Here is a 72,089-nt window from a genome sequence, read left to right as displayed (position 1 = left end):
ATGGTGTGGGGTGGTTTTTCAGGGGTTTGGCCCCCTTAGTTCCAGTGAAGGGAACTCTTAAGGTGTCAGCATACCAAGACATATTGGACAATTTCATGCTCCCAACTTTGTGGGAGGAGTTTGGGGATGGCCCCTTCCTGTTCCAACATGACTGCACACCAATGCACAAAGCAAGGTCCATAAAGACATGGATGAGCGAGTTTGGGGTGGAGGAACTTGAGTGGCCTGCACAGAGTCCTGACCTCAACCTGATAGAACACCTTTGGGATGAATTAGAGCGAAGACTGCGAGCCAGGCCTTCTCATCCAATATCAGTGCCTGACCCCACAAACGCGCTTCTGGAAGAATGGTGAAACGTTCCCATAGACACTCCTAAACCTTATGGACAGCCTTCCCAGAAGAGTTGAAGCTGTTATAGCTGCAAAGGGCGGAGCCAACTCAATATTGAACCCTACGGACTAAGACTGGGATGTCATTAAAGTTCATGTGTGTGTAAAGGCAGGCGTCCCAATACTTTTGGTAATATAGTGTATAATGTCGGCCTCATGTGGATCCCGAGCCACTGGTAGGGTTACAATGAGACTTGTTCTTAGGTGAAGAATACCTAGAATGACTTCTGTGGTGTGAGCCCAGCGCAGGATAAAAGAGGATTATCTCTGCTTTACACAACTGACTGCTCAGTTTAAATCGCACCCTTAACCAGCTCTCATCCCTCTTTTATGTTCTCCTTTGATCATCTTATTACGGATAGAATATGACCTGATGGGGATGACACATGCCAAAAATTCCGGCTCTTCATCTTCCTAATGAGGGCGCCGTGTATCTGCCACCTCGTTATGGAAAAATACACAAATCCTCCTTCAAGGAGAAAAGTCTCCAGTGAACGTTCGATCCCGGGCACTGTTCTATCTTTTTTCTCGTTTTAAGGGCCAACACACACTTTTCCAGGTGTGGCCACACACGTGTTATGTCTGTTAGCATGTTGTCGTTCCTTTTAAATTTGAATGGCACTCCAACACACTTATTGTGTACTTGTCTCAATCAGTGGTGGCTGGTGCTCCATGAGCTGGAGGGGGGGGGGTTTAGTCAGACGGACCACACCTTCCCCCCCCCCCGGGCCACACCACCTACAGCCCGCACACCTAACCACCCCCCCCATCCCCGGTCGCCGGCTCACCCACCCTGGGCAGGCAGTGGCGGCGGCTTCCCCCTCAGTCTCCTCCGTGGGTCGGGCTTCCCCTGCATCTCCTCCCTCCTCCTTGGCCAATAGCATGGTTTCTCCTTTCGGCCAATCGGGAAACGGTCTCAGGACCCGCTTCCTGATTGGCCAGGAGGAGAATCAGTGTGGCAAAAGCAAATTTTAATTTGCTATTGTCACACAAGTGGGTGGGCTCGGGGCGCAGTGCTCTGCGCCCCGAGCCCACCCTTTTTTGAAGCCTATTAGAGCCTCTGGCTCTAATCACGTGCTTCAAAAAAAAACATTGGAATCCATGCGTCCGGCGCCCTGCATGTAGATTAGGGGGCCAGACGCATGGATGGGGGGGGGGGGGATCGGCGCCCCTGTGCCCCCAATGGATGGGTCGCCACTGGTCTCAATCCAGATCACTAATTGCCATATCTGTCTGCTGCCTCCTTCCTCTGCTATCAGCATGAGTCACTTCTGACAAGTTTTCCTGAGACCAAGAGATGAAAAGAAAGTGGACAGGGGAGGGAGGTCCAGCACACAGCCTGTGATTGACAGCCTCAGCTCTGTTCCTGTGTGAAGGGGGTGTGTCCCTTCCCTCCAATCAACTCTCACTAAGCTCTGCAGAGTGTAACTTCAGCCCTCCGCCCCCTACTTTTCGAAAGCTCAGACAAGCCGTATAAATTCTGCACTTTGAACACCTTGCACCACAACGCACATATATACGCTGTGGTGGAATGTGATGTGCTGTGCATTAGGCTGTACTATAGAATGCTCTGGGGATGTCATTAACAACTAATCGCTCCACAATCCAATATTCTTCACAAAGAGAAAAGTGAATCTTGTGGAGAGGAGAGGATACCCGGACTGCATCGTCTGCTGATGATTACCTCCGTTCTCCTTCTCCACACAACACGCCTGAACTGAAATCTTATCTACGCATTTCTTCACAGCCCCCCCCCCCCCGCCACAATGCCAATCATCTGTGGGGAATGACTACGGACCGTCATTCCTGGACCATCTCCTGCTATTACTGAACCTATGTAGTGGTCAGGGCTCTGTAGTGTATATAGTGCAGTGGTCAGGGCTCTGTAGTATATATAGTGCAGTGGTCAGGGCTCTGTAGTGTATATAGTGCAGTGGTTAGGGCTCTGTAGTGTATATAGTGCAGAGGTCAGGGCTCTGTAGTGTATATAGTGTAGTGGTCAGGGCTCTGTAGTGTATATAGTGCAGTGGTCAGGGCTCTGTAGTGTATATAGTGCAGTGGTTAGGGCTCTGTAGTGTATATAGTGCAGAGGTCAGGGCTCTGTAGTGTATATAGTGTAGTGGTCAGGGCTCTGTAGTGTATATAGTGCAGTGGTCAGGGCTCTGTAGTGTATATAGTGTAGTGGTCAGGGCTCTGTAGTGTATATAGTGTAGTGGTCAGGGCTCTGTAGTGTATATAGTGCAGTGGTCAGGGCTCTGTAGTGTATATAGTACAGCGGTCAGGGCTCTGTAGTGTATATAGTGTAGTGGTCAGAGTTCTGTAGTGTATATAGTGTAGTGGTCAGGGCTCTGTAGTGTATATAGTGTAGTGGTCAGGGCTCTGTAGTGTATATAGTGCAGTGGTCAGAGCTCTGTAGTGTATATAGTGTAGTGGTCAGGGCTCTGTAGTGTATATAGTGCAGTGGTCAGGGCTCTGTAGTGTATATAGTGTAGTGGTCAGGGCTCTGTAGTGTATATAGTGTAGTGGTCAGGGCTCTGTAGTGTATATAGTACAGTGGTCAGGCCTCTGTAGTGTATATAGTGCAGCAGTCAGGGCTCTGTAGTGTATATAGTGCAGTGGTCAGGGCTCTGTAGTGTATATAGTGCAGTGGTCAGAGCTCTGTAGTGTATATAGTGTAGTGGTCAGGGCTCTGTAGTGTATATAGTGTAGTGGTCAGGGCTCTGTAGTGTATATAGTGTAGCGGTCAGGGCTCTGTAGTGTATATAGTGCAGCAGTCAGGGCTCTGTAGTGTATATAGTGCAGTGGTCAGGGCTCTGTAGTGTATGTAGTGCAGTGGTCAGGGCTCTGTAGTGTATATAGTGCAGTAGTCAGGGCTCTGTAGTGTATATAGTGTAGTGGTCAGGGCTCTGTAGTGTATATAGTGCAGTAGTCAGGGCTCTGTAGTGTATATAGTGCAGTGGTCAGGGCTCTGTAGTGTATATAGTGCAGTAGTCAGGGCTCTGTAGTGTATATAGTGCAGTAGTCAGGGCTCTGTAGTGTATATAGTGTAGTGGTCAGGGCTCTGTAGTGTATATAGTGTAGCAGTCAGGGCTCTGTAGTGTATATAGTGCAGTGGTCAGGGCTCTGTAGTGTATATAGTGTAGCAGTCAGGGCTCTGTAGTGTATATAGGGCAGTGGTCAGGGCTCTGTAGTGTATATAGTGCAGTGGTCAGGGCTCTGTAGTGTATATAGTGTAGTGGTCAGAGCTCTGTAGTGTATATAGTGTAGTGGTCAGGGCTCTGTAGTGTATATAGTGTAGTGGTCAGGGCTCTGTAGTGTACATAGTGTAGTGGTCAGGGCTCTGTAGTGTATATAGTACAGTGGTCAGGACTCTGTAGTGTATATAGTGTAGTGGTCAGGGCTCTGTAGTGTACATAGTGTAGTGGTCAGGGCTCTGTAGTGTATATAGTGCAGTGGTCAGGGCTCTGTAGTGTATATAGTGTAGTGGTCAGAGTTCTGTAGTGTATATAGTGTAGTGGTCAGGGCTCTGTAGTGTATATAGTGTAGTGGTCAGGGCTCTGTAGTGTATATAGTGCAGTGGTCAGAGCTCTGTAGTGTATATAGTGTTGTGGTCAGGGCTCTGTAGTGTATATAGTGCAGTGGTCAGGGCTCTGTAGTGTATATAGTACAGTGGTCAGGCCTCTGTAGTGTATATAGTGTAGTGGTCAGGGCTCTGTAGTGTATATAGTGTAGCGGTCAGGGCTCTGTAGTGTATATAGTGCAGCAGTCAGGGCTCTGTAGTGTATATAGTGCAGTGGTCAGGGCTCTGTAGTGTATATAGTGCAGTAGTCAGGGCTCTGTAGTGTATATAGTGTAGTGGTCAGGGCTCTGTAGTGTATATAGTGCAGTAGTCAGGGCTCTGTAGTGTATATAGTGCAGTAGTCAGGGCTCTGTAGTGTATATAGTGCAGTAGTCAGGGCTCTGTAGTGTATATAGTGTAGTAGTCAGGGCTCTGTAGTGTATATAGTGTAGCAGTCAGGGCTCTGTAGTGTATATAGTGCAGTGGTCAGGGCTCTGTAGTGTATATAGTGTAGCAGTCAGGGCTCTGTAGTGTATATAGGGCAGTGGTCAGGGCTCTGTAGTGTATATAGTGCAGTGGTCAGGGCTCTGTAGTGTATATAGTGTAAGGGTCAGGGCTCTGTAGTGTATATAGTGCAGTGGTCAGGGCTCTGTAGTGTATATAGTGTAGTGGTCAGAGCTCTGTAGTGTATATAGTGTAGTGGTCAGGGCTCTGTAGTGTATATAGTGTAGTGGTCAGGGCTCTGTAGTGTATATAGTGCAGTAGTCAGGGCTCTGTAGTGTATATAGTGTATATAGTGCAGTGGTCAGGGCTCTGTAGTGTATATAGTGTAGTGGTCAGGGCTCTGTAGTGTATATAGGGCAGTGGTCAGGGCTCTGTAGTGTATATAGTGCAGTGGTCAGGGCTCTGTAGTGTATATAGTGTAGTGGTCAGGGCTCTGTAGTGTATATAGTGTATATAGTGCAGTGGTCAGGGCTCTGTAGTGTATATAGTGTAGTGGTCAGGGCTCTGTAGTGTATATAGGGCAGTGGTCAGGGCTCTGTAGTGTATATAGTGCAGTGGTCAGGGCTCTGTAGTGTATATAGTGCAGTAGTCAGGGCTCTGTAGTGTATATAGTGTATATAGTGCAGTGGTCAGGGCTCTGTAGTGTATATAGTGTAGTGGTCAGGGCTCTGTAGTGTATATAGGGCAGTGGTCAGGGCTCTGTAGTGTATATAGTGCAGTGGTCAGGGCTCTGTAGTGTATATAGTGTAGTGGTCAGGGCTCTGTAGTGTATATAGGGCAGTGGTCAGGGCTCTATAGTGTATATAGTGTAGTGGTCAGGGCAGGGCCGGCGCCACCTGTAAGGCGACCCAGGCACTCGCCTAGGGCGCCACTCAGCAGGGGGCGCCAGCATCCTACTTGTTGCACTGCAATGACTGTATGCCGGGCGGCGCGGCGCCCCTCTTGCTGTGCTGCTAACCACCACTGTAAAAACTTGTGTCGGCTCGGCCTCGGCGGGCGGCGGCGCCCTCGGCTCGGCTCGGCTCACTCAATAATCATGTCTCTGTGTCACTCACACAGACTGTGTGTGACAGGCAGCGCGTAACGTAGCGTAGGTCTCGGTCTCCTGGCTGGCTCCAGCCTTCAGCGTCTGACTCTGAAGTATTTGCATCAGTGGCCACGCTGCCCGCGCATGCGGACTAGGAGGTTCCCCCTGCCGATGACGTCGGGCAGGGGGGGGGAGGAGACCGGGCGGGGGGAGGAGACCGGGTGGGCGGGCGGTTTGGAGGAGACCGGCGGGCGCATCGCATCCAGGAGCGGGAAGGAAGATTTTGAACCAGAGCAGCGCAAGAAGGACCAGTCCCCAGACCCCCGGATCCAGGAAGAAGATCCAGGAGAAGAGGACATGTCCGACCTGGTGCTGCCGTGCTGGTGCCATTCATGTGAGTGAAAATGGGCATTTTAAATTGGTATATTCAGTGAGGGAGGGTGGTAACATTACATGTATCCCTGGGATGGAGAATAATTGTTTTATTGTGGCTGTTTTAAAAAAATCTTCTCTACTTCTCTTGTCTTGTGCTCCCTATTTGTATTCTGCCTAAGGTCCGGGTCACACTTATGCGATGCGGGAAGGCTGCGAATTCGCAGCCTGTTCCCGCATCGCAAACGCACATCTGGCAGTTCACACTGCCATATGCGATACGCTGGGGGTGTCAATGTAGTCTTAACAACACCCCCAGTTTGATCGCATATCGCAGTGCGATCTTGCAGTTCGCACAGGATCGGATCGCACAAGTGTGAACCGCTGTGCGATCCGATCCTGATGCGGCTGAAAAAAAGGGTCCTGTGCGTCTTTGCTGCGGTAGCAGTGCGAATTTAGCCATACAAAGTGTATGGCTGAACTCGCACCGCACAGCCAATCGCATGTAATGAAGGAGCAGTGCGCTCCAATAGTACATGCGATCGCCGCAGCCGCATCAGTGTGAACCGCTTGTTAGTGGCGGTTCACATTCTTGCGGCTGCGGCGATCGCATGTAATATCGGAGCGCACTGCTCCTTCATTACATGCGATCGGCTGTGCGGTGCGAGTTCAGCCATACACTTTGTATGGCTAAATTCACACTGCACCCGCAGCAAAGACGCACAGGACCCTTTTTTTCAGCCGCATCAGGATCGGATCGCACAGCGGTTCAAACATGTGCAATCCGAGCCTGTGCGAACTGTAAAGATCGCACTGCGACATGCGATCAAACTGGGGGTGTCGTTAACATTTCATTGACACCCCCAGCGTATCGCATATGGCAGTGTGAAGTGCAAGGGGTGCGTTTGCGATGCAGGAACAGGCTGCGAGTTCACAGCCTTCCCGCATCGCATAAGTGTGACCCGGACCTTAGGGCCGGTTCACATTTGTGCGATCACAGAGATCGCATGTAATTCAGAGCGCACTGCTCCTTCATTAAATGCGATCTCTGTGCGGTGCAAAATCAGCCATGCAGTTTGCACTGCGAGATGCGATCTGATCTGAGGGTGTCATTAACTTTTAATTGACACCCCCCCTGAGTATCGCATATGGCAGTGTGAACCACTACACTATAATTTTTATTTTGCCTAGGGCGCCAAAAATCCTTGCACCGGCCCTGGGTCAGGGCTCTGTAGTGTATATAGTGCAGTGGTCAGGGCTCTGTAGTGTATATAGTACAGTGGTCAGGGCTCTGTAGTGTATATAGTGTAGTGGTCAGGGCTCTGTAGTGTATATAGTGTAGTGGCCAGGGCTCTGTAGTGTATATAGTACAGTGGTCAGGGCTCTGTAGTGTATATAGTGTAGTGGCCAGGGCTCTGTAGTGTATATAGTGTAGTGGCCAGGGCTCTGTAGTGTATATAGTGTAGTGGCCAGGGCTCTGTAGTGTATATAGTGCAGTGGTCAGGGCTCTGTAGTGTATATAGTGCAGTGGTCAGGGCTCTGTAGTGTATTTAGTGCAGTGGTCAGGGCTCTATAGTGTATATAGTACAGTGGTCAGGGCTCTGTAGTGTATATAGTACAGTGGTCAGGGCTCTGTAGTGTATATAGTGTAGTGGTCAGGGCTCTGTAGTGTATATAGTGTAGTGGTCAGGGCTCTGTAGTGTATATAGTGTAGTGGTCAGGGCTCTGTAGTGTATATAGTGCAGTGGTCAGGGCTCTGTAGTGTATATAGTGCAGTGGTCAGGGCTCTGTAGTGTATATAGTACAGTGGTCAGGGCTCTGTAGTGTATATAGTGTAGTGGTCAGGGCTCTGTAGTGTATATAGTACAGTGGTCAGGGTTCTGTAGTGTATATAGTGTAGTGGTCAGGGCTCTGTAGTGTATATAGTGTAGTGGTCAGGGCTCTGTAGTGTATATAGTGTAGTGGTCAGGGCTCTGTAGTGTATATAGTGTAGTGGCCAGGGCTCTGTAGTGTATATAGTGTAGTGGTCAGGGCTCTGTAGTGTATATAGTGTAGTGGTCAGGGCTCTGTAGTGTATATAGTGTAGTGGTCAGGGCTCTGTAGTGTATATAGTGTAGTGGTCAGGGCTCTGTAGTGTATATAGTGCAGTGGTCAGGGCTCTGTAGTGTATATAGTACAGTGGTCAGGGCTCTGTAGTGTATATAGTACAGTGGTCAGGGCTCTGTAGTGTATATAGTGCAGCGGTCAGGCCTCTGTAGTGTATATAGTGTAGTGGTCAGGGCTCTGTAGTGTATATAGTGTAGTGGTCAGGGTTCTGTAGTGTATATAGTGCAGTGGTCAGGGCTCTGTAGTGTATATAGTGCAGTGGTCAGGGCTCTGTAGTGTATATAGTGCAGTGGTCAGGGCTCTGTAGTGTATATAGTGTAGTGGTCAGGGTTCTGTAGTGTATATAGTGCAGTGGTCAGGGCTCTGTAGTGTATATAGTGCAGTGGTCAGGGCTCTGTAGTGTATATAGTGCAGTGGTCAGGGTTCTGTTGTGTATATAGTGTAGTGGTCAGGGCTCTGTAGTGTATATAGTGCAGTGGTCAGGGCTCTGTAGTGTATATAGTGTAGTGGTCAGGGCTCTGTAGTGTATATAATGTAGTGGTCAGGGCTCTGTAGTGTATATAGTGTAGTGGTCAGGGCTCTGTAGTGTATATAGTGTAGTGGTCAGGGCTCTGTAGTGTATATAGTGCAGTGGTCAGGGCTCTGTAGTGTATATAGTGCAGTGGTCAGGGCTCTGTAGTGTATATAGTGCAGTGGTCAGGGTTCTGTTGTGTATATAGTGCAGTGGTCAGGGCTCTGTAGTGTATATAGTGCAGTGGTCAGGGCTCTGTAGTGTATATAGTGTAGTGGTCAGGGCTCTGTAGTGTATATAGTACAGTGGTCAGGGTTCTGTAGTGTATATAGTGCAGTGGTCAGGGTTCTGTAGTGTATATAGTGCAGTGGTCAGGGCTCTGTAGTGTATATAGTGCAGTGGTCAGGGCTCTGTAGTGTATATAGCGTAATGGTCAGGGCTCTGTAGTGTATATAGTACAGTGGTCAGGGCTCTGTAGTGTATATAGTGCAGTGGTCAGGGCTCTGTAGTGTATATAGTGCAGTGGTCAGGGCTCTGCAGTGCATATAGTGCAGTGGTCAGGGCTCTGTAGTGTATATAGTGTAGTGGTCAGGGCTCTGTAGTGTATATAGTACAGTGGTCAGGGCTCTGTAGTGTATATAGTGCAGTGGTCAGGGCTCTGTAGTGTATATAGTGTAGTGGTCAGGGCTCTGTAGTGTATATAGTACAGTGGTCAGGCCTCTGTAGTGTATATAGTGTAGTGGTCAGGGCTCTGTAGTGTATATAGTGTAGTGGTCAGGGTTCTGTAGTGTATATAGTGCAGTGGTCAGGGCTCTGTAGTGTATATAGTGCAGTGGTCAGGGCTCTGTAGTGTATATAGTGCAGTGGTCAGGGCTCTGTAGTGTATATAGTGTAGTGGTCAGGGTTCTGTAGTGTATATAGTGCAGTGGTCAGGGCTCTGTAGTGTATATAGTGCAGTGGTCAGGGCTCTGTAGTGTATATAGTGCAGTGGTCAGGGTTCTGTTGTGTATATAGTGTAGTGGTCAGGGCTCTGTAGTGTATATAGTGCAGTGGTCAGGGCTCTGTAGTGTATATAGTGTAGTGGTCAGGGCTCTGTAGTGTATATAGTGCAGTGGTCAGGGCTCTGTAGTGTATATAGTGCAGTGGTCAGGGCTCTGTAGTGTATATAGTGTAGTGGTCAGGGTTCTGTAGTGTATATAGTGTAGTGGTCAGGGCTCTGTAGTGTATATAGGGCAGTGGTCAGGGCTCTGTAGTGTATATAGTACAGTGGTCAGGGCTCTGTAGTGTATATAGTGTAGTGGTAAGGGCTCTGTAGTGTATATAGTGCAGTGGTCAGGGCTCTGTAGTGTATATAGTGTAGTGGTCAGGGCTCTGTAGTGTATATAGTGCAGTGGTCAGGGCTCTGCAGTGTATATAGTGTAGTGGTCAGGGCTCTGTAGTGTATATAGTGTAGTGGTCAGGGCTCTGTAGTGTATATAGTGTAGTGGTCAGGGCTCTGTAGTGTATATAGTGTAGTGGTCAGGGCTCTGTAGTGTATATAGTGTAGTGGTCAGGGCTCTGTAGTGTATATAGTGTAGTGGTCAGGGTTCTGTAGTGTATATAGTGCAGTGGTCAGGGCTCTGTAGTGTATATAGTGCAGTGGTCAGGGTTCTGTTGTGTATATAGTGTAGTGGTCAGGGCTCTGTAGTGTATATAGTGCAGTGGTCAGGGCTCTGTAGTGTATATAGTGCAGTGGTCAGGGCTCTGTAGTGTATATAGTGCAGTGGTCAGGGCTCTGTAGTGTATAAAGTGTAGTGGTCAGGGCTCTGTAGTGTATATAGTGCAGTGGTCAGGGCTCTGTAGTGTATATAGTGTAGTGGTCAGGGCTCTGTAGTGTATATAGTGTAGTGGTCAGGGCTCTGTAGTGTATATAGTGCAGTGGTCAGGGCTCTGTAGTGTATATAGTGCAGTGGTCAGGGCTCTGTAGTGTATATAGTGCAGTGGTCAGGGCTCTGTAGTGTATATAGTGTAATGGTCAGGGCTCTGTAGTGTATATAGTGCAGTGGTCAGGGCTCTGTAGTGTATATAGTGTAATGGTCAGGGCTCTGTAGTGTATATAGTACAGTGGTCAGGGCTCTGTAGTGTATATAGTGCAGTGGTCAGGGCTCTGTAGTGTATATAGTGCAGTGGTCAGGGCTCTGCAGTGTATATAGTGCAGTGGTCAGGGCTCTGTAGTGTATATAGTGTAGTGGTCAGGGCTCTGTAGTGTATATAGTACAGTGGTCAGGGCTCTGTAGTGTATATAGTGTAGTGGTCAGGTCTCTGTAGTGTATATAGTGCAGTGGTCAGGGCTCTGTAGTGTATATAGTGCAGTGGTCAGGGCTCTGTAGTGTATATAGCGTAATGGTCAGGGCTCTGTAGTGTATATAGTACAGTGGTCAGGGCTCTGTAGTGTATATAGTGCAGTGGTCAGGGCTCTGTAGTGTATATAGTGCAGTGGTCAGGGCTCTGCAGTGCATATAGTGCAGTGGTCAGGGCTCTGTAGTGTATATAGTGTAGTGGTCAGGGCTCTGTAGTGTATATAGTACAGTGGTCAGGGCTCTGTAGTGTATATAGTGCAGTGGTCAGGGCTCTGTAGTGTATATAGTGTAGTGGTCAGGGCTCTGTAGTGTATATAGTACAGTGGTCAGGCCTCTGTAGTGTATATAATGCAGTGGTCAGGGCTCTGTAGTGTATATAGTGTAGTGGTCAGGTCTCTGTAGTGTATATAGTGTAGTGGTCAGGGCTCTGTAGTGTATATAGTGTAGTGGTCAGGGTTCTGTAGTGTATATAGTGCAGTGGTCAGGGCTCTGTAGTGTATATAGTGCAGTGGTCAGGGCTCTGTAGTGTATATAGTGCAGTGGTCAGGGCTCTGTAGTGTATATAGTGTAGTGGTCAGGGTTCTGTAGTGTATATAGTGCAGTGGTCAGGGCTCTGTAGTGTATATAGTGCAGTGGTCAGGGCTCTGTAGTGTATATAGTGCAGTGGTCAGGGTTCTGTTGTGTATATAGTGTAGTGGTCAGGGCTCTGTAGTGTATATAGTGCAGTGGTCAGGGCTCTGTAGTGTATATAGTGTAGTGGTCAGGGCTCTGTAGTGTATATAGTGTAGTGGTCAGGGCTCTGTAGTGTATATAGTGCAGTGGTCAGGGCTCTGTAGTGTATATAGTGCAGTGGTCAGGGCTCTGTAGTGTATATAGTGTAGTGGTCAGGGTTCTGTAGTGTATATAGTGTAGTGGTCAGGGCTCTGTAGTGTATATAGGGCAGTGGTCAGGGCTCTGTAGTGTATATAGTACAGTGGTCAGGGCTCTGTAGTGTATATAGTGTAGTGGTCAGGGTTCTGTAGTGTATATAGTGTAGTGGTCAGGGCTCTGTAGTGTATATAGTGTAGCGGTCAGGGCTCTGTAGTGTATATAGTGTAGTGGTCAGGGCTCTGTAGTGTATATAGTGCAGTGGTCAGGGCTCTGCAGTGTATATAGTGTAGTGGTCAGGGCTCTGTAGTGTATATAGTGTAGTGGTCAGGGCTCTGTAGTGTATATAGTGTAGTGGTCAGGGCTCTGTAGTGTATATAGTGTAGTGGTCAGGGCTCTGTAGTGTATATAGTGTAGTGGTCAGGGCTCTGTAGTGTATATAGTGTAGTGGTCAGGGTTCTGTAGTGTATATAGTGCAGTGGTCAGGGCTCTGTAGTGTATATAGTGTAGTGGTCAGGGTTCTGTAGTGTATATAGTGCAGTGGTCAGGGCTCTGTAGTGTATATAGTGTAGTGGTCAGGGCTCTGTAGTGTATATAGTGTAGTGGTCAGGGTTCTGTAGTGTATATAGTGCAGTGGTCAGGGTTCTGTTGTGTATATAGTGTAGTGGTCAGGGCTCTGTAGTGTATATAGTGCAGTGGTCAGGGCTCTGTAGTGTATATAGTGTAGTGGTCGGGGCTCTGTAGTGTATATAGTGCAGTGGTCAGGGCTCTGTAGTGTATATAGTGTAGTGGTCAGGGCTCTGTAGTGTATATAGTGTAGTGGTCAGGGCTCTGTAGTGTATATAGTACAGTGGTCAGGGCTCTGTAGTGTATATAGTGTAGTGGTCAGGGCTCTGTAGTGTATATAGTGAAGTGGTCAGGGCTCTGTAGTGTATATACTGTAGTGGTCAGGGCTCTGTAGTGTATATAGTGCAGTGGTCAGAGTTCTGTAGTGTATATAGTGTAGTGGTCAGGGCTCTGTAGTGTATATAGTGTAGTGGTCAGGGCTCTGTAGTGTATATAGTGCAGCGGTCAGGCCTCTGTAGTGTATATAGTGTAGTGGTCAGGGCTCTGTAGTGTATATAGTGTAGTGGTCAGGGTTCTGTAGTGTATATAGTGCAGTGGTCAGGGCTCTGTAGTGTATATAGTGCAGTGGTCAGGGCTCTGTAGTGTATATAGTGCAGTGGTCAGGGTTCTGTTGTGTATATAGTGTAGTGGTCAGGGCTCTGTAGTGTATATAGTGCAGTGGTCAGGGCTCTGTAGTGTATATAGTGTAGTGGTCAGGTCTCTGTAGTGTATATAGTGTAGTGGTCAGGGCTCTGTAGTGTATATAGTGTAGTGGTCAGGGCTCTGTAGTGTATATAGTGCAGTGGTCAGGGCTCTGTAGTGTATATAGTGCAGTGGTCAGGGCTCTGTAGTGTATATAGTGTAGTGGTCAGGGTTCTGTAGTGTATATAGTGCAGTGGTCAGGGCTCTGTAGTGTATATAGTGCAGTGGTCAGGGCTCTGTAGTGTATATAGTGCAGTGATCAGGGCTCTGTAGTGTATATAGTGCAGTGATCAGGGCTCTGTAGTGTATATAGTGCAGTGGTCAGGGCTCTGTAGTATATATAGTGCAGTGGCCAGGGCTCTGTAGTGCATATAGTGCAGTGGTCAGGGCTCTGTAGTGTATATAGTGTAGTGGTCAGGGCTCTGTAGTGTATATAGTGTAGTGGTCAGGTCTCTGTAGTGTATATAGTGTAGCGGTCAGGGCTCTGTAGTGTATATAGTACAGTGGTCAGGGCTCTGTAGTGTATATAGTGTAGTGGTCAGGGCTCTGTAGTGTATATAGTGTAGTGGTCAGGGCTCTGTAGTGTATATAGTGTAGCGGTCAGGGCTCTGTAGTGTATATAGTGCAGTGGTCAGGGCTCTGTAGTGTATATAGTACAGTGGTCAGGGCTCTGTAGTATATATAGTACAGTGGTCAGGGCTCTGTAGTGTATATAGTGCAGTGGTCATGGCTCTGTAGTGTATATAGTGCAGTGGTCAGGGCTCTGTAGTGTATATAGTGCAGTGGCCAGGGCTCTGTAGTGTATATAGTGCAGTGGTCAGGGCTCTGTTGTGTATATAGTGTAGTGGTCAGGGCTCTGTAGTGTATATAGTGCAGTGGTCAGGGCTCTGTAGTATATATAGTGCAGTGGCCAGGGCTCTGTAGTGTATATAGTGCAGTGGTCAGGCCTCTGTAGTGTATATAGTGTAGTGGTCAGGGCTCTGTAGTGTATATAGTGTAGTGGTCAGGGCTCTGTAGTGTATATAGTACAGTGGTCAGGGCTCTGTAGTATATATAGTGTAGTGGTCAGGGCTCTGTAGTGTATATTGTGTAGTGGTCAGGGCTCTGTAGTGTATATAGTGTAGTGGTCAGGGCTCTGTAGTGTATATAGTGCAGTGGTCAGGGCTCTGTAGTGTATATAGTGCAGTGGTCAGGCCTCTGTAGTGTATATAGTGTAGTGGTCAGGGCTCTGTAGTGTATATAGTGTAGTGGTCAGGGCTCTGTAGTGTATATAGTGTAGTGGTCAGGGCTCTGTAGTGTATATAGTGCAGTGGTCAGGGCTCTGTAGTGTATATAGTGCAGTGGTCAGGCCTCTGTAGTATATATAGTGCAGTGGCCAGGGCTCTGTAGTGTATATAGTGTAGTGGTCAGGGCTCTGTAGTGTATATAGTGCAGTGGTCAGGGCTCTGTAGTGTATATAGTGCAGTGGTAAGGGCTCTGTAGTGTATATAGTGTAGTGGTCAGGGCTCTGTAGTGTATATAGTGCAGTGGTCAGGCCTCTGTAGTATATATAGTGCAGTGGTCAGGGCTCTGTAGTGTATATAGTGCAGTGGTCAGGGCTCTGTAGTGTATATAGTGTAGTGGTTACAAACTGCATTAAATGCACATTTTTTTTAATTTTTATTCCAGTTGCAATAATTTAGACTAGAGAATGTAAATGTATCCAACCCTCAATGAATCCTTCATGACATCATGTGACTTTTCACTGTCTGTTGATATTGGTGTTGTTGGTTGAATTTCATGATACGGTATTATGTTGCCATCTAGTGGTGAGAGCAGGTCCATGCATACATAAAAGCACCAGCATATTGTTCCTATGTCAATTTTTATTAATAAATTTGGTCATAACAGGTAAAGAAACATATTAAGATTTCTAACAGAGATAAAATGTGTCTATTCAACTGAAGAATTTCACCTTCAGTATTTATTCACAGTGTGAGGAATGCATTGCATGGCTTTGAATCTCCTATCTTTTTCAGCCTCGGTAACAGTGGTGAGCAGGAGAAGCAGAGAGAGGGGGACTCAGTGGGGACACAAAGCAACAAAAGTCTGAAAACTCTACCCCAAAAAAAAAAAAAAAAAAATGGCTTTAGCTACACTTTAAAGTGTACACACCTCCTGTATTGGATCGCCGCACTCTGGATGAAGGCGCACAGGGGGCACCTTTGGCTGGTTAGCCGCTGCTTACCGGTGTTTCTCGGTGAGACGGGTAGGCCCGGGATCCGATCCGGCAGTTCTCGTTCCTGAGACCAGATTGTTTCTGATCACCTCTCAGACCTAGGAGGCCGAAAGCAATGTTATGACATCACTTCCGGTTTAGGACAGATGTAAACATTTTGTTTTTCTTTTGGAAAGCATCAGATTCATGTTTTTTTTTTTTTTTTTTTCTGGTACTTTCCAAAGTAGAGGGGAGATTTCTCCAGAAAGAGGACCTGTCGTGCTTTATTGTTATCACAAAGGATGTTTACATTTCATCTGATAGCAATAAAAGTGCTACACTTTTTTTTTAAAAGGGACAGTGTAAAAATTATAAAAAAATAAATAAAAATAATTAAAAATTTTTTTTAAAGGCCCATCAGGGTGACTGCATACGTAGGTAAATGGTGTTTGTACCACACATGTGAGATATCGCTGTGAAGATTTTTGCAAGACCTCCTTTGTAACTGTTAGGAGCTCTTGTGCTGGAATAATTGCTCTCCCTCTAATGATCGCAGCGATAGATCACATGTGTGGTTTAAACACTGTTTACATTTGTGGGCGTGATTTACATATGCGCTCACTTCTGCACGTGAGCACTGAGGGATGGGGCGCTTTACATTTTTTTTCCTATTAAATTTATTTTATTTATTTTTACACTGTTCCTTTAAATTATTTTTATATTTTTAATCACTTTTATTGCTGTCAAAAGGAATTTAAACATCCTTGTGACAGTAATAGGAGTGACAGGTACTCTTTATGGAGGGATCGGGGGGTCTATAAGACCCCAAATCCCACCTTTGCACTTTAAAGCATTTAAAATGAATACTGTCATTTTTTTAAACTTGGCACCTATAAGGCTCCAGTAAACAGGAAGTGATGTCATGAGATCGCTTCCGGGTTACTAGATCCAAGATCCGATCAAATCCGATTCCAGCTTTGTTCGGGTCTCCTGCTGGCTGGTCGCTCATACCTCCCTGGGAGCCCAGGCGAGAGGCGGAAGGTGGTGAAAGGGGGGGACGGGGGGGGGGCGTATTCTCCCGCTGCTTGTAATATCAGCCGAGTGGCTGATTAGCAGCACTGGTTGTTATTACAAGAAAGCCGACTGTCTGCTCTAAAAAAGAGTATCAGGGGGTGATGCCTTCGGATGCATATAACCAGGCCCAGACTAGGACAAAAAATAGGCCCGGGCATTTTAGACTGAGCCGCTAACTTTTCCAGGGACTGGGGGGGGGGGGGGATTTGAGGGGGGCGGTTGGTGGCAGGATATTCAGAGTAGGTCCCCTAATGTACAGGGCACACTGTGGTATAAAGGGGACTGCACTGTAAAGAGGCTCTGCAATGATTACAGTGCCCCTACGAATCATGTCCCCCTTTTAATCTCTGCTTACTGTGCAGATCTCCAGCTCCTCCTGCCACAGCCCCCCTTACATCACCCTTACATCAAAATCCGCACAGAGGCCCCCTTACATCGGACTCCACGCAGTCCCCCTTACATCAGAGTCTGCACAGCCCCCCTTACATCAGACTTCACACAGCCCCCCTTACATCGCCCTTACATCAAAATCCACACAGAGGCCCCCTTACATCAGACTCCACGCAGTCCCCCTTACATCAGAGTCTGCACAGCCCCCCTTACATCAGACTTCACACAGCCCCCTTACATCAGAGTCCACACAGCCCCCCTTACATCAGAGTCCGCATAGAGCACCCTTACATCAGAGTCCACACAGAGCCCCCTTTAATCAGATCCTGCACATAGCCCCCTTACATCAGAGTTCACAGAGCCCCCTTACATCACAGAGCCCCCCTTACATCAGAGTCTGCACAGAGCCCCCCCTATTACTTTAAAGTCTGCACAGAGCCCCCCTACATCAAAATCCACACAGAGCCCCCCTTACATCAGAGTCTGCACAGAGCCCTCCATTACTTTAAAGTCTGCACAGAGTCCCCCCTTACATTAGAGTCCACACAGAGCCCCCCTTACATTAGAGTCCACACAGAGCCCCCCCTTACATTAGTTTTATATACTGAGAGGCAGGAGAGAGGATGCAGTCATTTTTTTTTTTTGCAAAAGATGGACAATGCCTTTTAAATCTGCTCCTACATCCCCGTACTGCAAATAAACTTTGCTTTTTTAAAGACTTTAGTAAATCTGCCAGAACCTTGCTTTGCCTCAGTCACAAATAGTACAAATTTTTTTTTTTTTTTTTTAAAAAGCTTTCAATGCTAAGAGCTAAGTAAAAGCTGCATAGCAGTGTGTAATTACTATGCCAATAGTCATGGGTGTGAAAATGTCAGCTGTAAATCTCTCTCTATCTTTCCCAATTTACAAAGAGCCATGGTAAAAGCTATTGCTCTAAATTGCATGTGAGCCCAAGCTTAAATCTGTGGTGCATGCTGGGAGATTTTCCAATCCCTGTTGTAATCCTCAGATGTAAATTAAACATGATTTGCAGCTTTGAAACGTAACTCCACTTTTGTTGAGAAAAAACAACCCCCCCCCCCTCCCATCCCTCTGGGTAATCTCTGTACATTGCAGGGATTGTAACAAATTTTGTAGCAGATTCCTACCTTTTGTTATTCTGAAGCAATAGCTGTTTGTTTTTCCATGTGCATCGGTGAATCTGTATGGGAGTGGTTTTCTAACTATCAATCAGCTGCTGCACTGGCAGGGCTCTAAAGGGGAAAGTGACAGGGTCTGTAACCTTTAGATGTGCTTTCCTATTGGCAATATCTCACCCAAAATTACATTTTAGTTGCAGGGGGTGTGCAAACTTCTGGGAAAGTCAGTGAGTCAATCACACAAGCAGGGAAATTATATTTCGGGGGGGGGGGGGGTCATTCTGTATACCATCCAGGTGGCCATATTGTGTTTTACAGAAAATTACCTCGCTGCAGATTGAAAAGTACAGCGGTAGGTCAGCAGGCGCCATGCCCGTCAGCGATCCCGGGGAAGTTTCTATTATGTATAATATATATAATATAATTTTCTTTTCCTGTTACTTTTCACATTATTATTCGGCACCTTCTTTAAAAAAATGTGAACGCAATAAACAAAAAAAAGTGCAAAATACGGCTCAAAAAAGGGGTTGATTTACTAAAGGCAAATAGACTGTTCCTCCAGAGCTTAGTAAATAAACAGAAGCTCTGCTGACTTCCATCATCCAATCATGTGCAAGCAAACATTTTTTTTTTTTTCTTTGCATGTGATTGGGTATTATTTACAAAGTGAAGGTTTACCTTATTTACTAAGCTCTGGAGCAACTGCACTTGCACAGTGAACAGATTATTTACCTTCAGTAAAAAAAACCCTATATGTAATGTAGCATTACATATAATGAATATTATGTACAGCCATTTAGTGACATTAGGGGCCTCATATAAGGCCTCCTATACCTTGTAAGTTGAATACCACTTATCTATAAGAACAGGTTATATAAATAAAAAATAAATAAATAAAGAAGGATCTTTTTTTTATCATTTATTTGTCTTTTATTCAAGATTTTTTGTCAAGCAGAAAACACAGTCATGAAGACAAGACTACAATATAACAGATGCTGAAAGAAAGTGGGAGGGGCTATAAGCAAATTTAATGGAGTACCAACATGTTTGGAGGGACACTAGCTTTGGGTGGCTCCGACCAAAATTTAAATGGAGTACCAAAATTTAATGGAGTACCAACATCCTTGAAAAATGCAAAAAGTTTAGAAAATTCTAGGGTATGGGACTTTTAAGGTACTCACTAATATAATATGAATGACAAGCCATATCCTTAGAAAGAAAGCAAAGAACGCTTAAATAAATGTAAAATTATTAATTTTTATTAGTACATACAAACATGTGACTGAATAAAGTTAAAAACATAACATCCATGAAGTCATACATGAATGAAATATTTCCAAATCCGACGAGTTTCGCCGGGTTGGCTTCTTCAGGGATTTGGATACGAACTATAAATGAAATATACATATATGAGAAATTTATAGTTCATATCCAAATCCCTGAAGAAGCCAACCCGGCGAAACTCGTCGGATTTGGAAATATTTCATTCATGTATGACTTCATGGATGTTATGTTTTTAACTTTATTCAGTCACATGTTTGTATGTACTAATAAAAATTAATAATTTTACATTTATTTAAGCGTTCTTTTCTTTCTTTTTTTTAAGGATTTGTCATTCATATTATATTAGTGAGTACCTTAAAAGTCCCATACCCAAGAATTTTCTAAACTTTTTACAATATAACAGAGTATATCAGCAGGTGAAAAAATAGAAACTGTAAAATATTGAGACTGGGTTCACACCTCCGCGCTGAGCGGCGCCGGTGCATTCCTGTTCACTGTTTCAGGTCCGATTTCGGGTCCAAATTTTTGGCTGAATTTGGACCTAAAACGGACCAGAAGACGCAAAGGACTCCTGTGCAATCCACTCCACAGCCGCCCCGGAGCTGTGTGAACCGTCTCCATTGAAGGCCACTCACAGGGTTGGCCAATGGCCAATCCAATGGACCGATGTGTTTATATTCATGTCTCATACAATGTATACAAACAATAAACATTACAATGTATCTGATCAGAATTCTTATTATGGCTCCTTTCACACGGCCGCTCCGTGTGAAAGGTCCGCTGCGGGACTTTTTTTTTTTTTTTCCACGGAGCGGATGACATTTCTGTCATCCGCTCCGTGTGCCCGCATATCATCCCATCCGTTTGCGGATGATATGCGGACATAATGTAAGTATATGGCACTGCGGATGTCAGCGGATGACACCGCTGACATCCGATTTTCCTTCCTTTCCGTTTTTTACACGGAAGGAAAAATGGGGTTCTGTTCCTTTCGTAAAAACGGAACAGAACTGACAGGAGGAAAATCGGGTGTCAGCGGATGGTATTCCGCTGACACCCGCAGTGCCATTCACTTACATTATGTCCGCAAATCATCCGCAAACGGATGGGATGATTTGCGGACACACGGAGCGGCCGTGTGAAAGGACCCTATTAGTATAATTGTTTTTGTAACGCAAGTGTCAGCAAAGTAATGTTCTACAGCTAACACCTTACTCACAACATAATAGAAGGGGCTATGATGTAATCATAAAAAAACAAAAGAAAAACAAAAAAAATGGGGGGCAAGGCGGGACAAGCAGAAAAGAAATAGCTAAGGAAATCTACAGCAATGGTCTCCAAATTGTGGCCTGTGGGCCAGATGTGTTACTTTGCCTGCCCTTATCTGCCCCTTGGGGCACTACTCCTTACGTGATATGAGACACTATTCCTTCCACTAACACCAGTAATGAGGCACCATTCCTTCCACTGACACCAATGATGGAGCACTATTCCTCCCATCTAAACCAATGATGGGGACACTATTCCTCCCACTGACACCAATAATGGAGCACTATTCCTCCCACTGACACCAATGATGGAGCACTAATCCTCCCTCTGGGGCACTATTCCTCCCACTGACACCAATTATGGGACATAATTCCCCCCATTGACACCAATGATGGGGCATTATTCCTCCCACTGACACAATGATGGGGCACTATTCCTCCCACTGACACCAATGATGGGGCACTATTCCTCCCATTGACACCAATGATGGGGCACTATTCCTCTCACTGACACCAATGATGGGGCACTACTCCTCCCACTGACACCAATGATGGGGCACTATTCCTCTCACTGACACCAATGATGGGGCATTAATCCCCCCACTGACACCAATGATGGGGCACTACTCCTCCCACTGACACCAATGATGGGGCACTACTCCTCCCACTGACACCAATGATGGGGCACTAATCCCCCCACTGACACCAATGATGGGGCACTACTCCTCCCACTGACACCAATGATGGGGCACTAATCCCCTCACTGACACCAATGATGGGGCACTATTCCTCTCACTGACAACAAAGATGGGGCACTTATCCCCCCACTGACACCAATGATGGGGCACTATTCCTCTCACTGACACCAATGATGGGGCACTATTCCTCTCACTGACACCAATGATGGGGCACTATTCCTCCCACTGACACCAATGATGGGGCACTGTTCCTCTCACTGACACCAATGAGGGGCGCTGTTCCTTCCTTTCGCACCAATGATAGGGTACTATTCCTCCCACTGAGATCAAAGATGGGGCACTATTCCTTCCATTGACACCAATAATGGGACACTCTTTCTTCCACTAATACTAATGGTGGGGCACTATTCCTTCTCCTGATAACCACAGATGCAATGCAATTTTTTTTAACTCTTAGGCTGGCCATACATTATACAATTTATCTATTTAATTCCTTTAGATTTACGTTCAACTATGTAGTTATTGGGCCTGCCTGATTGCACACAAATTGAAAGTGTTTAGGTTTGACCTCATATTATATGGTTTTGGTAAATTGTACTAGAATATTGTATAATGTATGGCCAGCCTACTGACCACCAAGCCTGAGACATTATCTATTCCTACTGATTCTGGGATATATTCTGCTCCCACTGGCCAAAGTCCAGCAACCTAAAGTCTGAAGGACAGTAATCTGGCCCATTCTTTTTTAAATTTGGAGACCACCCCAGGTCTGGAGGAACAAACAAGAGGGAACATAGAGAGAGAGGAAATTAAAGAGAAGAATATGAAAGACAAAGGCCTTTTATGCTTCACCTTCAGTGGAATAAATTATATTACAGAGAAGTCCGCAAGAGCCTTAAAGTTGTCCTATTAGAATCATGCCATTTATTAAGGCTCCAGTCGGCTCTCTTCATCAAAGATAATTTCTATTCAACTGATTCATGTTCAATCATCTCGCCACTCCAACTCCACAATAATTTGGGAAATCTCAGAATGCAAACATCATGTAATAAGCAACTGAGTGGCAACCAGAACATGCCAGAGGAGATCTTTTTTGATAGATTTATAAGAACCTGGTAAAATAAACAGCAGGGTGATGTGAGGGTTATTCTTGAGATCCTTACCCATTACACATACTATATTTTCTATCAAACAAATACTGTATTTGTAAGGAAGAGCCTAAATGCTGTCCTTTCCTGCCATCCTCTGTGCTAAATGCACTCCTAAAGAGAATGGTGGAAAGCCCTTCTCCACTTGACCAGCCATCACCCTACCTCAACCATATGTGGGAAACCAAGTGTCAGTCTCTTGGGTCTCCTTAAGCTCTTGCTGGTTCCTTTCACCAACCTCCACTTTACTACAGGAGTACATTCTCCAAAAACACTCCAGCGCTAAACCCAGAGGGTTTTCGATTACAATGCTTCAATCTGCAATGCCTCTTTGGGCTGCAACCCTCCTTAGACTGGAAAATCTTTAAACTGCAAAAAACACACATGAAGGCACAAACACCTCGTGCATTATCATAGCCAAGTTTGTTAAATCCACCAAGACAAATGGATACTTACAGGTGGATACAAACAGCAAGCATAAAACTGATGTGCTTCAGCTGAACGTGGTGTAACCTGTCCTAGGACCAAACGATTGGATGCCTGATGCGTTTTGAGTGACAAGCCCCTTTCCTGAGAGCTAAATCAACCAATTTAAATGGCTACTAACTACCAGGTTGGTTTAGCTCTGAGGAAGAGGAAGAAACACGTCAGTCATCTAATCGTTTGGTCCTAGGATGGGTTACACCGTGTTCGGCTGAAGCACATCAGTTTTATGCTTGCTGAGTATCCATGTGTCTTGGTGGATTTAATAAATTTACCACAACAGGAATGTCATGAGGTTGAAGTCAGCAGGAGGAACTGGTGAACGCTACGGGGGAACCAGGAGATCAATATTCATGGAAGTGGACTTCATTCGAAGATTTGTGAAGATCAGTTGGGCACTCAGCAGCAAGGGTGAGTAAGTCCACATTTCTTTCTGACTCGGATTGAAAAAAATTGACACAGCATTTGACAGACGGGCAGTCAATGCAGAGACCGGAGAGGCCCCAGCATGGGGTCCAAGGCAGGTACCTGTTCTACCTCTGCCTTGCCCCAGTCCTGACACTATAGGGTTGATTTACTAAGGGCAAATAGACTGTGCAGTTTCTCCACAATGTATGCTATCAAATGTTGTTCATAAATTGCAAACAGTTTTTTAAAATTAAATGTTAAACATTAAAAAGTGGTCAACCCCCAAAACTATTCCTGACCCAGAATTTTCACCCATGCGCTTTCCCAGACACTTATAGCAGCATGGAGGGGCTGTGTAAAGGTGGCGACAAAGGTATGTACTGGTATAGTAAAGTTGTTTAATTCATAAAAGGTCAGGCGCCCAGCCTCGTAATCCAGACAGATCCTAAATTTCCTACAGCCAAACTTGACATTAAGTTGGATCTGTTTTCTGTTGTGCAATGCAAAATATTGATTATTCCATTTGCAAAGACTCCAAGACTTATCGTTTTTCCCAATTATGGCCTGACTCCCCTCCCTCTCAATGCTGGGGTAGGCCACTCCCACCATCCAGTTGCCCGTTTCGCCACTTTCTACCTCCCAATAATGTCTTCCACTTGAAAAAGTCTCAACACTTAACACCTGGTGATACGTAAATCTTTCAGGCACCTCCGGGCGACCTTGCTTTACTAGCCAATAGGCAGTTCTGCAGTCATCGGAAATAAAAACATTATTAGCCGCCGTTTTGATATCTAGCGTTATTTTCGCCTCGCTCTCTGACAGCAACTTATGCTTATAGCTACTAAAAATATCAGCTAAACCTTTGTGTAACGTCATTAAAAAATAAGACTCGCCCACGTCTTCTTCCGTTGTCTTGCTACGATCCTTTAAATCTTCTTGATCCTTACTTTCGAAATGTAAACTCTTGTTGCTGCCCAGATCTAGCTCTTGCAGGACGGCGATGGGATCGGACATGCTACACAGCTCCTTTATGTGGTCCATCTTCTTGCACAATTCCCCCTTCTTCTTGTCCAGTTCAAAGATTTGCTCCATGAAATCTTTCAACTTTTGGTTTTTCTGAGCTTTGATATCTTCCAGGATTCTTTCCTGGAGCTTCTTCAGCTGTTGTTGGATTTCCTTAAAGATGGAAGACACCTTTTCTTGGGTTGCCTCAAACTTACTCTCTAGTCTTTTCATGGGCAGCTCCAAGTCTTGAATCTTTTTCTCAATATCGGTTTTGGCAAGGTTGAGCTCATTGTGGACATCCATCAACTTATCCTTTTGCTTTTTGCAGAAGTCACTCAGTAGCTCCATCTGGTGCCCAGTGTGTTGCCCCGACAAGGTACAAGAAACGCACAAGTGGGCAGCGTCTTCGACGCAGTAATACATGAACACTTGTTGGTGATTGGGACATTTCACTTTGTTGAAGGAGGAGATGGGCTCACACAGGACGTGTTCTGGGGATTTGCTGTGGACCTTGAGGTGTGTTTCACACAGAGAAGCTTCGCACATTTGACATGACTGAACAGCAGGCACCAAAGATCCGATACAGTACGTGCAGGAGACCTCTTCCTTCTGCATCTTGTCAGAAAAACGTTCCGCAATATTTCGGAGGGTTATGTTCTTCTGCAGAACAGGACGTTTCCTGAATTCTCTCCTGCATTCAGGGCAGCTATAAACTCCAGATGTCCCCTGAGTGTCCAGCACATTATTAATACAATTCCGGCAGAAGTTGTGTCCACATTCCAACGTCATGGGATCCGTAAAAATGTTCAGGCACACGGAACAACACAGCTCGTTTCTGAAATCTAAAGACGCCATGGCGGACGACAAACTGAAAGTAAAAGCTGCTACATGTTTGTCAGGAAGTATGGCGTGATGCTGCTATTAACCCCTCATGTTCCCAGCTGTAGTTTACTTTGTAGCTACACTTGAAAATAAATGTAAAATTGACACATTAAAGACAAGTTTCTTAAAGAGAAGAAATAACCAATCCTCATGAAACATACAAACAAAGGGCTTTGGTGTTACATTGTAACCTTTACTCTTAGTTTTTTTAACCTGTGCCTTTTAAGAAGAAAAATGTCAGAGTTTCGTAGGTGTGTCTTAAAAGGGTGGTTTTGACTCTTATGAAAAACATAGAGGAATTGTACATCTATAGGTCAAAAATGTTTAACGTAATTGTATAAATATTGTTATAATAATATTATAATATATATTATATATATATTAATAATATAATATTGTTATAAATAAATGTTAGAATGTTCCACAGCTTCATAAAAACTCTCAAGATATGCTGCAGAAAAATATCTGCTGTATTTCATTCTCTTGACACATTGTTTATTACTACTGATGCACTGCAATATGCAAAACACTCTTTGGGGTTGATTTACTAAAGGCAGATAGGCTGTGCCCTTTGCAAAGTGCAGTTGCTCTAGAGCTTAGTAAATAAGGTAAAGCTTCAGTTTGCAAAGAATACCCAATCGCATGCCAGGAATATTAAAAAAAAAACAGCATTTTTTGCTTGCACATGATTGGATGATGGAAGTCAGCAGAGCTTCTGCTCATTTACTAAGCTCTGGAGCAACTGCACAGTCTATTTACCTTTAGTAAATCAACTGCAGTGGATGCTGAAATAACATACTGATTAAGTACCGGTTCACACTATTGCGATGACAGACATCGCATGTGATTCGGAGTGCACTGCTCCTAAAATCACATGCGATGTCTGTGCGATACGAATTCAGCTATACAGTTTGTTTGCAGAGTGCACAGTCTGTTTGCCTTTTGTAAATCAACCCCCCTTGCACTTTTTTGTTGGTTGCGTTCACATTTTTTTTTTTTTTTAAAGAAGGTGCCGAATAATAATGTGAAAAGAAAATAAAGGTATTAACCACTTGCCGACTGCCGCACGACTATATACTGCGGCAGTCAGCCTCTCCTGGGCAAAGTGACGTATGGGTACGTCACTCGCCCGCGAGCCTCTAGGGGGCGAGCGCCCCTGCTCGTTCACGGACATCCCTGTGCGTGTGACCGGTGGCTCCGATGTCTGCCGGCCACTCGCGATCTCCCGCAGGAGAGGGAGAAAGACAGACGGCTGATGTAAACACAGCCGTCTGTCATTCTCCCTTAGATCATCACTGGGACTATGCGATCCTGCTACGTAGGATCGTATGTCTCTGTGATGATCTAACAAGCCACGCCCCCTGACAGTTAGAATTACGCCCCTAGGGACACACTTAACCCCTTGATCACCAATAAAGCTAACCCCTTCCCTGCCAGTGTAATTTTTACAGTAACAGTGCATATGTATAGCACTGATTACTGTAGTAATGTCACTGGTATCCCCAAAAGTGTCAAAAATATCAGTCAAGGGTCCGATCTGTCCGCCGCAATATCGCAGTCCCGCAAAAAAAATCGCAGATCGCCGCCATTACTAGTTAAAAAAAAATCTATAAAAATGACAAAAATCTTTCCCTTAGTTAGTAAACGCAATAACATTTGTGAATGTTATATGGCAGAAAGTGAAAAATATTGTTTTGTTTTTTTTCAGAACCGGCTGTCAGAGTGAAAGTAATAGAAAATACCACATTTTGGGCTATCAAAATAAGAATAGAGGGGAAAACTGGGACACTTGAGACAACCAAGGATTTCTCTCACTTTGGAGGGATTTCCTTTCACTTCCTGTTGTGGCTATGGGACAGGAAGTGAAGAGAAATAGCCCTAATGGTACACAGATGGCAAAAAGAAAACCTAACAGGGGTTATACCTTATCTTACTATACAGTCAGGTCCATAAATATTGGGACACCGACACAATTCTAATCTTTTTGGCTCTATACACCACCACAATTGATTTGAAATGAAACAAGCAAGATGTGCTTTAACTGCAGACTTTCAGCTTTAATTTGAGGGTATTTACATCCAAATCAGGTGAAAGGTGTAGGAATTACAACAGTTTGTATATGTGCCTCCCACTTTATTAAGGGGCCAAAAGTAATGGGACAATTGGCTGCTCAGCTGTTTCATGGCCAGGTGTGTGTTATTCCCTCATTATCCCATTTACAAGGAGCAGATAAAAGGTCCAGAGTTCATTTCAAGTGTGCTATTTGCGTTTGGAATCTGTTGCTGTCAACTCTCAATATGAGATCCAAAGAGCTGTCACTATCAGTGAAGCAAGCCATCATTAGGCTGAAAAAACAAAACAAACCCATCAGAGAGATAGCAAACACATTAGGTGTGGCCAAATCAACTGTTTGGAAGATCCTTAAAAAGAAAGAACGCACTGGTGAGCTCAGCAACACCAAAAGACCCGGAAGACCACGGAAAACAACTGTGGTGGATGACCGAAGAATTCTTTCCCTGGTGAAGAAAACACCTTTCACAACAGTTGGCCAGATCAAGATCACTCTCCAGGAGGTAGGTGTATGTGTGTCAGATCAAGATCACTCTCCAGGAGGTAGGTGTATGTGTGTCAGATCAGGAACACTCTCCAGGAGGTAGGTGTATGTGTGTCAGATCAAGAACACTCTCCAGGAGGTAGGTGAATGTGTGTCAGATCAAGAACACTCTCCAGGAGGTAGGTGAATGTGTGTCAGATCAAGAACACTCTCCAGGAGGAAGGTGTATGTGTGTCAGATCAAGAACACTCTCCAGGAGGTAGGTGTATGTGTGTCAGATCAAGAACACTCTCCAGGAGGTAGGTGTATGTGTGTCAGATCAAGATCACTCTCCAGGAGGTAGGTGTATGTGTGTCAGATCAGGAACACTCTCCAGGAGGTAGGTGTATGTGTGTCAGATCAAGAACACTCTCCAGGAGGTAGGTGTATGTGTGTCAGATCAAGAACACTCTCCAGGAGGTAGGTGAATGTGTGTCAAAGTCAACAATCAAGAGAAGACTTCACCAGAATGAATACAGAGGGTTCACCACAAGATGTAAACCATTGGTGAGCCTCAAAAACAGGAAGACCAGATTAGAGTTTGCCAAACAACATCTAAAAAAGCCTTCACAGTTCTGGAACATCCTATGGACAGATGAGACCAAGATCAACTTGTAGCAGAGTGATGGGAAGAGAAGAGTATGGAGAAGGAAAGGAACTGCTCATGATCCAAAGCATACCACCTCATCAGTGAAGCATGGTGGTGGTAGTGTCATGGTGTGGGCATGTATGGCTGCCAATGGAACTGGTTCTCTTGTATTTATTGATGATGTGACTGCTGACAAAAGCAGCAGGATGAATTCTGAAGTGTTTCGGGCAATATTATCTGCTCGTAATTCAGCCAAATGCTTCAGAACTCATTGGACGGCGCTTCACAGTGCAGATGGACAATGACCCGAAGCATACGGCGAAAGCAACCAAAGAGTTTTTTAAGGGAAAGAAGTGGAATGTTATGCAATGGCCAAATCAATCGCCTGACCTGAATCCGATTGAGCATGCATTTCACTTGCTGAAGACAAAACTGAAGGGAAAATGCCCCAAGAACAAGCAGGAACTGAAAACAGTTGCAGTAGAGGCCTGGCAGAGCATCACCAGGGATGAAACCCAGCGTCTGCTGATGTCTATGCATTTCAGACTTCAGGCTGTAATTGACTGCAAAGGATTTGCAACCAAGTATTAAAAAGTGAAAGTTTGATTTATGATTGTTAATCTGTCCCATTACTTTTGGTCCCTTAAAAAGTGGGAGACACATATACAAACTGCTGTAATTCCTACACCGTTCACCTGATTTGGATGTAAATACCCTCAAATTAAAGCTGAAAGTCTGCAATTAAAGCACATCTTGTTTGTTTCATTTCAAATCCATTGTGGTGGTGTATAGAGCCAAAAAGATTAGAATTGTGTCCATGTCCCAATATTTATGGACCTGACTGCATCTCAAATGAAAAAAAATGCCTTTATTTTTTCGTTAACTACTTGCTGACCACCGTAGGTATATACACTCCCCGGCTACTTTATTAGGTACACCTTGCTAGTAGCGGGTTGGACTCCCTTTTGCCTTCATTTTTCGTGGCATAGATACACCAAGGTGTTAGATGATAGCTTTACGCAGTTGTCGGTTTCACATCCATGATGGGAATCTCCCCTTCCACCACATCCCAAATGTGCTCTATTGGATGAGATGTGGTGAGTGTGGAGGCCATTGGAGGACAGTGACCTCATTGTCATGGTGAAGAAACCAGTGGTGAGATGATTGGAGCTTTGTGACATGGTGCATTATCCTGCTGGAAGGAGCCATCAGAAGATGGGGACACTGTAGTCATAAAGGGATGGACATGGTCAGCAACAATACTCAGGTAGGCCGTGGTGTTTAAACCATTCTCAACTGGTACTAAGGGGCCCAAAATGTGCCAAGAAAATATCCCCCACACCATTACACCCCGTTAAACCACCACCAGCCTGAACCCTTGATACAAGGCAGAATGGATCCACGCATTTTCATCCACACAACTGCTGCTTACTGGATATTTCCTCTTCTTCGGACTATTCTATGTAAACCCGAGAGATGGTTGTATGTGAAAATCCCAGTAGATCAGCAGTTTTTGAAATACTCAGACCAGCCTGTCTGGCACCAACCACCATTCCACATTCAAATTCACCTAAATCCCCTTTCTGCCCCATTCTGATGCTCAATTTGACCTCTGTGACTCCAGAGTACCCTCTGCATGCTGTTTCACCCATTCACCCTTGTGGACTCCAGGTTATCCTGTGTCATCCTGTGATGCCTGAGCATGCTGTTTCTCACATGACCTCTGTGACCCCAGAGCATCCTGTATCCTCCATGAGCTCTGTAATTTCAGTGCACCCTGAGCACCATCGGTCTCCCAGAGACCCCTTTGACTTTACTGTCTCTTAATGCACCTCAGTGTCCCTGTGTCCTCCAGAAAAGCATTTGTTGTCAGGTACCCTCTGGTATGTGCCTGTAATCTCCTTAACAGTTTTCCTGCCTTCTGATATGAACCCATGTCTGTGACAGCATGCTAGAACAATGAATCTGTCTGAGTCCCATTTGCCTACTGTTCCTAACCAGTTTCTCTCTCAAAGACTTGATATCCTGGAAGTCAGCCAGCCATGTCTAGGTGATGTGACATCTCCATGCACTTATAACTTGTTTGGATCAACTACAGGCCTCTCTCAGGACAAATGCCAAACCTCAAGCCTCCTGTGAAGCACGCAACCACCTGTGCCTTTACCAGGGACTGCTTATAATAGTACAGTATGCAACAGGGGCTGACTGGCAACTTTCGGCCCAGGGGCAAGTATAAACCAGAGGCCCATGGTGCAACCAGAGGCCCATGGTGCAGCAACTGGGCTCCCCCTCCCTCTTCCCAGCCTCCTCCTGACCCCCATTCCAGGTTGAAGCTTTACTCCAGGTACTCTCTACTCACCGACCGAAACCAGGTTCCCGACCTGGCCAGCAGGGGGCAGTTGGGGGGAGCTGGGACAGCTTGATTGGGGCTGGCTGGGGGAGGAGATTCTCCATTGGGGCATGGAACCGACCTCTGCTCAGACACAGTTTACACCATCCATGCTGGGGGAGGGGGCGGGAGGCTTGCGCTCTCTCCTTGTCTTCATCCCGCACTCAGTGGGTCAGCGGAAAGAACTTTTTACTTATCTTCACCAGTAATCCTTTAGGCATGTCTTTGGCAGAAGCGGTGCAGACTTTTTATGGGGCATCAGAGCAGCCCAGGGGGCAATTGCCCCCCTGACCACTGGCCCAGTCCTCCCCTGGTATGCAATATAGTTTTGAACTCCTGCAGTTGAACTTGTTTGGAATACAGAGGTCCTCACCCTTTGGCAGGGCTTGTCCAATCAAAATTAAAGACAAAGTGGCTGGATGCAAAATACCTACAACTCTTGATGACCTGGTCACTATGGCTACACAAATAGATGTTCACTCTCAAGAATGGTCGGGCCTGAGGAAGGCTTTTTCTCCACTTTCTAATACCTCAACGCATGCTCTCTGCTTTACTTCCACAAGAGAACCCCTATGCAACTTACCCGCTCACAGCTTTTAAGTCAAGAAAGGTTTTGTCATCATTCCCAAGGCCTTTGTAATTACTGTGGGCAAAAAGGACACTTTATTAGGCGATGTCAACTGCAGCTGGACATCTAGTGTGGCTAGAGGGGGACATGCAGGGATACCCTACTCACCCCTCTTCTCTACGTTCCACGATTCTATTGCACTGTCACCTTGGAAGCCTTCACTGATTAAAGAGCAACTGGCAACTTCCTTCCATTTGCATAAGAGAAACAAACTGCTGTGCTGGGTCTACGACTCCAAGTTTTCCAGAAATTTTGGTTGTCCACAAAACTCATTCCCACCATTCAGCACACTTAGCCCTAACCCTCTGACCCACACTTTTTTCTCAGGCCCACTGATTTTCCAAGGTTCACACGTATGGTAACCACTGGAAGCCACAGGAGGACACAAAATCTCAGCAGCTCCCTAGGGAGTCAATTTTATCTGATCCACATTTCATTCTCAGGCCCACTGATTTTCTAAGGTTCCCAGGTATGGCAACCACTATAATTCACAGGAGGACCTAACATCTTAGCCGTTCCCTAGGGGGTCAATGCTATCTGAGCCACATTTCATTCTCAAGCCTACTGATTTTTTAAGGTTCCCAGGTATGGTAACCACTGGAAGCCACAGGAGGACCCAACATCTCAGCCATTCCCTAGGGGGTCAGTGTTATCTGACCCACATTTCATTCTCAGGCCCCCTAATCTTCTAAGATTCCCAGGTATGGTAACTACTTTAAGCCACAGAAGGACTCAACATCTCAGAAGTTCCCTAGGGAGTCAATGTTATCTGACCCACATTTCATTTTCAGGTCCACTGATTTTCTAAGATTCCCAGTTATGGTCACCACTGGAACCCGCACGAGGACCTAATATCTCAGCAGTTACCTAGGGAGTCAATGTTATTCAATTCCCAGGCCCACTGATTTTCTAAGGTTCCCAGGTATGGTAACCACTGAAAGCCACAGGAGGAGTTATTATCTCAGCCGTTCCCTAAGGGGTCAATGTTATCTAACCCACATTTTATTCTCAGGCCCACTGATTTTATAAGATTCCCAGGTATGGTAACCACTGGAAGCCACAGGAGGACTCAACATCTCAGCCGTTCCCTAGGGAGTCGCAATCCCTCTAAAGCAGGCCATAGACGATTCGAATTTCGTTCGAAAATCGTAAATGGCAGTGTTATCGAACGATTTTCGTATCGTTAGTGTGGTATGTAAAACGTTCGATTTTCGTACGACAGCAAAAATTCACATATCCAACATGTTGGGTTTTTTTGCGAAAATCGGCCGAATTTCGTATCATTAGTGGGGGAGTTGTATGATTTTGCCTAACAAAACACAGAACAGTAGGGAGTGTGTCCGGTAGAGATGTGGTTAAAAGGCACAAAAAATAGTGTTTTGTCGTACGATTTTCGGCTCACATTGATGGTACACTCGATGATGTGCACGAGTGCCGCTTTCGTTTATCGAACGATAAATCGTACGAAATTCGAATCGTCTATGGCCTGCTTAAGTCTAATCATGTGTACTCAAATTGAATACAGACTGGGGCAGCCAGAGCCATCAAGGATAATTGGATTAACCCATAATATGGTGTTAACAACACATCCTAAATCATTTTGCTGCTAGTACGCCCCATCCATACCTATATTATATGAATAAAAACATACGTTGTTGCAAAATTGTTACAAAATATATATATAGGGAAAACCTCACTACAGTATATATATATATATATATATATCAAAAAAATAAAACATAAATAAAAAAAAAGCAATAAAAACAATGTATGTATACATTGGATTCTGTTATGTGTGCTGTAGCTATGACTAAGCACAAGTGAGAGTGCGAAACGCGTCAGTTTTTCTTGTTCCTGTACCTCTGTGATGCTGTGTGGATTTTATTCATTCCAATAAATGTGAATTGCATCGGAGTGCGGCTGTCCAGACTTCTTCATTTCCTCACGCTATGCATGCTGAGCCAGCACCCTTTCTCTGTGCAAGACAAGGTGCATCAGGAGAGAGCTCACCTTGAGTGATATTTCTTTATCGTTTGTTTCTGGACAAATACTAAGTCGTGTTTTGCTTGGGGATTAAATACTGCAACTTAATTTATAGCATTTGTATCATGTGTTTTTTTTTGTGGATTTTTGGTTGATATTTTGTCTCTATCATTTAAAATACACCTATGCTAAAAATGATAGACCCTTCATTTCTTTGTAAGTTGGCAAACCTACAAAATCTGCAGGGGATCAAATACTTATTTCCCCCACTGTAGTTAGTTGTTAGGCTTTCTGTATGTTAGGTTGAATAGTTAGGTACTCTGTCACTGGGTTTTTGGTTCACTTATATTTATATATCTGCTGTGTGCTGATGTTTGGATGGATCTTGTTTCACTGTAAATAAATCTCAGTCTGGTCCCAGTTTCCTGAGTGTAGCCACGCAGATCTGGCCATCGCTGCTGCTGATTCCTGACACTCTGGTGGTAGGCGGGAGGAGACTGAGGAAATACTTCCTTCTGCTTGCAGCAGACTGATGACATCATCTCAGCCAAGGCAAAGTCACTGGAGTGGAGCTAAGGGATGGCTTTGAATGATCAAAGGTGGAGCTCTTCTGAAAAACATTACTGGTACTGTGTGTTGTGACATGTCTGGGATTTATTCATGTAACATACAATGTTAATAAAAGGCTCACAATGCAAATAAACATATAAAAATGTTATATTATATATATATATATATATATATATATATATATATATATATATTGTGACAGGAAGTCAGGGAAATCTATGGGTGCTGTCACAGACGGGAGATACACTTCTGCTTTGTTTAGACAATTCACCAATTACTATAGGGTGTTGGCTGCAGAGGTAGCCAGAAAGGTGTTAGGACGTTGAAAAAGCTTCAGCTATTCGGAATGAGGCAATTAAGGCCTCTATAAGTTATCTAGAGGATGACTACTGATGGCTGCCTCCTGAAGTGATGTGCGCTGAGGAGAGCAGTCAGCTGAAGACTTCTGAAGGTGAGGTGATGGACTTTTTCTGTGTGAAAAGAAAACAAATGGACTATTGATTGTCTGCTGTATGACCAGCAGTGACTGCCCAGCAGTAGGTTGGGACAGACTCCCTAGATAGGTTCCTGTGTGTGTGAAGGTAGACGCCCACAGCGGCCAAGATTTAATTTATGTTTATTTTGATTTATGCTGTTTTGGATGCGTGCACTTGTTTGAAGAAAATTGGAAAAAATAAACCATAGACTGTTGTTTTCAACCACTCCTCGGCTACCTGCCTGTGTAACCAGTGTTGGGGGTAACTAGTTACAAAGTAACTAATTACAGTAACTACATTACTTTTTTGGTAACTAAGTAAAGTAACTAGTTACAATACTAATATTGGTAACTACACTACTTTACTAGGCTATAGGAGGTAACTACACTACTTTACTAGGCTATAGGAGGTAACTACACTACTTTACTAGGCTATAGGAGGTAACTACACTACTTTACTAGGCTATAGGAACGCGCTTTCCTGCGTTACCCAAGCTGTGCGATACAATCGTTATTTGGAAGAATAGAGAGGGATGAAGTTTATGACTTTTTGTTGCACTTTATGTTTTATTCTGTTTTTTCAGGTTTTGTTCTCATGTTTCCCAAAGCCTGTGTTTATACAATAAACTCTATGCAGAAAGAGTGTCATGTATCTTCTTCTACACGGTCAATTAAGAAAGAGGAAAGTAAAGTAATAAGTAGTGAAGTTACTTTTCAAATGCAGTAACTAGTAAAGTAATCTCATTACAATTTACAGAAGTAACTAGTAACTAGTTACATTTTTTGAATAACTACCCCAACACTGTGTGTAACGAACCCCCCCCCCCCCCCCAAGGGGTTATCCACACCGCTACCGAGCTAACCCCTCACAATATATACAGTAAAACCTTGGATTGCGAGCATAATTCGTTCCGGAAACATGCTTGTAATCCAAAGCACTCTTATATCAAAGCAAATTTCCCAATAAGAAATAATGGAAACTCAGATGATTCATTCCACAACCATTTATTCATAAGTCCTTCAGTTTATAGTCCATATAAAAAGATTATAGCATTGCGATAGGTTGTGTAACCATAAAATGTCCATCCACAAATAGCCACTTCCACTATGGGATTATGCCCCATACACACATGCAGATTATCTGCAGACTTTTGTCTGCAGACTTACCAAAACCATATAATATGAGGTCAAACCTAAACACTTTCAATTTGTATGCAATCCGGCAGGCCCTTGCACTACATAGAAAAGGTAAGTCTGCAGACAAAAGTCTGCAGATAATCTGCACGTGTGTATGGGGTATTAGAAGCAAAATCCAGCAGGAGCTACAGAGTATCAAAGAGAAGAGAGGCGCCTCTAAGTGTAGCAATATGGTTCCATTTAATGAAGGTACAACATTTAGCAACTCACATGGTTGATGAATAAAACAGGCACATCTAAGTATGCCGGCATCCGGGGTAAATCTGTCCACATAGACTATCTTCTGCACTGCCGGCTGCCAGTCTGTAATCCTGACCGGGAAGACCACCCTGGAGTAAAGCGATCTGAAAGCGAAGGGCAGCATGGAAGGGATGGCGTAGATGGCGGTGCGGAGGACGGTCTATGTGGAGAGCTTTACCCCGGATGCCTACATCCTTAGATGTGCCTGTTCCAATCATCAACCATGTGAGTTGCTAAATGTTGTACCTTCATTAGATTTAACCATATTGCTACACTTAGAGGCGCCTCTCTTCTCTTTTATACTCAGCTGTGACTTGAGGCTACTTGTATATCAAGACATCGCTTGTATATCAAGTCAAAATTTATTTGAAAATTTTGCTTGTCTTGCAAAGCGCTCTTAAACCAAGTTACTCTCAAACCAAGGTTTTACTATGTATATATATAGATATATATATCTATATATATATATATATATATATAAATGAATTAAAGAATACACGCCGGTTTTAAAATGTGTTTAAATGCATGTTATTATTTTACATATCAAAAAGTAGCAGTGCTCCTTTACATTATGTTTTTATTTTTGGGTTTATTGAAGTGCTATACATGTTTTGCATTGTCCTTGCATGCCCGGTATTCAGATGACATTCCTGGCTGCTGTCTGAATGTGTTTTTTCATAGTCAGAGATAAAACCAGTAGAGTCTGTTTCCAGGAAGAGAAACAAATCTGATGAAGGAGCCTATTCCTTGCTTAATATCTTCCTGCCTTTTCCTTCCTCTGGCACGCAGTTGGTTAAATGCTCCTGGCTGCGTTGCTCATTCAGGTGTGGCTTTCTTGCAGCCTGCTGATATCCTGCTGTGGAGTTGGAAACTGCAGAGAAAGTTAGAGAGCTCTGAGGACATGGCCGACACTTCCATCAAGCTCGTCTCTAAATGCCAAAGCTGCATAGAAATTTCAACCCTCGCAACGACAGAGGACTCTAAGGCGGTCAAGTATTGTAAAAGCCACTCCGTGACGGAGCTGGGATCATTAAAGGCTACCTCCAATGGCTCTACAACTGGAATTTCAGGTAACCTCCATCTTCCAGGAGACAAGGAGGCTGAGGGAGACACGGTTCTTTGTGACTTCTGCTTAGAGGAAAAAGTCAAAGCGGTGAAGACATGCCTTACCTGCATGGTGAATTACTGCACCACCCACCTCAGACCCCACTTAGATAACCCCAAGCTGCACTCTCATCAGCTGGTGTCCCCTATGAGTGATACCGACTTGCGGACCTGCACTTTGCACAACGAACCACTGGAACTGTTCTGCAAATTGGACCTCATGTGTATTTGCAAGGAATGCGCAGAGGGGGAGCATAAAGACCACCAACCGATCCCTTGCGCTGAAGCAAAAGAGCAAGTAGAGGTATGTGGGAACAATCAATCATAAATCACAATTCAAAATTTATCTTTGGGTACAGTTTATTTTACAAAATTGTATTGGTTTTTAAAGTTTTCGAAAATATGTACAGAGACATAGGTAGAATACCAACACTATAATTTATAGTTATGTCGGTTAACGACAAGAAAGGAACAACAGTGGATAACCAACGCCTTTGATTTTCATATTAGAAATTACGGACAGTCATTGTTGCAATCGGAAAGTCGAAAAATGGGGGGAAAGATAAAGTAAATATAAACTGTACTGTAAGTGCCCGTTCACACTACCGCGACTTGTCAGGCGACTGGTCAGCCTGACAAGTCGCGGTCCATGCAGTGCTACGGGAACCGTTCTAATAGGAGCGACTCAAGTCACTCCGACTTAGAAAATAGTTCCTGTACTACTTCGGGGCGACATCGGAGCGACTTGCATTGACATTCATTATATGAAGTCCGTGCAAGTCGCGCCGAAGTCGCGGTGCACGTGACTTCACAGGTCGCCCCTGAAGTCGTGCCGCGGTAGTGCACTAAATCCCAGGGTGCAAAAGAATGTTCTCTTTCCTGGAACAGTTCAGGGAAGGTAATGAGGGAAATTCTAACAAATTTGATCCAAACTCCGACTATAAAGTGGGGTACACACTATAAGAACATTAGGCAAACGATTGTCCGATGTTCCTCGTTGTTTCACAGCAAATCGGAATCAATGAACGAAAATTCGTATGACAATTCTCGTAGGACAAAGGCTTTTTTTGTCGTTCATTGTTTCTGATCATGCGCAGTCTTTCTTTTCTGATTTTTCTTGTACAAAAATTGTACGAAAACAGTACACATTAAACGAAAATCCTTCATTTTTTCCCATATAAGAAGTTTGTCCCTTCAAGAATTTTCGTACGAAACTTCGGAATCGGCTGTCGAAAGTTGTGTACACTTGCGAAAATGTTTGCCCAATTTTTTTATAGTGTGTACTAGCCTTAATGTGGGAGGGAGAGTATAAATTTGAATGAGTTGCTGAGGCATAAAAGGGGAAAATGCAAGAAAGATAGGAAAGAAAGAGTTGGTTTGTGGGTTAAGAGAGGTTGGGGGGGGGGGGGGGTTGAGATCCTTGGGATCTGGTTGGCCATACAGCTCAGCGAGCGCCTTGCAAGTTATGTTAAAGTAAGAGTCCAGTCAAATACTGACTATACTTGAACCTGCCCCCCCCCCCCCCCCCCATTCTAAGCCTATTCTAACTACCCTGTAAAGCAGCGGTCTCCAAACTGCGGCCCTCCTTTTATCCGGCCCTTGGGGCATTCTTTCCCCCCTGACAAAGGAGCTCTACTCCTTCAAATGACACCAATGATGGGGCGCTATTTCTTCGACTGACACCAGTAATGGGGCACTGTTCCTTCCACGACACCAATTATGGGGCACTATTGCTTCCACTGACACCAATGATGGGGCACTATTCCTTTGACTGACAGCAATGATTGGGCACTATTCCTCCCGCTGATACCAATGATGGGGGCACTATTCCTCCCACTGACACCGATGATGGGACACTATTCCTCCCACTGACACCAATGATGGGGCACTATTCCTTTGACTGACACCAATGATGGGGCACTATTCATTTGACTGACACCAATGATGGGGCACTATTCCTTCAACTGACAACTATGATGAGGCACTATTCCTTCCACTGACAACTATGATGGGTCAATATTCCTCCCACTAACATCCATGATGGGGCATTATTTCTTCCACTGACACCAATAATGAGGTACTATTCCTCCAAGTGATACCAACAATAGGACTATTCGTCCCCCTAAGACCAAAGATTGGGCACTATTCTTCCCCCTATTACCACTGACGGGGCAGTATTGCTCCCACTGACACCAGCGATGGGACCCTGTTTACTTCTATTGACAGCAGGACATTTTTCTCCTCCCACTGGCCACAGTCCAGCCCCACTAAAGAGTGGAGGACAGTAAACTGGTCCTTTGTTTAGAAAGTTTGGAGACCCCTGCTGTAAAGGAAAGATCTCTATACTTACCTATTCCGAGCACGCTCTGTTCCAGTCACATGATATTCCCAGCTCCTGCCTTCAGTGAAAAGGAGAGATCGCCAACAAAGGCTGCAGAGTCTGGGCAGTGACATCGCCCATAGGCTTGCTATGGGGCATCCATTTTTGGCTGTCCCTCCTCTATATCGAAGCCAGGACTGGGAGCCAATCATATGACCGCCCCAGAGCGCCCTCAGAATAGGTAAAGACATCTTTCTTTTACAGGGTAATGAGAATAGGTTTAGAATGGTGGTGGGAGCAGGTTTAAGTATAGTTAGTGTTTGATTGGAATTACACTTTAAAGTGAGAGGAAAGATTGATTGAGGGTAGTATGGCTATCATTCTCATGCACCATAATGCCCATCATCCATTTTTTTTACTTCTGCAAAATTGATTGTTGGTTGCCGCCATGCTTTAGCTAGTGTTTGCCAGCCAGCTTCCGTTGAGGGTTTGGGAAGGTCTGTCACTGGCCTATGAAGCAGTGCTTCCCAAGGATTCTGTCAGGATTAGGGGTCAGGCTCAAAGACAAATTGCTATAGTACTGGTGGAACTACCACCAACCAGCAGGATAAGTACACCGGCAGTCGCCCTGGCAGATGACACGGGTTCACCTGAGTCTGCGGGGGTCTAAGTAATAATCGTTGTTCACCAGAGCTCCTGATGTTGGGGATTGATTTTGCTGCATGTTAGTACCAGATGGCGGTCCTCAGGATTGCTGCTCTAGGAGGCGAGCATGCCGCAGCCCAGTAGCGGATAAGCAGATAAGGACCAAACAGAAACGTAGTCAGTAAACAAGCCAAAGGTCAGTCACGAGTAGTTGCAAGTTGGGATCGGGTACAAGCGTAGCGGAGAAACAAGCCAAGAATCAATAACAAATGGTTGCAAGATATGGAAGGCAGCAGGGAAGACAAGAGCGAGATACTGGCTGAAGAGAGCACAATAATCTGGCAAACAGGAAGTGCAGAGACATGGCTTAAATTAGGAAGTTCTTGGGAGGAGCAAAGAGTTCAAGGTTCAGAAGAAGTCAAGGCACAATGTAGGGTTGTCCAGTGGATCAGACAAGGTGCTGTTGAGCATCTCGAGTAGCTCAGCAAGAGGAGGCATTGCCAGATATAGCAGAGATCCCAGGTTCAAGTACAGGCCCTGACAGATTCCTACTCAGAACCCTTGTAATAATATTGTAAACATGCAGAATTTACTAGCTTTGGGGCAATGCCACCAAATGTGAGACATGTTGTTGCATTCTGAACAGTCTCGAAAGCAGGTAAAACAGGTTTTTAGGGCAAATTTAGCAATGTGATCAGGTGTCATATACCATCATGGGAGAATCTTGTAAAAGTTCTCTTGAGCTAAGATGTTGGGAGACTACTTTGCTAAAGCTGCCTAAATTTTGTTCCAATCTGCTTGATCCAAAGATTCCCCCAAGTCTTTTCCTCATTTTTTTTATTTATGGAGTTTTGTTGGGCCTATAGAATCAGTGAGAGCCAAGTACAAGGCAGAAGTCAGGCCTTCGGCTCAGTTCAGATTTGTGCGATGCGGGAACTCTGCGAATCCACTGCGGGTTCCCGCATCGCACCCGACTCGCAGGCAGTTCACACTGCCTTATGCGAACCGCTGGTGGTGTCAATACAAAGGTAACGACACCCCCAGATCAGTTCACAAATCGCAGTGCAAACTGTCAATTCAGCAATACAATCTGTATGGCTGAATTTGCATTGCACAGACATTGCATGTGATTTGCACAGCAGTGCGGTGTGAATCACATGTGATGTCTGGCATCGATACAGTTTGAACTGGCCCTAAAGGAATGAAGGTCTTTCAAGTAGCCATTTTCTGGTTGCATTAGCTGAATTGGGCAATCTGTGTGGTCCTTAATCAAACTATGTGCCTTATTTGTATGTAGTGTACTGTAGTGGAATGTTTTTGTGGGGGGCAAATTCCATTGTTCTTTCAGGTAACAGAGGGACATTCTTTGGGTGGAGTTTAAAGTGGAAGCCTATCCAAAGCTAGTAGTAGCTGATCACATTTAATCTGACTTGTTCTGTATTGCAGGAGACATTTCACCACTAATCCACATCCAAATAGCCTCTCCCAGTTCCTATGAGAATTGGGAACATACCCCAGCATTTAATAATGACAGCATAAGAATAATACACTATATTGCCAAGCAGAGGCGTAACTAGAACCTTCAGGGCCCTGATGCAAGAAACCATGAAGGGCCCCCCAGACCCCTGGCCCGGGCCCTTACCTTCAAGCCCAGGGCTCTTCCCACTAATCCTGGGTCTCTTTACTATCGTTGCATGGCCTTTTATTACGGTCCCGCAGCAGGATCCTTTCACAAGTTCTGCAGTGGGCCCCCTTCCTGCAATTTTGGGGCCTCCCCACAGTGGTGCAATGCCAGGGCCCGGTCGCAAGTGTGACCTTTGCGATCCTGGAAGTTCACCCATTGGTTTGCTACCGGGCCCCCTGGAGCATGGGGCCCGGTAGCGATTGCAACCCCTGCAACCCCTGTAGTTACGCCCCTGTTGCCAAGTGTTGGTAGTGATTAGTCACATTCAACTGAACTTTTTTCAGTGTTGCTGGAGATGTATTGTAGCTTCTCCAAGTCCCTTCTTCAGTTCCAATGAGTGTAGGGACATACCACCAGCAATAATATCCACACAGATATTATGTACGCCAGGGTTTCTCAACTAGGGTTTCTTCAGAGGTTGCTAGGGGTTCCTCGAGCAATGGGCAATTTCTGCCTCTCAGATAAGTTCCCAATGACACCATTGTTCCTTTTAGCTATCTGTAAGGGGGGGGGGGGGGTAATTCTTCCCAATGATGACAAGAGTAAGTATCATTCCTTTCCACTGACTGTCACACTAATGTGTCATGAGTTGTACAAAGTAGATTTTACATTTTTAGCAGGGGTTCCCCGAGACCAGAAATTTTATTTCAAGGGTTCCTCTGTGTTGAAAAGGTTGAGAAAGGCTGCTGTACATTATTATTCCAATAACCATGAAATGTGTCAAGGCAAATGTTGATTGTCCAAGAAGTGGATGACAGGTTTGAAAGTTGTGGAAACACCCTGTTCTAGTTATATAATCCCATCCTTGGTGTCAGGAAGTCTGCATAGATGTTAATCATTCCATTCATTTGGCTGAAGGTGTGAATTATTGTCAAATCACCGGGGAAGGAATGTTAAAATGTTTCTACCCAGGTAGAGTAAGCTGACTGTGCTACCTGTGTGGATTTCAACTTTAGGGTTTCAACTTTAGGGTATCTTACTGATACTCATTAATGTCTTTACAGAAGAACCACGGGTTGCAGGAAAGGAATTTGCTGGATTCTCCCATCATCATAGACAATGTTGAAGTGGGAATCCCTCCTGCCAGGCACTGGTGTATTTAGGTTTTGTGCTGCCCTAGGCCTGACTAAACTTGTGCACCCCCTAATTTAAATATAACCCACCCCTTCCTATAAAGGCCACACCCCCTTCATGTTTATGACCCGCCCTGTCATCTGTAAACCACAGCCACAGTCTATCATTGCCCATCAGTGCAGCCTCATCAGTTCCCATAAGTTCAGCCTCATCAGTGTCCATCAGTGCAGCCTCATCAGTGCCCATCAGTGCAGCATATCAGTGCTGCCTTATTAGTGATTTGCCTCCTGGACCCTGCCCTCCAGCCCAATTCGCCCCATAAGACTGGCACTATACTAAAATTGTAGCACAAGTCGGCGGGGACCCCTTTTGTGCGGGAGCTGGGAGTAGGCTGTTTTTTTTTTTTTTTCATGTGGGGTGCAGTTTTTTTGCTGCCCCCCTGCAAAGTGCCGCCCTAGGCCTGGGCCTTGTAGGCCTAGGCCAAGATACAGCACTGCTGCCAGGCCATTGTCTTCTCGGGAGCGGGGGAGGGCGGGGGGAACCGTTCCCGTCGGGAGAAGACAGTGATTATTGCTAGCAGCTACAGCCGCCGCTTTCAATAAACGCAAGAGAATTCGGCAAGGTGGTTGTACCGAAGTCGATCAATTAATTACCTTGGTACATTTAGCCTACCCATTAATGGTTTGAATCTCAGCCAGTTCAGCGGGAACTGTGTATGGTCGGTCCAAGGCTCCATTCACACTTGTACAACTTGTGATGCAACTTTGGACATCAGTCACATGAAAAGTCATTCCCAAAGTTTTCCAGTGATAACCATTCATGTATATGTGCGACCTAAAATTGCAGAGACTTCAAAGTAGTCATGCACTACTTTGGTCCAACTTTCATGCAACTTGAGAGCCATAGACTCAAAAGTTGCATGTAATTCGTACCAGTGCAACAGCTGTCCATTATCATTGGTCAAAGCCAAAGTTGTATCCATCCAAAGTTGCATCAAAAGTGCGTCAAAGTTGCACTCCAATGTCGGAGCAACTTTGGAGCTGTACAAGTGTGAATGGAGACTTAGCCCCCGTTCACATCAGTGCAATTTGACATGAAATTTGACAGGACAAATCACAGCCTATTGCTGGCAATGGCACTGTCCCAATGGGTGTAACACCGATTTCGCGGCGCCGCCTGGATTTCCATAAGTAGTTCCTGCATTACTTCAGGGGCGACTTCAATAGACATCTGTGCATGAACTCGCACAGATCTCTTTCAAGTCACCCTCGAAGTCGGACTAAAATGCTGCTTTGAAATCGTGCGAGTTCAGATGAAGTAGCACGAATTTAAAGCCGCATTCAATGTGAAAGGGGGGCTAAAACTGGAAAGTGCAAAATCTGGTGCGGCTGTGCATGATAACCAATCAGCTTCTAACTTCAACTTGTTCGATGAAGTTTTGACAATAAAATCTGGAAGTTGATTGGCTACCATACACAGCTGCACCAGATTTTGCACTCTCTATTTTTTGTAAATCAACCCCCCCAAGGATTACAATTGTCTGTACATTCTGGAACTTGTAGTTCCTCTAGAGTCGATAACTGCATGCTGTATGCCACATGCAGGGTGTATCTAAGTTGTATACAGACTGACCAGCAGGCAATGTGCCCGGTAATTGTTTTCAACTGTTTTACCACACATAAAAACAATGTACCCCGCTGAGTTCCCAAGAATATTATGGTCTGGACTCGTACCGGGATATGGGTGTGTACTTTCTGTACTGAAAAACATTTCCTGCTGTGAGCCGGTTTGTATTAGATTGTACGGCATTAACGGGTGGGAATATGTTTGCCCTAAATAAACTTTGAGGTGTTAGCTGACCTATTTTGCAATTAATTAGAAGTGATGGGCTGAACACCCACTGATTCGGTTCGCATCAGAACTCCCGAACATGGAAAAAGTTCGGCCCCTGAACTGCGAACCCTGATAAAGTCTATGGGACCCAAACTTATAAAATCAAAAGTCCCCATTTTGAAGGTTTATATGCATGTTATTGGCCATAAAAAGAGTATAGGGGCCCAGGTATTGCCCTGGGGGGCCAGCAATACAAAAATGTGAAAAAAAAAAAAAAACAATGTGCCCCCCTATCTTTACCAGATCCTCTCAAAGCATGCAGCCTGGTGGGGGGGGGGGGGCACGAGTGAGCGCTCCCCCTCTTCTGAACCATACCAGGCCACATGCCCTCAACATGGGGGGGTTGCTCTGCCCCCCCCCCCACTCAAAAGCACCCTGTCCCCATGTTGATGGGAAGTGGTTGTGGGGGTCTGCAGGCACGGGGCTTATTGGAGTCTGGAAGCCCCCTTCAACAAAAGCGCCCCCAGATTCAACCCCCCCCCTTTGAATGAGTATGGGTACATTGTACCCCCCTACTCATTTACTAAAAAATGTGTTAATAATAATTAAAAATGCACACAGGGGATTCCAATAAACCCTCTGCTTGCAGACCCTTATTGGGGAAGAGGCCCTTGTCCCCATCAACTCTGGGGAGTTAAGAGTTACAGCCTCAAGTCTTTTTGAGCATAATGGTACAAGCTTGGCACAACTATTTTTGGGCAGTTTCTCCCATTCTTCAATGCAGGAATTCTCAAACTCCATCAGGTTGGATGGGGAGCGTCGGAGCACAGCCATTTTCAGATCTCTCCAGAGATGTTCAATTGGGTTCAAGTCTGGACTCTCGCTGGGCCTCTCAAGGACATTCACAGAGTTGTCCCGTAGCCACTCCTTTGTTATCTTGGCTGTATGCTTAGGGTCGTTGTCCTGTTGGAAGATTAACCTTCGCCCCAGTATGAGGTCAAGAGTGCTCTGGAGCCAGTTTTCATCAAGGATGTCTCTGTACATTGCTGAATTCATCTTTCCCTCAATCCTGACTAGTCTCCCAGTTCCTGCCATGGAAAAACATCCCCACAGCATGATGCTGCCACCACCATGCTTCACTGTAGGGATGGTATTGGCCAGGTGATGAGCGGTGCCTGGTTTCCTCCAGACATGACGCTAGCCATTTAGGCCAAAGAGTTCAATCTTTGTTTCATCAAACCAGAGAATTTTGTTTCTCTTGGTCTGGGAGTCCTTCAGGTGTCCTTTGGCAAACTCTAGGTGGAGTGGCTTACATCTGGCCACTCTACCATACAGCCCTGACTGGTGGAAGGCTGCAGAAATTATTGTTCTTCTGGAAGGTTCTCCTCTCTCCACAGAGAAACGTTGGAGCTCTGCCAGAGTGACCATTGGGTTCTTGATTACCTCCCTGACTAAGGCCCTCTTCCATGATCGTTCAGTTTAGCCGGGCAGCGCGCTCTTGGAAGAGTCCTGGTGGTTCCAATGTTCTTCCATTTACAAATGATAGAGGCCACTGTGCTCATCGGGGCACTGAGATGTTGCAGAAGTGTTTCTGTACCCTTCCCTAGATCTGTGCCTCCATACAATCCTGTCTTGGAGGTCTACAGACAAATCCGTGGACTTCATGGCTTGGTTTGTGCTCTGACATGTACTGTTAACGGTGGGACCTTTATATAGATAGGTGTGTGCCTTTCCAAATTATATAAATCAACTGAATTAACCACAGGTGGATTCCAGTCACGTTGGAGAAACGTCTCAAGGATGATCAGTGCAGACAGCCTCTGCCATGACACTCAAAACTGAGCTCAGGTGCATCCTAAGTGATACTTATGTTCATGGGATTTTATTTGTTTTTTAATTTTATTACATTTTTCAGAGTTCAAACAAACTTTTCACGTTGTCATTATGGCGTGTTGTTTGTAGAATTTTGAGTAAAATAATGAATTTAATCCATTTTGGAATAAGGTTGTAAGATAACAAAATGTGGAAAAAGTAAAGCGCTGTGAACACTTTCCAGATGCACTGTAGTATAAAATATTGTACAAAATTGGGTCACAACATCAAGAAGTGTGATCCAAATGGTATCTCCCACAGCTGATGATTTAGCTTGCCATTATTAGATTACTGGTTGGCACACTCAGCTTATGGACTCCGACGCGTTTCGTAATATTTATAACAATTATCTTCTTAAGGGATAGGATACCACTCTGGAATATAAATGATATTTTACTATCCACATATTACAATTTATACACATTAGTTCAACCATCATAATACAAAAAGAAAACTTACATAATTTGTCGCACCAGTCCTAAATGGAAAAAGGAAAGTCCAGATCCATGTAAGCAGACTCCCAAGTCATCGGGACCCCAACTTGGGAGTCTACTTAGGCTCCATGTACACGGGACGTTGTTAAAAGTCCCTTTGAATGCTGGAATTTTTAGGACGTTTGAAACGTCCGTTCAGTCGCGTTTGTACCCGCGTTTAGCGGGCGTTTAGCAGCGTTTGCGTTTAGAAGCGTTCCTAGAGGTCATAAAAATTATTCCCCTTTAAAATGGAAAAACGCGAACGCTTAACGCGGGTCATCGCGTTTGTGCGTTTGAAACGCCAGGAAACACACGTTCGAACGCAAATAATTGCGTTCTAAAAACAGTCCCTGAACGCAACTGCCTGCAAATGACTGTAAACGACCTGGTGTACATGGACAGATAAGATAAAATGTAGATGGGGTTCAGGGGCTTCTGAAAAAAACGCCCAACTGCTCCTAAACGGCCATTTCCAGCGTCCCGTGTACATGGAGCCTTACATGAATCCGGACTTTCCTTTTTTCATATAGAACTGGTATGACACATTTTTCACACAGATCTTCTCCCTCCTGCAGACTGGGACTGTACAGTGAAAAGAGAAGTAGCCAGACTGATGAGCTCATCTCTCTGTCACTCTGCTCTCTCCCCCATCAGCATGCTTCTTGTTAACACATGACTCACTCTGCTTACCAACCCCAGCCACACCGGGAGTGCATTGTTTTTTTGTATTGTAAATCGTAAAGCACAACTGTTGTGCAGTTCTTCAAAGCAGAAATCAAGAGTAAGAATAACAGAAATAAGGAGAATAAAATGGCACTGCACAAAAACGTTTGACCGATAGCAGTTCCACCTGTATGCACAACGAAAGCTCTGTTGAATTGGCCTGCTGAGAATAATAGTAGTCAGAGTGGATTTTAAAAGAGAAGTATGGGATTTTTTTTTATTTTTGAATCCTACTTGCCTAGCTGGATGCTGCATCCAGGGCCGCTGATAGGGGGGGACCACCAGCCCTCTTGTAGGGGGCCCGAGCACACAGGGGGGCCCACACAGGGAGGGGGATTAGTGATGGACAACAAATACAGAAATCTTCCTCCAGCACCTGAATCTGATCTGTCCCCCTCCCTGCTATCAGCTTTTATCTGTTGAGAAAGAGACAGTCATCCCTCACTAATCCCCCTTCTTGTGTGGGCCCCCCTCCCTCCCAGCACTAATCTCTGCTCAGGAGTTTATTTGTAAATTGTAACTTTGTTTCTCTCTCTCTGTCTCTCTGATCACTGAGCTCCAACTGCCCAGCCTGTATATTTTTCTCATCTCATCTTTTTTATTTAACATAGTTTTTTTTTTAGATTTAGCAGGAATTATGTGAGTTATGTTATATTTGTGTCTGCTAATAGTGATTTTGTTATAATTTTAGCTAAATATATCTTTAATATTTTCTTGAAGGGGCCCTGCCAGGTAGTCTGTACGGGGCCCCGCGATTTCTAACAGCAGCCCTGGCTGCATCTGTCCCCCGCTGGTTCTAAGACTGAAAACCAAGTGATCAAACCCCTCCGATCGCTCGGTATTCAGAGCCTTCTGAGCAGAAAGCTGGTGACTGTCAGTCACCGCTGTCTGCTCTGCCCCCTCTCCCAGGGCTCACTGGAGTGCTGGGCTGTGGAGGGGACAGGATCAGCTGTCTCAGGCTCTCAGCGGCCTGATGAGAGGCTGACCTGGGTGCTGGTCCAGGGTTGTGGGTGGATCCCGACCATATTGTCGTGATCTTACCCCAGCCTGGACCGGCTCTGTGACTTCAGCCGACAGCGGGCTTCAGCCGTTGTCTGCTGAAAACGGGTCACAGGAGTGCAGAATGAACTGCACTCCTATGATTCACAGGAGAAGTACAGCAAAATAGCTTTCCCCTACTTCTCCTTTTAACACGTCTGCAGCTTTTCCTAGCAGCTCAGTGTTTGATGTTGCCTGGAGGGAGCTCAAATATTCAAACCATGGCGTAGGTTTGAAATAAAATGCAAAAACAGGGATCTAAAGTAAACATTTTTTTTATTTCATGTCCCCAGGAAGAAGTACAGCAAATAGTGACTGACTATGACCAGAAGCTGAAGTCTGTTGAGAACGCCATTGTCAAATTGGAAGCCAATAGCACATCAATACAAGTGAGTTGAAGACTCCAGTCTATCTATAAATGGTCAAAAACAATTTCTGTGAAAAAGGTCTCCATACGTCTAAATAACTGATGCATGAACAAAAAAATGTATTTTATTTCTTCCAGTGTGTGATCTGCCTTCCATATAAAATGCTATAGGCAACAGGTGATATTGTCAGGGGTGGCTTCCCCAAAGTGCAGACAATGTTCCCAGGTGCATACGTGTGTGCCTGCATAGGCTGGCAACCGGATGGGCAGATATCACCAATACTGGCACCAAATTGGCTTTTTAAACAGGGCTTTGGCAAGGGCCCTATTTAAAATTGATTGGACCCTGGGCAAAAACCTTCTTGGGGCCCCCATCATTACACAAGACCCCTCCTCCATACTACTGCCATCATTACACAGGAACCCGCTCCCCATACTACCCTTATTTATCACACAGGACCCCCCACGTATAATTACACCGGACCCCCCTCTTCGATTCTAACCCCATTTTACCACAGGACTCCGCCCGAATGTGACCCTCTTTATAACACAGGACCCTCTCCCCCAAACTACCCCCATCATTACACAGGCCCCCCTTCCCCATACTACCCCCATCATTACACAGGCCCCCCTTCCCCATACTACCCCCATCATTACACAGGACCCCCTTCCCCATACTACCCCCATCATTACACAGACCTCCCATCCCTCCACAGACCCCTGCATTGCCCCCCCCCCCCAGCAGTCTCACCTTGATAGTGTCCAGAGGATGTCAGACGGACACCCTCCGGGGAAGAAGTTCTTCAGCGGGCCAGTGGTCTGTGGCTTGTCAGACATGGTGAAGCAGAGGGGTCAGTGTGAATGTGCCCCTGTCTGACAGGCGCTCCCTCCTCACAAGGAAGGGGGAGGGGGGCTGAACTTCTGCACAGATAGCTGCAGCAATCTGACCAGGAGTGGGAGTGGGTACCTGTCAAAACCAGGTACCCGCTCCCCCCAAAAAATAGCCAAATGTGGCAGTGGAGGGGGGGGGGGGGAATGCAAACAAGTTCTTCTTAGATCTACCAGCAGGGGTGCATTGGATTTTGAAATGGTGAACTCTGATGCCATTAAAAACAAAAATGCCCAATGGTGCACTATATGGCCAAGAGTTTGTGGACACTTGTTCATGGCACCTATTTGAGCTTTTTGGACATTCTATTTCACAATCATGATCATTTGTATATAGAGTTTACCCCCCCCCCCCACTCTTTTGTTGCTCAACTCTTTGGGTAAGACTTCCCACAAGGTTTTCAAACATGCCTTTGAGAATCTGTGCCCATTTGTGAGTTCAGATAATGATGTCGAATGGGAAGAGTTGGCTCACAATCATCATTACAGAACCATGGCCATTAATATGGAGTTACCCCTGCTTTGTCACCATAACAGCTTCCACACCTTTGGGAAGGCTTTGCCCAAGATTTTCAAGGGTGTCTTTTGAATTTTGTGCCCATTAGTAAGGTTCAATTCATCCCAAAGGTGTGCAGTACAGTAGAGTTGAGGTCAGGGCTTCATGCAGACAATTTGTGTTCCCCCGCACCAAATTGGCCAAACCATGTATTTATGGAGGTGGCTTTACACACAGGAGCGCAGTCATGTTGGAACAGAAAAGGGTCTTCACCAAACTGTTACCACAAGGTTGGAAGATACAATTGTCAAAAATGTCTTTGTATGATGTAGAATCCACAGTACCCTTTGCTGGAGACACCGGAAACTCAATCATTTGGAATGAGGTCCTTGTACTTGTGACGTTTTGAGTGTATATTACAGCTTTTGATCTTTTTCAGACCATAACTGGATTATTTTAGCCTTTTTTTTTCATTGTGAGTTCTGCATTCCTCAGAATAATGTCACTGAAGCCAGAAAGTCCATCGACCTCCAGTTTGAAGAATTAAAGGAAGAAGTGAAGAAAGCCCACTCCAAAGTCCTAGAATTCCTGGATCAGAGGGAGAAGGCAGCTATCAACCAGTCTGTAGGGATCAAGACTCACCTTGAACAGAAGTGCAATGACCTGAGGAAGACCAAAGCCAAGGTCGAGGGCATCGCCAAACACAAGAGCAAGTCCTGTTTTCTTCAGGTATGAGTTGTCAAAGAAATATTTACCTCTTGTTGGCCATTGATGTACCAGTACATCGCTGGACTTTGGTCATACCCAGTGCTTTAAGTGGCCCAAAATAGGTGCCGGTACTCTATTATAGCCTATAATTTTTTTTTTTTTTGATGACTCCTACCTATGACCAAATACATATGGCTACCTTAGACTCACCTAGAAGCACACAATGTGCTGTGCAGCTGTGGCAGGCAGGCAGGGCAGGGTACTGTGTTGTCGCTGAGAGCGGCTAAGCTTGAACTTGAGGCCAAGGCACCACTTTCTCTCTTCAGGAGAAACTGATGCGATTTTTAGATTATGCACTATAAACCAAAAAAAGAGCGTCAATTCTGAAAAAAAAAAAAAAAAAAGTAGTATTTCTCACTTTCTGCTATATAATATTACCAAGAGCGATACACAGATAAACTAAAAGTAGGGGGGCCAGACTGGCCCCCCTACATTTAATTAACCTGTGTATCGCTCTTGGTGTAATATTATAAAGCAGAAAGTGAGATACTATATTTTTTTTCCTTTTTTTTTTTTTCAAAATTGACACACTTTTATTGGTTTATAGCGCATAATCTAAAATCTTATCGGTTTCTCCTGAAGAGAGAAAGTGGCGCCTCGTCCTCAAGTTCAAGCTTAGCCGCCCTCAGCGACAACACAGTGCCCTGCCTGTCTTCCTGCCACAGCTGCACAGCACATTGTGTGCTTCTAGGGGAGTCTAAGGTAGCCATATGTATTTGGTCATAGGTAGCAGCAAAAAAAAAAAGTGTGGATGCATAGCTTGCTGCTACCTATGACCAAATACATATCATCTATCATGGCTACCTTAGACTCACTGACCTATAATGTGCTGCTCTGCCAGGCAGGCGCTGTTGTGGCAGGCGGCAGGCAGCCAGGGCTTTGTGGGGTGACAAGCAGCCAGGCTTTACTTTCTCTCGGCAGTCGGCAGGACACCTGTTCTTCTAAACCGCGCAGGGCACTGCTGGAGGGGGTGGGGGATGCACTGGAGCCAGCCCCAACACTGTTTAGGCGCGGAGGAATAGATTCCTCCTCCGCTGCGAATGCTGGGGGCGGCGGGCCGGGCGTATGATGTCACTGGTTGCTAGACGCCAGACGGTAGGCGATCTAGCAACCAGTGGTACAGGAAGGAAGCACAGGCAGATCGGTCAGCGGTGCGGCCGGCATCGATGTGGGAACTGGGATTTACTTCTGTCTGCAGAGCGGCGCCCCCCCTTTTCATCGGTGGATCAGCCCTGCGCTGCGTACCGGTATGCTAAAATCACGTTCTAGGCGCAGGGAGAGGTGGCGGTACTCTCAAGAGCTTTTTTCGGAAGTGGCGGTACTGAGTACCAGTGCGTACCGGCCCACTTAAAGCACTGGTCATACCGGGATGTTGCTGATATTGTTTTTTTCAGTCAGCATTCTTGTAAAAGCAATCCTAGGGACTGATTAGCTGCTGAATTGCTTTTACAAGTGTTGGGAGGGGACTACCCACCCCCAACCACCTTCTGTGGCATCTGTGAACAGCAGGGAGCGAGAGGCAGCACAGCTCAGGATGGAGGGCAAGGGGAGGAGCTGACCAAAATAACTTTTCAAGTTAACTTGCAGGTGATTGGTTGCTAGGTCCTAAAGCAACCAATTACCAGCTTGTGCAATATGAAAAGTCACTCTGCCAGCTACAGCCCTCTATCCAGAACTGTGCTGCCTTTCTCTCTCCGCTGTGCAAAAGGAGGATGCAATGGAACACATGCTGTGCGAGGGAAGGGGTCAAGAGGTGATAGGGGAATGAGTGGGGAAGAAGACACTACTGTGTGTGTGTGTGTGTCTGGGGTAATGTAAAGGGGACAGTGGACAGGGCCACCCCCATAGCAGTGTCTTCTATTACCCTTCACATAACCCCCCCCCCTTCCCCGAACCCTGCATTCTGAGCGTAATGAACTCCTGATCCCTGCCTTCTGAGCATAATGCACTCCTGTTCCCTACATTCTGAGCATAATGCACTCCTGATCTCTGCATTCTGAGTGTAATGCACTCCTGAACCCGGCATTCTGAGCACAACGCACTCCTTAACCCCCTGCATTCTGAGCATAATGCACTCCTGATCCCTGCATTCTGAGTGTAATGCATTTCTGATCGCTGCATTCTGAGCAAAACACTTCTTAACACTGCATTCTGAGCGTAATGCACTCCTGATCCCTGCATCCCTGCGAGGGAAGGGGTCGAGAGGTGATAGGGGAATGAGTGGGGAAGAAGACACTACTGTGTGTGTGTGTGTGTGTGTGTCTGGGGTAATGTAAAGGGGACAGTGGACAGGGCCACCCCCATAGCAGTGTCTTCTATTACCCTTCACATAACCCCCCCCCCCTTCCCCGAACCCTGCATTCTGAGCGTAATGAACTCCTGATCCCTGCCTTCTGAGCATAATGCACTCCTGTTCCCTACATTCTGAGCATAATGCACTCCTGATCTCTGCATTCTGAGTGTAATGCACTCCTGAACCCGGCATTCTGAGCACAACGCACTACTTAACCCCTTGCATTCTGAGCATAATGCACTCCTGATCCCTGCATTCTGAGTGTAATGCATTCCTGATCGCTGCATTCTGAGCATAACACTTCTTAATACTGCATTCTGAGCGTAATGCACTCCTGATCCCTGCATCCCTGCGAGGGAAGGGGTCGAGAGGTGATAGGGGAATGAGTGGGGAAGAAGACACTACTGTGTGTGTGTGTGTGTGTCTGGGGTAATGTAAAGGGGACAATGGACAGGGCCACCCCCATAGCAGTGTCTTCTATTACCCTTCACATAACCCCCCCCCCCCCCCTTCCCCGAACCCTGCATTCTGAGCGTAATGAACTCCTGATCCCTGCCTTCTGAGCATAATGCACTCCTGTTCCCTACATTCTGAGCATAATGCACTCCTGATCTCTGCATTCTGAGTGTAATGCACTCCTGAACCCGGCATTCTGAGCACAACGCACTACTTAACCCCTTGCATTCTGAGCATAATGCACTCCTGATCCCTGCATTCTGAGTGTAATGCATTCCTGATCGCTGCATTCTGAGCATAACACTCCTGATCCCTGCATTCTGAGCGTAATGCACTCCTGATCCCTGCATTCTGAGCATAATGCACTCCTGATCCCTGCATTCTAAACATAATGCACTCCTGAACCCTGCAATCTGAGCGTAACGCACTGGTGAATCCTGCATTCTGGGCATAACACACTCCTGATCCCTGAATCCTGAGCATAACACACTCCTGATTCCTGCCTTCTGAGCGTAATGCACTGGTGAACCCTGCATTCTGAGCATAAAGCACTCCTAAACTCTGCCTTCAGAGCGTAATGCACTGGGGAACTCTGCATTCTGAGTATTATGATTATTATTTTACTGGTGAACCCAGCATTCTGAGCTTAATGCACTAGTGGACCCTGCATTCTGAGCGCAAAGCACTCCTGATCACTGCATTCTGAGCGCAAAGCACTCCTGATCGCTGTATTCTGAGCACAAAGCACTCCTGATCGCTGCATTCTGAGTGTAATTCACTTCTGAACGCTACAATCTGAGCATAACTCTCCTAACCCTGCCTTTTGAGTGTAACACACTCCTGAACCCTACATTCTGAGCATAATGCACTTCTAAACCCTGCATTCTGAGCAAAATGCACCCCTAAACCCTGCACTCTTGTAATACTTATTTTATTTTTATGTCCACAAACGCACTGCATTTGCAATCTACGTTTGGGGTATCATCACCTGCTGTAGATCACAAAGGCAGTGTGTTTCGAACATGATCCAGGAAACACACACGGAACATGCCTTTCTTACATCGCCTTCTGGTGTGAACCATCTCTAACAATAGGGCACTGTGCCCGGAGATCTTTGACTTCATCAGTGTTGCTCAAGAAGATCTCCATCTCTCTAAGGTTGCCTACCCCTGCTCTAGGGCCTCTGCTTTAAAAAATATATATAATGTTTGGGGGGGTCTAATTATTTTTCTAGCAAAAAAATACTGATTTTCACATGATCCCAAATCCACTTATCAACTATTTGCAGGCAGTGCAACCTCAAGGGGCAGCTGCTTTGGGCCCCACAACAATGACTGGGCCCAGGGCAGCTGCCCCTTTTGCCCTGTGTTTAAAGACGGCCCCTGGGTAACCTTTTATATAGTTTTACCTATAGGTAAAAATCAGCCATGGGAATTTACTCCCACTTTAAGACAGTAGGTTCTGGCAACAAGTCAATCATCCTTAAAGTTTATCTAAAGTGCATTTTTTTTTTGTTTTTAAGTTCTTGGTAGCACTAGGCATGATAAAAAAGCAAAGAAAGGGGAAATCCTGTCTTAGATAGTTGTCACCAGAACAGGAGACCACATTAGAAAATTTCTGCTCCACTCCCTTCACCACAAAAAATGTTGTCTTTGTTGGCTTTGTTTTTACTTCCCTCTTCTGATTTTGCCTGTTACATTGTATCCATAGGAATACTGTGAATTTAAGAAGTCTACAGGTGATGACACGATCCCCAGTGTTTATATCGGGCTCAAAGACAAGCTGTCTGGGATCAGGAAGGTGGTAAAGGAGTCAACAGAAAAACTTATTCAATTACTGCCAACCTTCTACACAGATGCGCTTGAAGAGTTTTCAAAGGAAGGTGGGTCGGCATGTTGTTACATTGGCCATACACGCATGGATCTGATATGATCTTTTTAAATTATGTATGTGTGCCCGAGATCCATTTCATCTAAAGAATCTGTAGGCCTGGCGTTTGTGGGTGTAAACAATGCATCTTCAGTATTAGGGGGAACAATAGTGCCCTATCGTTGGTGTCAGTGGGAGGAATAGTGCCCTATCATTGGTGTCAGTGGGAGGAATAGTGCCCCATCGTTGGTGTCAGTGGGAGGAATAGTGCCCCATCATTGGTGTCAGTGGAAGGAATAGTGCCCCATCATTGGTGTCAGTGGGAGGAATAGTGCCCCATCATTGGTGTCAGTGGAAGGAATAGTGCCCCATCATTGGTGTCAGTGGGAGGAATAGTGTCCCATCGTTGGTGTCAGTGGGAGGAATAGTGCCCCATCGTTGGTGTTAGTGGGAGGAATAGTGCCCCATCGTTGGTGTCAGTGGGAAGAAAAGTGCCCCATCCATAGATCCATAAAGACATGGATGTGCGAGTTTGGGGTGGAGAAAATTGACTGGCCTGCACAGAGTCCTGACCTCAACCCGATAGAACACCTTTGGGATGAAGGGAGCCTGGCCTTCTTGTCAAACACCAGTGCCTGACCTAACAATTACGCTTCTGGAAAAATGGTCAAACATTCCCATAGACACTCCTAAACCTTGTGGACAGCCTTCCCAGAAGAGTTGAAGCTGTTATAGCTGCAAAGGGTGGGCCAACTCAATATTGAACCCTACGGACTAAGACTGGGATGCCATTAAAGTTCATGTGTGTGTAAAGGCAGGCGTCCCAATACTTTTGACAATATAGTGTGTACTGTATATGCATATAGTATATGGCCAGAGTAAAGAGTATGATAACATTGTACAGGGGAGGCCGGTAATCATTTGTGTCTTTAGTATTGATGGTGTTAGGGGTGTATAGTATACAGGAGCATCTCATAAAATTTAGAATATCATCAAAAAGTTATTTTATTTCAGTAATTTAATTCAAAAAGTGAAACTCCTATATTTTGATATAGATGCGTTACACACAGAGTGATATATTTCAGGCATTTAATTTTGTTCTTTTAATTTTGATGATTATGGCTTACAGCTGGTGACACCCCAAAATTCAGTATCTCAGAAAATTAGAATATTAAATAAGACCAATAAAAAAGGATTTTTAATCCAGAAATGTTGGCTTATTGAAAAGTCTGTCCATGTACAGTATAGGATGCACTCAATACTTGGTCGGGGCTCCTTTTGCATGAATTACTGCATCAATGCGGCGTGGCATGGAGGCGATCAGCCTGTGGCACTGCTGAGGGGTTATGGAAGTCCAGGTTGCTTTGATAGCGGCCTTCAGCTCCTCTGCATTGTTGGGTCTGGTGTCTCTCATCTTCCTCTTGACAATACCCCACGGGTTCTCTATGGGGTTTAGGTCAGGTGAATTTGCTGGCTAATCAAGCACAGTGATCCCATGATCATGTGAACAGGTATTGGTAGTTTTGGCCGTGTGGGCGGTGCCAAGTCCTGACAATACCCCACAGACTCTGTATGGGGTTTAGGTCATGGCTTCCCAAATCATCACGGACTGTGGAAAATTTTGCATTTCATTTGGAAATCAAAGTCCCAGAGTCTGGAGGAAGAGTGGAGAGGCACAGAATCCAAGTTGCATGAGGTCCAGTGTGAAGTTTCCACAGTCAGTGATGATTTGGGGAGCCGTGTCATCTGCTGGTGTTGGTTCTCTGTGTTTTATCAAGCCCAAAGTCAGCGCAGCCCTCTAGCAGGAAATTCTAGAGCACTTCATGCTTCCCTCTGCTGACCAGTTTTATGGAGATGCTGATTTCATTTTCCAGCAGGACTTGGCACCGCCCACACTGCCAAAACTACCAATCCCTGGTCACATGATAATGGGATCACTGTGCTTGATTGGCCAGCAAACTCGCCAGACCTAAACCCCATAGAGAATCTGTGGGGTATTGTCAAGAGGAAGATGAGAGACACCAGACCCAACAATGCAGATGAGCTGAAGGCTGCTATCATAGCAACCTGGGCCTCCATAACCCCTCAGCAGTGCCACAGGCTGATCGCCTCCATGCCACGCTGCATTGATGCAGTAATTCATGCAAAAGGAGCCCCGACCAAGTATTGAGTGCATCCTATACTGTACATGGACTGACTTTTCACTAAGCCAACATTTCTGTATTAAAAAAAAATATATATATATATAATTTTTTTGGTCTTCTGTAATATTCTAATTTTCTGAGATACTGAATTTTAGGGTGTCACTAGCTGTAAGCCATAAATATCAAAATTAAAAGAAAAAAAAAAATGCTTGAAATCTATCACTCTGTGTGTAATGAATCTATATAAAATATGAGTTTTACTTTTTGAATTGAATTGCTGAAATAAATTAACTTTTTGATGATATTCTAATTTTATGAGATGCACCTGTACCTTAGTAGGGCACTGTAGTGCATAATTCGAGTTCCACCCTAAATTCCTGCACCTCACAGAACAAGCCAAGCATGCAAACAAAGAAACGTGATTATAGATTTAACATGGGCAGATAAACAATGTCTGCCTGGATTATGATTCAGGATAGTTATCAGCTCCTTTCAGTAGATGACGTGTGGCTGATTGTTTCAGTGAGCAAATGTTTAAACTTGTGTTCAAGTGACCGAAATGACCTCGGATCTTCGTAAGGGACACGGTCGTATAGAAAAGTACATGTGACCGCAGAACAGAAGTGAGGATTAGGAAAAGTCAGTTCAGGCCCAGTTTCTCTTCTCTTGACTTCACACACAGTAGCCAACTATTATGGGACAACGGACTTAACCACTTAAGCCCTGGAAGATTTTACCCCCTTCCTGACCAGGGTCTATTTTGCGATTGCGATAAAGGCACTGCGTGACTTTAACGGACAATTGCGCGGTGGTGCGACGCTGTACCCAAATGAAATTGACGTCCTTTTTTTCCCACAAACTGAGCTTTCTTTTGGTGGTATTTGATCACCTGTGCAGTTTTTTGATCATGCGCTATAAACAAAAAAAATAGCGACAATTTTGCAAAAATAATATTTTTCAAATTTTTTTTATATGAAATTCCCCCCCAAAAAAATGTAAAAATCTACATTTTTAAACATTTTAGGCCAATTTGTTTTCTGCTACATATGTTTGGTAAAAAAAAAAAAATCGCAAAAAGCGTATTTTGATTGGTTTGCGCAAAAGTTATTGCGTTTTACTAACTAAGGGAAAGATTTTTGTTATTTTTATTATTTTTTTTTTTAACGAGTAATGGCGGCGATCTGCGTTTTTTTTTTTTGCAGGACTGCGACATTGCGGCGGACAGATCGGACCCTTGACTGACATTTTTGACACTTTTGGGAGTACCAGTGACATTACTACAGTAATCAGTGCTAAAAATATGCACTGTTACTGTAAAAATGACACTGGCAGGGAAGGGGGTTAACGTTATTGAAGAAGGAGGGGTTAAGTGTGTCCCTAGGGGCATGCTTCTAACTGTGATTGGATGTGGCTGTGTGTGTAACAGCACAGATCTACGGTCCTACATAGCAGGATCATATGATCTCTGTTCTTACACAGGGGAGAATGACAGGCAGCTTTGTTTAAATTAGCCGCCTGCCTTTCTCCCTTCACAGCGCACGATCACGAGTGGCCGGCGGACATCGGGTCCACCGGTCACACGCGTGGGGGGGGTCTGTGAACGAGCGGGGGCGGGAGCCCCCTAGAGCCTCACAAGCTAGTGACGTACCCCTACGTCACTTTTCCTGTGAGGGGCTGACTGCCGCCGTAAATAGTCATGCGGCAGTCGGCAAGTGGTTAACCAGCCGCCCATTGGTTCAAGGTCATTGATCCATTGAGGTCAGGTTGGCAGTTCTGGAGCTTGTACTAGTAAAGGAAAGGTAATAATGGCAGCTTCCATATTTTCACAGTTTCCCTTTAAAGTGGGAGTTAAAGGGTAACTAAACTTTCATAGGAAAAGAAATAGCAAACAAAAAAAAAATTAATAAGATAGCATATACAATTGTGACACAAGTCATATTGTAGTTGAATGTTACTAAAAATTACCTTTCCTTTTCAATCTGAAACTCTGTAATTTTCTGTAAAATGCAACATGCCCACCTGGAGGCGCTCTGCTCTGTACATAGATGGTATACAGATCACCCCCAGAAATGTAATTTCCTGCTTGTGTGATTGGCTCACTGATTTTTCCAGAAGTCTGCACTAAGATACAAGTCAGATTTTGTGTATCCCCTGCAACAAAAATGTCATTTTGGGAGAGATACTCCCAATAGGAAATCACATCTAAAGGGATGCAGACCCTGCCAGTTAACTCATTAGAGCCCTGCAAGTGCAGCAGCTGATTAAAAATTATTAAACCACTCCCGGGGGCGTGGCCAACGACTGACTCAAAGGGCTGCTTGATCGTGCAGCTCCGCTCCACAGAGGGACAAATCGGCTCACAACGGCTTCAGAATCGGGTGCAACGCACCCCAACTAGTAGCACTGACACCCCAGACCAGACAGAGACCAAGCAGGAGAGAAGCAGAGCGGCGGACCGGAACACCGTTTTCTGCTGGTTTCTCAGCCCCATACAGACACAAGGCAGCCCGCAGTGGCTTCACTCACTGATGAAACACACCCCAGTCAGCAAAGGATCACTGATCCTGAGGGCAACAAAAACTAGAAATACTCTACCCCGCATTGCCTCTTCTACTCTGGCCTCCCAGACAAAGAGCTGCAGTTACAAGGCTCTCCCACCCCACACACTGCAGCCCAGGGAATGACAGACTCAGAGCCGGATACTACAGCTATGGACTCCTCTCCCCCACAGTCCTCTGACCAGAGGTAAGTGACCACCACCTACACCAAACCAGTCCTTTGATACAGGGGAGGACTGGGTCAGGGGGCAGGGGGGCAATTTCCCCTCGGGCCCCTCTGATGCCCCGTAAAAGGCTCCACAGCTTCTGCCACAGACATACCTAAAGGATTCCTGGTGAAGAGAAGTAAAAAGTTCCCACCGTTGATCTACTGAGTGCGGGATGAAGACAAGGACAGCGCGCAGGCCTGCCCCCAGCATGGATGGTGTAAACTGTGTCTGAGCAGAGGCCGGTTCCATGCTCCATTGGAGACTCTCCTCCTCCAGCCAGCCCCGACCGAGCTCTCCTAGCTCCCCCCTGGTGGCCAGGTTAGGAACCTGGATTCAGCCAGTAAGTAGAGAGTACCTGGAGCGGAGCTTCAGCCTTGAATGGGGGTCAGAAGGAGGCCAGGAAGAGGGAGAGTGGGAAGAGGCACCATGGGCCTCTGGTTTGTACTTGCCCCCTGGGCCGAAATTTGCCAGTCAGCCCCTGCCCTGATAAGATCCCTCTCTACAAAAAACAACTATGTTCTCCTCCTCCACAACCCCACTTTGAGGAAGACATTCAGGTGTCACTGGCAGCTCTCCCCGCAAGTGACCAGCCTGCATCTGAGCACACAGTAAAACACATGCTGCTCTCCCTCCACAAAGAAATCCAACGGGAACTCCGCTCCTCTATTTCTCACCTCACTATGCGAGTAGAACATATAAAGGAACGTGGTGATATAGCTGAGACAAATTTCAGACAACACTAAAGCATATACCGATATGGTAATTGCTTTTGAGCAGCAATCTCAGCAGCTCCAGAACATGTAGATTAAGATGGCGATGTCATGAAGACAGATCGCGCCGTAATACCATAAAATTCCACGTTATACCTGAGAGCGCCAAACCTGATGACATAAATACTTACCTGTAACACCTTTTTCTGAAATTGCTTCCACACTTAACCACACCTAACCATACCTGATCTCACCATAGATCAAACTCACAAGCTACCTAAACCAGCCTACCTACCCAATGAAGAACCTCCTGATGTATTGGCACTTCTCCATTTTTATCATGTCAAAGATCAGGTCATCAGAGCATCCAGAACCTCGCCGTCTCTCCCAGCTCTTTACACAGGGATCTCACTAAATGCTGACATATCTGAAGGGGAGACCTCTCATGTGATGTGATGTGATGGGAGGACCTCTGATGTGATGGAGGACCTCTAACATGATAGGGAACCTCTGATGTGATAGGGAGACCTCTAACATGATAGGGAACCTCTGATGTGATGGAGAACCTCTAATTTGAAGAGTCACTCTGATGTAATGGGGGGACCTCTGATGTGATGGGAAGACCTCTAATGTGAAGAGCGGCTCCGATGTGATGGGAGGACCTCTAACATGATAGGGGACCTCTGATGTGATGGAGGAGGAGGACCTCTAATTTGAACGGTGGCTCTGATGTGATAGGGAGACCTCTAACATGATAGGGAACCTCTGATGTGATGGAGGACCTCTAATGTGAAGAGCGGCTCTGATGTAATGGGGGGACCTCTGATGTGATGGGGAGACTTCTGATGTTATGGGGAGACCTCTAATGTGAAGAGCGGCTCTTGTGTGATGGAGGGACCTCTAACATGATAGGGGACCTCTGATATGATGAGGGGACCTCTAATGTAAAGGGGTTTCTCTGATGTGATGGGGGGACTTCTAACATGATAGGGGGGCCTCTGACGTGATTGAGGACCTCTAATGTGAAGAAGTGGCGCTGATGTGATGAGGTCATCTGATGTAAAAAGGGGGGGGGGGGCTTCTGATGGTAAGGGGGACCTTTGATGTGAAGTTAATTTCATCAAGTCGGTTGTGTACGTTGTCCCAGGCTCAGGTTTCCCATTGATATTGATAAACATTTAGGCTCCGTTCACATACTGGCGTATTGGATTGCGGGCAGATTCGCCACGATTCTTCCCATGATCCAGAATCATTGCAAATCGTGGAGCACCCGCGCAATTCCCCTGATTCGCAATGGCACCCCAAATGCAGCCTGATTTTGCCGCTATTGTTGCCTGTTGAATTGCGGTAAAAAATCGTGCAAACGGAATTGCGGGACGCCTGTTGCCTAAAAAAAGTACAAGAACTTCTTTTGGGCAACAGGCGTCCCGCAAATCTGTTTGGGCGATTTTACCGCGATTCGTCGGGCGACAATCGTGGCAAAATCACGCTGCGTTTGGGGTGCCATTGCAAATCACGGGAAATACACGGGCATCCCGCAATTTGCAATGATTCGGGAACACAGGCAGATGATTCTGCCCATGATGCAATACGCCAGAATGCGAACAGAGCCTTAGGTCTGGTATATTTTCGACTGGGGGCCTCAAGGGTTTGCATACTTTCAAATGGTGCCATGACTATAAAAAAGTTGATAAATGCTGATCTAAAATATAGAAGAGACTCAATGAATATTGTTCATTTTTGCTACCTTTTTCAGATGAGCTGCTGATTAAGAATGTGGTGTCGGCTATAGTCCCTGCCAGTCACAGGATATCGGCTCCGGAGCCCTCAACAAGAGAAGAGTTCCTAAAATGTGAGTGATTTTAGATAAATTCTAATTCTTTGGAAGACAATACGCTTCTATCTGGTTGTCCTGCCACAAACATGGATATCTGTGTTCAGAGAAGGGTGGTGTTGGGAGATTCCACTGGTTAAGGTTGATCTGGTCTGTTTCTTTCAAGCCTTCCAAGTCCTATAAAAAAGTTTAAATTTGGTCAAAAAGTTTTTTCAATAGGGAAGGATTTTGTCCTGTCACTGAGATATAAAATGATGGGAACATCAAAAAGTTAGTTGTCACCAGAAAATAATTAGCTGGGAAATCTTCCAATTAGTGCCAGGCCAATCAGCTGCGGGCAGTAGGGTTGCCACCTTTTCTTCAAGCCAAACCCAAACACTCTAGCGGCCTGGGATATCTTCGGGCGTCCCAAGAAGAGTAGTAATGCGGTGCACATAGCGTACAGGGAACAGTGGGTGTGGCCAAATTGCTCTTCCTGATATTATCACCCTGCCTCCCAGTGATGCTGAACTTGCCCCCAGACAGCCACTTGCAGCTCCCGGATGGCAACAGATTTGTGTGTGACTATCTTGGTTACTTGGGGAGCCACTGCCCAGTCTGAATAATGTGTCCGGGTTTCAGTCCGCCTGAAACCTGGACACATGTTTCAAAACCTGGAGTGTCCGGGTTAATCCCGGACAGGTGGCAACCCTAGCGGGCAGTGGATTCCCTGCCCCGCAGCTGCACATACAAAATCGGGGCAGGGACACTCATGACATAAGTGTGACTGCGTCACTAACATTGACCTACTAGGGGCATGTAGCCATATTAGCCCAATGATGTGATGAGCATCTCTGCAGCTTTGTGTACATGCAGGTAAGGAATCCCCTGCCCACAGCTGATTGGCTCGGCACTGACCGCTTCCTTTTGGGTTTGACCAAACATGATGGGACAGAGTACATCTGTGTGCCTTTATATTTAACCACTTGCCTCCCAAGCCAATTCAGACACTTCTCTCCTACATGTAAAAATCCTCTTTTGCTAAATTACTCAGGACCCCCAAACACTATTTATTTTTTTTAGCAGAGACCCTAGGGAATAAAATGGGGGTTGTTGCAACTTTTTATGTCACACGATATTTACGCAGCAATTTTTCAAATGCGATTTATTTTGGAAAAAACCCTTTCATGGATTAGAAAACACAATACTTACCCCAATTTTTTGTATAATATAAAAGATGATGTTACGCCGAGTAAATAGATACCTAACATGTCACGCTCTAAAATTTCGAACGATTGTGGAATGGCGGCAAATTTCAAGACTTAAAAATCTCCATAGGCTAGGCTTTAAAACTTTTTACAGGTTTCCAATTTAGAGTTAAAGGGGAGATCTAGTGCTAGAATTATTGTTCTCGCACTAACGATCGTGGCGATATCTCACATGTGTGGTTTGAACGCCGTTTATATATGCAGGCACTACCCACGTATGTGAGGACGGGGGTGCTATAACTTTTTCCTTTTTTTTTTTCTTTTTCTTTTTATTGTTTTATTTTATACTTGACCACAAGGATCGGTACTCGTACTTGCCGGAAATAAAAAAACGGTATTGGTGCAATCCTAGTAGAAACCCAATTGGGGTTCTATTCCAATCGTTCCCCACTACATCCAAAACTAAAGGAAAAGGTTTTGGCTGGACCTCCACTTAACCACTTCTGGATCGGAAGGTTTTACCCCTTAATGACCAGGCCACTGCATTACTATAACTGACAATTACCTGACGATGTCCTTTTTTCCCACAAATAGAGTTTTCTTTTGGTGGTATTTGATCAGCTCTGCAATTTTTATTTTTTGCGCTATAGACAAGAAATCACACCCTGTATAAACGTCACACGGCCTGCTACTGCTTCTAAAGGTTTCCCATTCACACAGGGGCGTAACTACATTGGTTGCAGGGGAGGCAATTGCAACCGGGCCCCATGCTCCAGGGGGCCTGTGCGGCTCCCCTGTACACCTGGATAGGAGGGGTGGTGGGGGCCGCATGTAAAGAAATCACTGTCCTCCTTTTTCCTCCTGTAGCTGCAGATTGGTTCCTCTGTATGCTGCCCCCGCCACTCCTCCTATCCAGTTCACTTGAGTTCTGCTGTCTCTTGGCCCCTGTATGCTACCCTGGTCCCCCCTCCCCTTCTTTGCTGCCCCCCCCCCCCCCCCCCCACTGTGCTCCCTTCCCTCTCCTGCCGGCTGCTGCAGGGGATGTGTCACAATAGTGAACCAGGAAGGGTTTGGTAAATATGTAATTTACCAGCTCCTTCCTTTTCTGAATGGACAGAGTCATAGTCAGTCACATTGTAAAAAAATAAAATAAAATGATAAAAAATAATACAATTAAAATACCAAAAAATAAAAACTACTGACACCAGTGGGTGAACTTCCAGGATCGCAAATGTCACACTTGCCACTGGGCCCTGGCATTCCACCACCGTGGGGAGGCCCCCAAGATGGCAGGAAGGGGGCCCACTGCAGAACTTGTGAAAGGGTCCCGCTGCGGGGGCCATAATAAAGGGCCCCGCAATGAGAGTAAAGGGCCCCAGGATCAGTGGGAAGAACCCCAGGCTTGAAGGGAAGGGCCCTGACCAGGGATCCGGGGGCCCTTCATGGTTTCTTGCCTCGGGGCCCTGAAGGTTCTAGTTACGCCTCTGCATTCACACCTGCTGTTTATATTTTAAAAAGTGCGTGCATCCTATGGCGTGTTTCCGCACGTGTTTTGGCGTGCTTTTTTTACATGTGGTAAAAAAAAAAAGTAACAATGTATCAAATACATCAGAACAAGTGTTTGTGTGTTGTGGTGTGAGTGATGCACATAGAAAATCATTGTTTTCTTGCAGTGACCTGCGTTGATAGTGCAAAAAAAAAAAAAAAAAATGAAGGTCCCTGCAAATGGTGTGAATGAGCCCTAAAATATTTCCTGCATTGCGTCTTTACAGACGGCCTGAGCTAGCAGTGCCGGAAATTTTCCATTCCTTCCTTGTGGCAATGCGATTCCTCAGGTTACTGTGGTTGCTCCCGCTGTAACTTTATACCCAGGGCTGTATGTAGGTCACCCTCAGTCAGCTTCTCCTTATCTCAGCACATAGTGATACTGGGTGGAGTCGGTGACTTTAACTACATTATAATGAACTCCGAGAAGAATTTCCTCTGTTGATCTTACAAAATCATAAACGCCAAATGTTGCAATTTTGTTTGCAGAACCTTTCAGCAGACATCCAATATTCACTCCTTATTCACAGAAACTCCATTGTATCTCTTTATAAAAGTGGTGTGATAAGAACTGTATTTGTCTGCAACAGCCAATCAATATTCAGATTAGCACTGGGAAATGACTTTGTTAACCGCATTGTTTGCTGTGGGACAATACAGATCATTCCTATTGAACATAAATGAGGCCTAATTATCCCTAACATTTATATATACAAACTTTCGATTGTTGTCCAAGAGTAGGTGGTTAACCCCTTGGAGCAGGCGCCTCCTGGCCCTTTAAGGGGTTTAGGATCATGTGACCGCCATGATTGGCTGTCAAATGATTGTAAAGGTCCCGAACGCAAGCAGCAATTGTGAGCTTTCCGTTATCCGCCGGTAACTGGGCTGGGACCACGCAGGGTGTGCGTTCTCGGCACAGCTGTATCCCACCAATTCATGCAAATATATAGACGCTCAGCGCCAAGACCTATCCACCTAGAGGCCGCATATTTGCATGCTGGCACCAATGGGTTAAGGCTTGGCTCACACCTATGCAGTTTGATTTTTATCTGTTTCTGCAGTGCATTTTTCATTTTTCTACATGTGTTTTTGACACATTTTTTGTGCATTTTGCATTTTTTATGTTTTTTTGTATATTTGTGTATTTCTTCCAGATCTGTGCAGTAATCCAGTGTGAGACTTCCTGTAATAAAGACTACTCACTGCTGCCATCTCTCCTTGTGCAGGATGACTGGTCTTGTCTCCGCCGCTCCTGTAGTAGGTGGAGCCTGCTGGGCCCCTCCCACAGCTCTGCTCTCTCTCCTTGTGCAGGATGACTTGTCTCCCCCCCCCCCTCCTGTAGTAGGTGGAGTCTGCTGGGCCCCTCGCACAGCTCTGCTCTCCTTTCGCAGGGTGATTGGTCTTGTTTTTGCCCCCTCCTGTAGTAGGTGGAGCATGCTAGGCTCCTCCTACAGTTCTGCTGTCTCTCCTTGCGTGGGGGGACTGGTCTTGTTTCCCCCCCTACTCCTGTAGTAGGTGGAGCCTGCTGGGCCCCTCCCACAGCTCTGCTCCCTCTCTTTGTGCAGGATGACTTGTCTTCCCCCCCCCCTCCTGTAGTAGGTGGAGTTTGCTGGGCCCCTCGCACAGCTCTGCTCTGCTCTCCTTTTCGCAGGGTGATTGGTCTTGTCTCTGCCCTCTCCTGTAGTAGGTGGAGCATTCTAGGCTCCTCCTACAGTTCTGCTGTCTCTCCTTGCGTGGGGGGACTGTTCTTGTCTCTGCCCCCTCCTGTAGTAGGTGGAGCCTACCTTCGAGGTAGGGCAGGGAAGCTGTCCCCACTGGGAGAAGACAGTAATTATCATTAGTGGCTATCGATAATCGCAACAGAATCCTGTAGGCTGGTTGCCACCCGCTGCTGGGAGAAGACAGTGATTATCGCTAGGGGCTATGGCATCTTCTAGCGATTATTGCAAGAGATTCTGGCAGGCTGGTTGTACCCAAGTTGATCGATCAATCAACTTGGTACATTCAGCCTGCCTGTTAACAGTTCGAATCTCGGGCGATTCCTGCTGAAGTCGCATGACAAGTCATTCCCCATGTTTTTCAATAACCATTCATATATGTGTGACTTAAAGTTGCAGTGACTTCAAAGTAGTTCATACAACTTGAGGGCCATAGACTTCAATGTTAGTCCTCAAAAGTTGCATGAAAGTTGTACCAGAATGTTATACAGTGCTGTGCAACAGTTGTCCAATATTGCTGGTGAAAGCCAAAAGCGAATCCAGCAGGCTGGTTGTACCAGTTTTAAGATCGATCAACTTGGTACATTCAGCCTTACCATTACCAGTTTGAATATTGGCCGGTCACAGCAGGAACCGTGTATGGCCAGACTTACAGAAGTTAAATGTGTTAAGGACAAAGATATTCTATTGGGTACAGACAAGTCAAGTTCCTCCACCCCAAACTCACTCATCAATCTCTTTATGGACCTTGCTTTGTGCACTGGTGCGCCATCATGTTGGAACAGGAAGGGGCCATCCCCAAACTGTTACCAAAAAGTTGGGAGCATGAAATTGTCCAAAATATCGGACTCCTTAAGAGTTCCTTTCACTGGAACTAAGGGGCCAATCCCAACCCCTGAAAAACAACCCCACACCATAATCCCCCCTCCATCAAATGATTTTGACCATTTGCACTTACTTTTTTTTTTTTTTTCTAGTTTAACTTCTTCATGCCCACGCTATAGTCAAAAGATGGCTACAGCAGGGACCTAAATTGCCGGGAGGGCTTCCATTTACGTCCTCTCGTGCATGAGCTGCCTGCGTGCTTCCTGCGGGGTGCACACGGCTCGCTCTGTGATCAGTGAGTCCATGAGACTCGGCTGATCACAGATTGGAGTAAGGGGCCGGTCCCGACCCCTTACAACGTGATGAGCTGTCAGGCCGGCGATCGGCTTTTTTTTTTCTCCTCGCTGTCAGCCCGAGGAGAAAAAAAAAAGCTGATCGCCAGCTGCTGTCAGAGGGACATCAGTCCCAAAGAGGAAAAGCACCAGTACCCACCATTGCCACCTACCAGTGCAGGTCAGTGCCACCTATTCGTGCCCACCAGTGCCACCTATCAGTGCCCACCATTGTCACCTATCAGTGCCCAATCATCAGTGCTGCCTGTCAGTGTCACCTACCAGTGCATATCATTGCCCATCAGTGCCACCTATCAGTGACCATGAGTTCCATATATCAGTGCCACCTATCAGTGCCATATATGAGTACCCACCAGTGCCCATCAGCGCCACCTACCGGTGCAGGTCAGTGCCACCTATTCGTGCCACCTATCAGTGCCCACCATTGCCACCTATCAGTGCCATATATGAGTGCCCTTCAGTGCCACATACCAGTGCCCTTCAGTGTCTCCCATCAGTGGCACCTATCAGTGCCGCCTTATCAGTGCCCATCAGTGCAGCCTATCAGTGCCCATCAATGCAGCCTATCAGTGCCCATCAGTGCAGCCTATCAGTGTCAATCAGGGCCCATCAGTGCCACCTCATCAGCGCACATCAATAAAGGAGAAAAATGACCTGCTTGCAAAATTTTCTGTATTTTTTTGTTTGTTCATCAAAAAATAAAAACTCCAGTAGTGAATAAATACCTCCAAAAGAAAGCTCTATTCATTTAAAAAAAAAAAATAAATAATAAAAATTACATTTGGGTACAGTGTTACATGACTGCGCAATTGTCATTCAAAGTGTGACTGCGCTGAAAGTTGAGAATTGGCCTGGGCAGGAAGGGGGTTTAAGTGCCCAGTAGGCAACGGGTTAATAAATGTCCAATTATGTTCATGCATGTTTTGTTTTTCCTCCTATCTACCCTTGCAGATAAATCAAATGTTACATTGGACCCGGCGACGGCTCACTGTTTTCTGAGATTGTTACAGGACAACCGCAAAGTCTCCAACGCTTCCCCTTGGCAGCAGTCCTACCCCGACTGTCCGGAACGATTTCAAAACTTCTGCCAGGTCCTCAGCGTGGAAAGTTTCTACGTGAGCCGCCACTATTTTGAAGTAGCGTTCAAAGGCGAGCTCTTTTACATTGGCGTGACTTACAAATGTATCGACAGGAAGGGGTCAGAGAGCAACAGCACCATAACAGGCAACGACTTCTCCTGGACCCTAAAGTGGAACGGCAAAGAGTTCTCAGCCTGGCACAGCGAGGTGGAGATTCCAATAAAATCTGGAAAGTTCTCAAGAATCGGCGTCTACATTGACCACCAGAGAGGAACCGTGGCATTCTATGGTGTGACGGAAATGATGACGCTCCTGCATAAGTTTGAGGGAGCTTTTGCTGAGCCCTTGTATGCAGCCATTTGGCTTCCCAAGAAAGAAAATTCGGTGACTATTATTGCACCAGAAAACATGGCCCAACCTGTGGAGGCATTGCCAGTATCTGAGACCAAGGTGTTGGCAACCACCTCGAAAGAAACCATTACATCAAGTACAAAGTCCGAGGTTACCATCAGCACCACTGTTCAGATCATCAAGGTGGAGAAAAACATTACTGAGGCCTCAACTGTGTCTACAGATGGGAAACCCAACAACCAAATAATGATGGAATCAGAAAAAACGTTGACCAAAATCAGCACTGTGTAGTGCCTCAGCTTGTGGCATCTAGAACTGTTTAAGACTGATATTGTCCATGTTGGTTTTATTTATACAGTTACACCTTACAGCGGCTCTGTAGCTCGAACAAGAACTTCAAAATAAGGTCTACATGTAAAAAATATTATTAACCACTTCCTGATCGCCCCATAGCAGATAGACTGGCTGTTCTGTTCAGAATCAGGTATATACACAATATTGTCAAAAGTAGGTCCATAAAGACATGGATGAGCGAGTTTGGGGTGGAGGAACTTGACTGGCCTGCACAGAGTCCTGACCTCAACCCCATAGAACACCTTTGCGATGAATTAGTGCAGAGACCGTGAGCAAGGCTTTCTTGTTCAACATCAGTACCTGACCTCACAAATGTGCTTTTGGAAGAGAGGCCAAACGTTCCCATAGACACAAACCTTATGGACGGCCTTCCCAGAATACAGTAGTTGAAGCTGTTATAGCTGCAAAGGGTGGGCCAAGTCAATATTGATCCCTTCGTCCAACATCAGTGCCTGACCTCACAAATGCACTTCTGGAAGAATGGTGAAACATTCCCATAGACACTCCTAAACCTTGTGGACGGCCTTCCCAGAAGAGTTGAAGCTGTTATAGCTGCAAAGGGTGGGCCAACTCAATATTGAACCCTACGGACTAAGACTGGGATGCCATTAAAGTTCACGTGTCTGTAAAAGGCAGGCGTACCAATACTTTTGGTAATATAGTGTATATGTGATTATACACTTCGGCCTAGGGGGTGATTACTCACAGCAGAAGCCAATCTGCGGGCGCCAGGCACTGGATGTCCACCAGCACCCGCTGATCGTCGGGCAGAGACACAGAAAGGAGCTCTGCCTATTTAATGGAGGCAGAGCTCTGTTCTGACGGGGGGGATTATGGATTGTGTGTCCCTGCAAAGCAGGGAAAAAAATCCATCACATCCTTTCATAAAAGCACTACACACAGTGCACATAAACACAGGCTAGGCACACATTTAACCCTTTGATCACCCTAGATGTTTAAACCCTTCCCGGTCAGTGTCATTAGTATAGTGACAGTGCATATTTTTAGCACTGATTTGCTGTATTAGTGTCACTGGTTCCCACAAAAGTCAAAAGTATCAGTTAGCATCCGATTGTCCACTGCAATATCGCAGTCCAGCTATAGGTCGCTGATTGCCGCCATTACTAGTATAAAAAGTTTAAAATAAAAATTCCAGTATATATTCCATGTATCAGTATACACTTATTGGGGTTTCTTTTTTGTTTACCAAAAATATGTAGCAGAATACATATTGGCCTGAATTTATAAAGAAATTCGATTTTTTTTTTTTTTTTTATTATTATTATTGGATGTGTTTTATAGCAGAAAGTAAAAAACATTATTTTTTCTTTCAAAAATTTTTTAGTGCACAAAATAAAATAAATGGTGATCAAATACCACCAAAAGAAAACTCTATTGGGGGGGGGGTGACATATATTTAATTTATGTACAGCATTGCATGACTGCGCAATTATCAGTTAAAGTAACGCAGTGCTGTATCGCAGAAAATGGCCTGGTCATTAGGGGGGTAAATCTTCTGGAGGGAGTGGTTAATACTTATCTGCCCTGCTTCTCATCTTCAGTCTCTTGAAGAGCTGAAGCATTTGTCAGCTTTCAGTCCCTTTTGTGTTCTGTGCAGAGGCCGACAGATGAAAGAACTGAGGACGCCGAGGCATCCGGCACTCCCAAAAGTGTCAGATGTAAAGAATCTTCAGGAA

At 45.4% G+C, this 72,089-nt stretch overlaps 2 protein-coding genes across 2 annotated transcripts; one reads left to right on the top strand and one right to left on the bottom strand.

Annotated features, from left to right (window-relative positions):
- Positions 1-23,274: 23,274 nt before the first annotated feature.
- LOC309567282 (E3 ubiquitin-protein ligase TRIM62-like) lies at positions 23,275-24,977 on the bottom strand. The gene has a single exon (XM_082272681.1). It carries the CDS (start codon positions 24,929-24,931, stop codon positions 23,360-23,362), a length of 1,572 nt encoding a protein of 523 aa, XP_082128807.1. The 5' UTR covers positions 24,932-24,977; the 3' UTR covers positions 23,275-23,359.
- An 11,498-nt stretch (positions 24,978-36,475) lies between these two features.
- TRIM16 (tripartite motif containing 16) lies at positions 36,476-70,595 on the top strand. Its single transcript, XM_082272680.1, has 6 exons — positions 36,476-37,030; positions 48,682-48,777; positions 50,635-50,868; positions 55,367-55,538; positions 62,903-62,998; positions 69,560-70,595. Exons 1-6 carry the CDS (start codon positions 36,524-36,526, stop codon positions 70,327-70,329), a joined length of 1,875 nt encoding a protein of 624 aa, XP_082128806.1. The 5' UTR covers positions 36,476-36,523; the 3' UTR covers positions 70,330-70,595.
- The last annotated feature ends 1,494 nt before the right edge of the window (positions 70,596-72,089 follow it).

The sequence above is a fragment of the Pelophylax lessonae genome, assembly GCF_965119305.1.
Source record: "Pelophylax lessonae genome assembly, chromosome: 11".
NCBI lineage: Eukaryota > Metazoa > Chordata > Amphibia > Anura > Ranidae > Pelophylax > Pelophylax lessonae.
This window is presented reverse-complemented; position numbering and strand designations above follow the sequence as displayed.

Excerpts from the sequence above, each read along its gene's own strand:
- LOC309567282 (XM_082272681.1), bottom strand. The coding sequence starts at position 24,931 with ATGGCGTCTTTAGATTTCAGAAACGAGCTGTGTTGTTCCGTGTGCCTG.
- TRIM16 (XM_082272680.1), top strand. The coding sequence starts at position 36,524 with ATGGCCGACACTTCCATCAAGCTCGTCTCTAAATGCCAAAGCTGCATA. Across the intron at positions 37,031-48,681 it reads AAGCAAAAGAGCAAGTAGAG|GAAGAAGTACAGCAAATAGT; the intron begins GTATGTGGGAAC and ends TCATGTCCCCAG. Across the intron at positions 50,869-55,366 it reads GCAAGTCCTGTTTTCTTCAG|GAATACTGTGAATTTAAGAA; the intron begins GTATGAGTTGTC and ends TTGTATCCATAG.